At 36.8% G+C, this 72,089-nt stretch overlaps 1 pseudogene; it reads right to left on the minus strand.

Moving 5' to 3' along the window:
• Positions 1-20,549: 20,549 nt before the first annotated feature.
• LOC123939396 lies at positions 20,550-20,670 on the minus strand (annotated as a pseudogene).
• Between the last annotated feature and the right edge of the window lie 51,419 nt (positions 20,671-72,089).

The raw sequence follows: 72,089 nt of genomic DNA on the forward strand, positions 1-72,089 counted from the left end.
TCTTTATGGCCATTACTTTAAATTCTCTATCAGGTGTATTGCTTGTATTTGTTTTGTTTAGATCTCTTGGTGTGGTTTTGGCCTGTTCTTTCACTTGGAACATATTCCCCAGCTCCTCTTTTTTTTTAACTCTCTGTGTCTGTTTCTGTGTGTTAGAAAAGTCAGCTATGTCTTCTACTAGTGAAAGTAGTCTGAGGGGGAGACAAACCATGAGAGACTGTGGACTCCAAGAAACAAACTGAGGGTTTTAGGGGGTAGGGGAATAGGTGAGCCTGGTGATGGGTAATAAGGAAGGCACATTGCCTGGAGCACTGGTTGTTAAAGGTAAACAATGAATCTTGGAACATTACATCAAAAATTAATGATGTACTGTATGGTGACTAACATAACATTTTTTTCTTTTTAAAGTAGTAGGTGGGAAGCTATTTTTAAAAGGTGGTGTGGGTCCTCTACCAGAGGGGACATGCCTCCACTGCCAAGACCTTGGTGGTTGAAAGTTCTGTAAATCATACATGGGTGGGCACGCATACACTGGTCCTCTTCTACAGGAGATGAACAACTGTTGTGGAGACCGCAGCCAGCTGGGGTCGTTCTTCATTGTGCTCTCTTTTGTACCACACATTTTGTAATTAACTCTTCGTTAAGTATAAGTTATGTGAGTATGCATAATTGCCTTGAATTCCTACTTAACTTGTAGAATCTTCCATGTTGGAAAAAACAACTTGCATTCCTTTGGGATAATCATAACATCTATAAGAGTGCTGTGCCCATAGTTCTGCACCCTATGAAAATATTTTTGATTCATCAATTCAAATGAGCACATCTGTCACATGTAATGATTACTTTTTAACCTACTTTGTCTGATAATGCAGACAATGTTTAGAGGATTACTAAACTATAAAAATCTTGACATGGAGTAACTCTAATAATAAAAATAAATTACCTTTAAAATTATTTTTCCCTTCTGATTATAAAACCTGTATGCTCAACATTAATAATTAAGGGTAGAAAAACACAACATAAACCATTCTATTATCCATAGGTATGATCTTTAAAATTTTCATGGAATTTTTTTTCTGTTGTTTTTCTTTTGCATGCACACATAGATAAATACCTAGTTATATAGACAAATGATAGATACATATATATATACATAAAATTATAAAATTTAAGTGCAAATATTTGTACTCTATAAATGCTTGAATAATATACATTTCACAGGTAGCTATTTCTAAAAGGTTCTGAATGATGTATCTATATAAGGGAGAATGGAAAAACATGAAATGCTTTTTTATTTGGTGGACTTTGAGCCTCATATACTACTGTAACCTAACTGCATATCCTTTATCTCCTCATAAGCTGCTGCCCATATTGCACTCTTATCACATTCTTATTTGTTACATATTGTGATTCTTTTCTCCTACCAAGTATTAGAGTTGTATATTAACAATTTTTATATCTATACAGTATTTCTTTCTTTACAAAAGAAAGAAATAGCTCCAAAGAAAGAAATAGTTCTGCTATAATACATATAAAAAATTCCCTGTTGATGGATATTTATTTCCAATTTTATATTCTTACATTTTTGATAAACATTCTTGTGCCAAGATCATTTTTCACTTGCCTTTTTCAACATGGAATACATCTCTAAAAGATGAATTATGTGGATACATACTTCTGTTCTTAAAATTTTGGTTCATATTGCAAAACTGACCTCCCAAAATGTCAAATCAATTTATAGTTATACTACTAATGTTTCTGATTACACATTTGCCAACATTCTGGAAAACAGTGAATATCTATCAACATTTTATGACTTTGTGGGGTCACCTGCATTTGGTCTTATTCTATTTCTAGTGAGTTTTACATGTTTTGAAATGTGAATTAGACAGTTCTACATTTTTTTTTCTTTTTCCCATTTTTCTTTTGCTGCTTTCTGCTTCATATTGATTTTGTAAGAGAAATGTTTTATATTAGGAAAATTATGTAGAAATGCATAATGTTCTTTTATATGGCTTTTATGTTATAATTTATAGAAATTTTGTTAGTTACTCTCTTATATCCTCCAACAAGCATTACTTTGTGATAATTGAGTTTGGGGTTTTGCTTTAAAAGACCTACAAGTGCTAGGAATTCATTGCAAACATAGATTAAAAAGAAAAAAAAACTTACTGATGAGTGACCATGAGCTTTAAATTATTTCTGGTATTCCATGGAGGCCGACAGAAATGGTGACAATATTCAAGAATGCAGCTAGCCTGGCCCTAGCAGCATTGGGAGATTACATGAAAAATGGCAGCTTTCTTTTTGGGAAAATTATGTCCCCTGTTCTGCCATGTGCCATGACTGCCAAGTAACTGGCTCACTAAAGTTCTTGGTCCACAGTTTACCCTTGTGATGTAACAGTGGTTTCCAATGTACTTCTGTGGTTGTTCAAATTCAGTACTGGCTATATACAACCAAAACCAGTTTCTGGTTAAGTGGTAAGAACTCAAGGTAGTCATTAGAGCTCTGGTCAATTCTTCACTTTGTGAACCTTGCTCTATTTTCTGACTTGTTGGATCTTGCCAGTGACTTAGTAGTTTGGTCTGCCACATGGTAAACTAGAGTCTAACAATTAAAGTCTTGGGGGACATGAACTATAGAAACAATTTGTGGATGCCTATCATACTATCTGAATCACTCTTGTATATGCCCATGGCAAGGGCTCATTCAGTGATGAGGCCAAATTAAGTCAAGCTGCTCATTGAGACTGTACCTGTCGTATTGCTATCTGCTGCTGGCAAACTAACAACACCAGGGGACTTGAACACCTTTTTAGCCTCCTCCTGAATCAAGTATTTAATCACATAAGACAATGTGGTTATTAAATGTGGCTATCCCAGAAAAGGATCATCTTGTCTTGTCTGTTTCTGTGTAATGATGAGGATAAAGGTATAGGAGGTTATATAGACTCATTTGAAAAATTCAGGATTTCACCTTGACCACTCGCAGTCATGATGCTTTATTCTTTCCTCTATTAGCGATTCCAGGCTAGCCTGTTTGTTACTTGTTCAAGCCTGGCCAAAAGTCTTCCCAAGGGATTCCATTAATTCTGGTTTATACACTCAGGTCTTCTTGCTAGACTGACCTAGTTTTAGCTTATAGGTATAATAATAACTTTTTCTTTTAGTTTAGTATTTTCAGTATTTGTGCAGTGATTCTTGTGGACCAGTGTTGGTGCCACAATATACCTTTATAAGTTGACTTATAAAAATTTTCTTGTCCCTTTTGCATATGACTCTTCCAGATGAAAGGTCTGGGTAAAGGTATGGAAGAGGAAAAAAGGTGAAATTATAGCTACTGGAATGTATGCAGAATTTTATTTTTCAAGTTTACAGATACCAAAACAGTGCTAAGTTAGACCCTTAGAAGTATGGAGGAGGGAGATATATTAATGATCTTTGTTATTTAGAGCCATTCCTAGAGTCTTGCCAAAGATAAATCCACTGTTGATGCTCTAACAAACTGTTCTAAATAACTCAAATTTAACTGACTGCTGGATTTTTCATCCTGTCACATGGCTCTGATTAAGATTTGATTGCCATTCTCTGTAACCTTACCAAGAAGTTTATCAGATTCCAACTCCTCTGCACCCTGGGCCAAACACCTATCAATACTTCTGGATGTTGTCCCCATTTACATTTTCATAGCTATTGTTTCATCATTCCACGGTATGGACAAATGTTCCCCATTTGGTCATATGGACAAATATGATAGAACCTCTTAAAAAAGGGCTAAATTATGTTAGTTGAATTTAGAAATTTAAAGTTAATGAGGCGTATCAGAAGCATTTTAGATTCCTTATCTTCCTGTGTCCCCCACTATTGCATATAGCACTTTCTTTCCAGAGTGCCACACATTTCCTGGTATTGTATTTGTTATATTGGAAACCAGTCATTGATTTGGCTCCCTCCTGAATAAGCCATGACTCGTATCTTAGTGGTATTCAGAAGAAGCATTCAAATATTTAAGGGAATATATATACCATGCATTAGGTAGTCCCTGATAAGATTTTCCCAAAGAAGATATCCTTGATTACTCAGGAGATCTTCCCAAAGGGACTCATTATTTATGCATACCTGTGGGAAATTCTCCCTATAATGGGAGTTACTAATTAGAAATTGTCATAAGAAAGTTTTCCCTGGCTTTAGCTGAAATGACTGATGATAAAGCCTCAACCCTAGCAAGCATTTAGGCCATTCTCCCTCATTGACCAAGGTTCTTTTGTGTAATAGATTTCTCCTAGATTTTCTCCTTTCTGCAATGGATTTTTTTTTAAAGATTTTACTTATTTATTTGACAGACAGAGATCACAAGTAAGCAGAGAGTCAGGAAGAGAAGCAGGCTCCCTGCTGAGCAGAGAGCCTGATGCGGGGCTCGAACCCAGGACCCTGGGATCATGACCTGAGCTGAAGGCAGAAGCTTTAACCCACTGAGCCAACCAGGGGCCCCTATAACTGAATATTTTAGATAACATATTTTAGTAACTCTGATGACTGATCCCCATTCTGGGGTTCGTTGTTATTTATTTGTTTGTTTTGCTTTTTAGTGCCTTAGTTGTACTATTTTAGTGAAATCTATTTTCCCTGTATCAGAGGTTTTTGATGTCACTCCTCTGAGGGCACAGTTGGGCATGCTTAATTACCCCATGATGACAGTGTTTTAGCAGATTCTCTTTGACTATCCCTCCTTGATATATTTTGCAATGGATATTTTACAATTATCCATTAATTGCTGACTGGTTGCTTTTTTGTTTGCATCACTGGTAGGGACAGTAACTTACTCCGAAGTCTGATACAGTTGACTTTGGGCCCCTTTAGAAGATAGTTTTGGGAAAGGTCTTTGAGATTTTCTTTGACCACAAAAGTGCTTTTCTTAGCTGTTTCTTTCTCTGGTTCTCTCTGGTAAAATAGCTATTCTATGCTTTCACTTGTTGCTGTCATGGAGCTGCCATGCTTAATACCCAGATTTCCTGTGGTTTTCAAGAATGCTCTAAGCTTGAAGTCCCCACACACTGTTAGAAATAATGTCAGTTTCCTTAGAGAGAGCTTCAGAGTTCTCTGTTATGGCCTTCTTCCCCTGGGGAAAATTTCTGAGTCACTGCTCAGAGCTTTAGACATGGTTGGTGTCCTGCTTCTCTCATTACAACCTGGGTGATGCGCTTGGTAGTATTGGCTTATCTTTGTAGCAAGGAACCCTGTGAATTAGTTGGAGTGTGGGTGACTAGGGTTCCCATTTTCTTACCTTTCATTAACTGATTTAGAGCCTCTACCTATGATTGAGGGCTGTTTGAGAAAAGGGAGCCCTCATTTTCTCAGCTTCATTAACCTGGTATTTTGTCTCTGCAACACAGAGCTGGGGAGAAAGAGAATGCTGGTGCCTTTCCTTCCGGATGAGGTATTATGGCACATAACTGAGGGTTGTGGAAGGGAGAGAATGGTTTGTGGCTCAAGTGCCTCAAACTCTTACTGTTCTCACTGATATTTAGTAGATTTTCTTGAGGAAATACTACAATTTTTTTTAATATTCCTCTGGAAAAATTTCTGGAGACTTTTTCTCTGAGGAACACACGTGAACTACTGCTCAGGTAATTGTTTCATTAGTGTGTATGTTTATACTTTGATGATTTTCACCATTCATTGCTGTTTTATTGGTGATAGGGTCTACAGAACTGCTCATGTAGCTATTATGTAAAGAGGTTTACGTATATTAATGTATTCTTTATAAAATTAAAATCAAATAAAGACGTGTGGTGTGGTGTGTGTGTGTGTGTGTGTGTGTGTGTGTGTTCCTACTTTCAAAAATTGAGACTTGGAAATGCTATTTCCTGTATCCATCGTGAATATATCAATTGAATCCAAGTTTTATTGGTTACCAATTTTGAATTTGTGCTACCAACAATATTGTTTGTAAAGTTAGTTCCACAAGACAGCTTAAACATCAAGGTGTATGTATGATAACAGCTATTTCAAGGCTAGTACACTTGGCAATTATGGTGCCCTTTATTGATTCTTTGCCTATAGAAGTCTGTGTTAATAGATTATAGCACCTTTTTTTCCTTTATCTGGATACAACCTTAATTTTTTTTCACCTTAATACTTCAGCTAGGTATTACCAATCTTCAAATTTGGCTGCAATTTGATACCTCTAAGCTAAGAAATATCATTCATTCATTTATTTATTTAAAAAATTAATAAGCTAGTAGTATCTTGAAAAATGTGTATGTTAGAAAAGATGTGTGTTTTCATATTTTTACATTTTGTATCCAAATTTAAAGTATTACCTGCATATTTAAAAAAGTAGGAGACACGAAAGACCCAGGACAAGTTTCTCAAATTTTTATATCCCTCAGAGCCACCCAGTTAACTTGTTTTTTAACTTAAAATTTAATTAATTTTAAGTTAAAATTAAAAGGTAAACATCTTGTTTTACTTCTTATTTAGTTATGCAGTATGTGAAAATTATAATAGTTCAGACTTTCATTATGCTTATTTGTCAAATGTGTATGTTATTAATAAATTAATGGGATTCTTTATGGGGTTAAATAAGATTAAATATGCTTTTTTCCAAGCATCAGAATACTCCTATTTTAGGACAGAGTTAAGATTTTTATGAAGAAAAAGGTATTTGTAAAAACGTAGAAAAATGGGGCGCCTGGGTGGCTCAGTGGGTTGAGCCGCTGCCTTCAGCTCAGGTCATGATCTCAGGGTCCTGGGATCTTGTCCCCCACATCGGGCTCTCTGCTTAGCGGAGAGCCTGCTTCCCTTCCTCTCTCTCTGCCTGCCTCTCTTGTGATTTCTCTCTGTCAAATAAATAAATAAAATCTTAAAAAAAAAAGTAGAAAAATGACAAGTACATTACCATTTTGTACATATATGCTTTGATTTTTTTTCATTGTTATTTGGAAAAATCTGGAATGAAAAGGTTAGAAATTGGTATAAAGCTCAATGATCACTAAAGGAATTGTGTTATTTAATCAGTTTTATAATTAAAACCTTCATAGCAAGTCCAAATGAGGCCATCAGATGTTATAATTACCACAGAATTTCATTTCAAGCTGTTACTAAAGGTGATAATCCATCATTTAGAATAGCTTACCCAAAAGTTACCTTTTAAATTTTTCTAAAATTGTTACATAAAACACTTATTTATCCTTATAGCAATTTTGATGAAATTTCTATTTCAGAATTGGGAAATTGCAGCCCTAAAATGGAGATAAGCTTACTTTTAGGTATGATCATTACCCAAGTTAGTTCCAGCCACTATATATTTAGCAATTAAACTTGTCTATGAAGAATTTTTTCTGTTAAAATATTGAATATAAGGAAAGAATAGAAATAAAATAAAATAAACATTCATAGATGAAGATTGAATTCTAATTAAGTTTTAATTTGAGTGAAAATTGACTTTCTTCCTTACTTTGGTATCCTTAACATAGTTTTTGATCATATACTATCTATTTTTTTAATTGTAAGAACAATCCATGATTATTACAGAAGATTAATACCATTCTGTAAACATAACAACTAGAATACAAATAATACATAATCCTACTATTCAGAAATAGTTATTATTTATGTAGCTGTATATTTATTTTCTTGATGTGTATACATTTACATATCACAATCATCTTTCAAATTCAGTATCTATAGATTTTATTTCACAGTATAAAATTATATATAAATATATAATATGTATAAACATTATAAAGTAAATATTAGCTAAGTAATTAAAAATTTTTCAAAAACCTCACTTTAGTTAATGGCACAATATTTCACTTGGTGCACTTGCCCTAACACATATAAGTCATTTCTTTTTGGGGTGGGGAGGGCAAGACATTTATCATAGATTGGTACTAGTGATAAGAAGAAGGAAACAGGATTGGGCAGAGAGAGATAATGAACTGTGATTTAGAACTAACAAACCATCATCCAACCTGCAAGGAGCTCTGGGGAGAATAATCCTCAAGCTAGCTGGGTTCTGTTCATCTGCCTCAGTCAGTGGATAAGGGCTTTCCTGGGAGAAGTCAGATATTTGGCAAAACAGTTCTCTGGAGCTGATACCTACCCTGAAAAAACTTGCAGTTTAGGCTATCTTCTATCTCCCCAACTTCTAGGAATCAAGATTTTCCTGAAAGGATATGTAGGCAGGGGATTTGCATGTCTACATCAGATTGCTAGATTTCTTATTTAAACAAAAACTTTGAAAGCCTGTGTCTCAAGAAACTGAACAACACTAATGAAACAACCTAATGAAGAATGGCCGCAAATCTACTGTTTATATTAATTTTGTGCTTATTAGTCTATTTTCATTTTTTAAAGAAAACCTGTTACTTTAAAATATAGATTCACAGGAAGGTACAAAAAAGTATACAAAGAAGTGTGTACCCTTCACCCAATCTTCGTCAGTGCTAACATCTTGCATAACTATAGTAAAGTGTAAAAGACAAAAAAAAATTGACATGGGTACAATCAATAACGCTTACTCAGATCTTACCAGTTTTATGTATGTGTGTATTTATGCAATTTTGTCATATGTAGCCTCACGTAACCATAACCACAATCAAGGTAATTAACTCTACCATTACCACAAATTGCCTTGCAATACTCCTTTAATCCACATTCACCACTGGCCAATTCCTAACCCCTAGAAACCACTAATCGGTTCTCCATTTCTATAACTATGTTATTTAACGAATGTTATGCAAATAGCATCATACAATGTGCATCCTTTTGAGACTGGGTTTTTTCTTTCTTTGGGGTTTATCTGAGTCATTGCTTGTATTAATAGTCTGTTCTGTTTTTTATGAGTAGTATTTCAAATGGATGTTCTACTGCTTATTTAACCATTCATCCATTGAAGTGTAGTTTTCTAGATGTTGGCTATGAAATCAAGCTGCTTATGAACATTACTGTAGAAATTGCTGGGTGAAATTAAGTTTTCACATCTCTGGTATATATGTCTAAGAATGTAACTGCTTGTATGTAATATGGTATGATGATTAGTTTTATGTAGCAGTTTGGCTAGCTGAAGTCCATAATTGTTTAGTCAGGTATTAATGAAGGTGTGTGTGGACATGATGGAACTAGAGGGTATTATGCTAAGCGAAATAAGTCAATCGAAGAAAAACAATTTTCATATGATCTCAGTCATATGTGGAATTTAAGAAACAAAACAGAGGATCATATGGGAAGAGAGGAAAAAATAAAACAAGATGAAACCAGAGAGGAAGACAAACCATAAGAGACTCTTAATCCTGTTGTCCTCAGGAAACGAACTGAGGGTTGCTGGAGTGGGGGGTTAACTGGATGATGGATATTAAGGAGGGCATGTGATGTAATGAACACTAGGTATTATATAAGACTGATGAGTCACAGACCTATATCTCTGAAACCAAAAATACATTATATGTTAATAAAAAATGTAGGTGTTATTGTGAAGGTTTTTTGTAAATATCGTTTAGTATCTGCATTCAGTTAACTCTAAGTAAAAGAAATTGCCCTTAATAATGTGAGTTGCCTCAAAATGGAGAAATTCTGCCTCAAGTCTGCCATATCAACCCCTGCCAGTGTATCCTATTGGTTCTTCTTTTCTGCAGACCTCTAATTAACACATATGGGAAAGGTATTTGTAGTTTTAAAAGGAACATCCAAAGTGTCTTGGCCATTTTACTTTTCCACCAGCACTATATTAGTGATCCAGTTTCTTCACATCCTCACTAAGTTATTGCTATCACCATTTTTCATTTTATTTTAGTCATTCTGATAAGTGTACAGTGATATCTCATTGTGGTTTTCTTTTATGGAGATACATGTAATTGACATATAACATATCAGCTTCTCGTGTATAACATGATGATTTAATATACATGTATGTTATGAAATATTCACCATGAGTCTAGTTAACATTCTGTACCACACATAGTTGTAAGTGTTTTTTACCTGTGATCAGAACTTTTAAAATCTATTTCTTACCTAATTTGAAATATACATAACAGTATTTTTAATTAAAGTCACCATGCTGTACTTTACCAACCCAGGACTTTTTTTTTTTTTTAAAGATTTATTTATCTGACAGAGAGAGATCACGAGTAAGCAGAGAGGCAGGCAGAGAGAGAGGAGGAAGCAGGCTCCCCGCTGAGCAGAGAGCCCGATGTGGGGCTCGATCCCAGGACCCTGAGATCATGACCTGAGCTGAAGGCAGAGGCTTAACCCACTGAGCCACCCAGGTGCCCCAGGACTTATTTTTTTATAATTGAAAGTATGCAACTTTTGATCCTCTTCACCCATTTTGTCCAACTCCATACACTTTGCCTCTGGCAACCTCCAATCTGTTCTCTGTACCTATGAGGTTTTTTTGTTTTTGTTTTGTTTGTTTATTTGTTTTTAGATTCACATATAAGTGAGGTCATATGCTATTTGTCTTTCTCTGTCTGATTTGTTTCCCTTAGCACTGTGCCCTCAAGGTACATTCATGTTGTTGTAAATGGGATTTTATGCTTTTTATAGCTAAATCATATTCCATTGTGTACATTAGAGATTACGAATTCTCTTTTTTTAAGATGCTACATAACAATAATATAGTATTTGTCTTTTTCTGACTTATTTCACTTAGCATAATGCCCTCAAGGTACATCTATGTTTTCACAAATGGCAGGATTTCCTTCTTTCTCATGACTGAATACTACTTCATGAAACATTTTAATAACACCTATATAAAATTCTTTTTTTTAAGATTTTATTTATTTATTTGACAGACAGAAATCTCAAGTAGGCAGAGAGGCAGGCAGAGAGAGAGGAGGAAGCAGGCTCTCTGCTGAGCAGAGAGCCCGATGCGGGGCTCGATCCCAGGACCCTGGGATCATGACCTGAGCCGAAGACAGAAGATTTAACCCACTGAGCCACCCAGGCGCCCCAACACCTATATAAAATTCTTGTCAGACTATCTTACCATCTCATTTATCTTGGTGTTGACATCTTTTGATTGCTTCTTATCATTTAAATTATGCTATTCCTAGTTCTTGGTATGAACAGATAATTTTTAATTATATCCTGAACGTTTTGGTTATCATGATAGGAGACTCTCAATTCTATTTAAATCTAAATTTGATCTAGCTAAATTGCATTAGCAGGCTGTTATCCTATTTGGGTTTAGTGTTTAATTGTTGGCCTACTTCTTTGGATTTTAGTTCCAATGACAGTTTATTTTTCTGAGTCCTCACAATAATTTCAAGTCTGTTTTATTGTTAGAGCAGGTGACACAAAAGTGACTGGACCTGGGTCTCCTTTAAGTACTTGGGGGAGAGCTTAGGGAGACATGGAGCCTTGTTCCTCTTGAAGATGTTAGTATATGGGCCACCATTCCCACTCTTTACCCCCAACTTCCCTGCCCCCTTTCAAGCTATGGAGCAGAGGCTAGAATAGCCAGATGCTTCACTGCTCTGCTACTGGTTATGAATCAGACCACTTGCAAATGCCCCAGTTGTGAAGCAGGTGCTGAGACTTTGCTTTAGTCACTGTAAGCAGATCAGACCACCTGCTAGGACCAGTTATAAAGCAAGGGCTCAGTGGGTCAGGCCTTCCCTGTCACCACTGCTGGTGCTGTTTGCTACCATTCTCTGAGCTAGGGTAAGCGTTTAGGATTTCCCCACTAGGTCTGTGTTGGGCTTGTTTTTCTCTAGGCATTTGGGTAGAGAGGGCAGATAAACTCCAAAGATAAGACACATCACTGCCGTTACAATCTGTGTGATCTTAAGTAGATGGTTGCTTCTCATAAACTTTAGTTTCAGCTTCTACTAAATAGTGTAATAATAGCCCCTTTTTCGTAAGGCCATTATTAGAATTTGATAAATGCTCACATATTAAAGCAATTGGCATAATATTTGGTCCATAAATTTGAATTTATGTTTATATATTTGAATTTATGTTATATAATAATACATTTAATATTTTTGTGGCCATTACTTATTTATTCCTTTAGATCAGGATTAAGCTTTTTCCATCCCTGGTAAGAATATATATCCTGTTACATAAAATGTACTGTGGGAAACACAGGGAATTCATAGGAGTATATATAAGTATATATATAAGAAGTATATAAATTATCCTATATAGTTTAGATTTATTTATGCTTAACTTGTTGTTCTTGTTTTGTTTAAAATCCAGATGCACAGTGAATTCTTTCTACAAAATAAGCGATAATGTTGGAAATGAGTTAAGAATCAAGGTCAACCGGGGCGCCTGGGTGGCTCAGTGGGTTAAAGCCTCTGCCTTCGGCTCAGGTCATGATTCCAGGGTCCTGGGATCGAGCCCCACATCGGGCTCTCTGCTCAGCAGGAAGCCTGCTTCCTCCCTCTCTCTCTGCCTGCCTCTCTGCCTGCTTGTGATCTCTGTCTGTCAAATAAATAAATAAAAATAAAATATTAAAAAAAAAGAATCAAGGTCAACAGATTTTTTTTATGTTGTCTCACTGATAAGGATTAAGAGATGAATCATGATACTATCCAAAGATGACTTATTGATTTGCTGATCTAATCAAGTTAGAACTCTTACATTTCACCAAAATACCAAAGTAAGAGAGATTAAGAGATTAAAGATTTTATGTTCCTTTTGATTACATATGCTATCCCTAAATGTACATTTTGCTGTATTGTATTTTCAAAGTAGATTTATATGTATAGCCATGTATGGAAATTGTCCATATTTAAATATAAAATGATTGAGAAAGATTAATAACTATAGATATGACAGGAAAATATAGCAACCTTTGCCTCTCTATAAGGGAATTAGATTTTTTAGATAGAAAACTGCAGTCAGTATTTTCAGGAACATGTTTGCTCTTTTCTTAGATTTAGAGCTGGCCTAGAGCTTTTGCCCTTGTAGCTATTTGTCAGACTGGTCTATCTGCTGCTGCTATTTCCCATTTGTCTACACCTTGCTTCAGTGCTTTCTAAAAACATACTCTCTCCTTTCCCTGCTTTTGATTGACCCACTTTGGTCTCTGATGGAGAAGTAATCTTTTATGGACCTTGTAGCTAGAGCATTTTTTACTTTCCATGAACTTTCATAACTTTGTTCTCAGTAGTCTTGTAGTTATTCTTGCATATGCCTCATATCTCAAAAAGTTATTGAGTTTATTGTTGGTGGGAACTCACATATATGGAATCAATTATCTATCTGTCTATCTGTCATCATCTATCCCTCTGCCCAAGAGACTTACCCACAGAGAATATCTTAACACACGACTTTCCACATACATTAAGGGAGTTTAACAAATGTTTGTCAATTAAGAGACTATGTCTCCATTCTTATTTGACTTCAAATGGAAGTGTATAAATAAAATATAAAATGGCAATGTAGGGATATCTTGGATAGAACATAGGCACTAGAGTCTGGAAGATTTGGAGAAGCGCTCATCCTTCAGGGGGACAAGTATGATCAATTACTTGATCTGAAATCTATCCAGGTTCCTAATCCACAAACCTGGAAGTGTACTTGATTGGTTCTTCTTTCTCTCTTATTCCACTTACAATAATTTAACATATCTTTTTGACATAACAACCTGTAAGTCTCTTAAATCTGGTCTCTCTTCACATTATATCGTATATCAGAAAAACAAAACAAAACAAAACCTACAACTCTTAAATTTCTGTATGAGCCTTTTCTATCTTCTGCTTCTGTTCTTTCTCTAACCCGATAATTTTCAACTGTCCTAGTCACAGTGACAGTTTTAAATTGGAACATGTAGTTCTATTCCTAAAAAAAAAAAAAAAACAAAAAAACAAAAAAACAAAAAACAAAACAAAAAAAAATACATGACTCTCTCTTATTCTTAAAATTTAACACAGTGATTACACAATTTTTCTTCTACTTGTTTCTCTAGCCTCATCTTTAGCACTAGTCTTCCACCATTTCCTGGAGCCTTCTGAGTTATTGTTATATTTCATCCCATCCAGCATGTTATTTTTGCTTTTGCCTTTAGGATTTTTCATTTGCCCCTGTTCTCCTAGAAACACTCTCTTACTCCTTTCTTTCTCCTTGTAAATTTCTTCTTTGCCTTCAGATTTTATCCTTAGTTGTGAAAGCAGGTGAGATCCCACAGCTAAGTGCTTCTGAAATACTTGGTTCTTTGATACCATGCCTGCTTCACTCACAGTTAGAGCCTGAGTACCTGGCAGATTGTGAAACAGGCAACAGCTAATGCATGTTGAATGAATCTTTATTGTTTATAGATGGTCTCTCCTTCTTATTCTGTTGATATTTTCAAAGTTACTGCAGGGAAAGGATTTGTACAATAGGACATTGGAATCTTTTCAGTACCCTGATTTTTTCCTCTGAAACCTAAGATCATGCTAGTTAAATCATCTTGAAAGAAAGGTGCAATTTTAACCAACAGTAGCCCCAAATCTTTACATTTCTCATTTACATTCTTTTCTAGTGGAACAAGAAAATATCTGCTTCAAAATAAAATGTGTAAAATCTACTAACCTAAAGGTCAGCTATACTTTATTAATACAGAAAGTCAATTTGGATATTAAGAGCCTGAGTATGTTTTGCCTCTAGAAATTCTTCTGAAATATTATTATGTATTTTTTACTTAAGGACACTTTGACCAGTTAAAAAAAGAGAAATTATGCACTCTCATGCAATCATGGCAACCGAACTTAATTAGAAACTGTTCAATGGTGTTTAGGTTTTTTTTCCCTCTTTCACAAATATAATAGTGTGATTACACAATGAAGGTTAAGAAAGTAAGACTCAGTCATAGTGAGGCAATTTTATCCTTTTAGTTTAATGTTATATTATTGCTGCCAACTGAAAAGTTGTTAGGTACATGTAAATTCAATGATTATGTAATCAATAATTACAATTATTTATATATGTATAATATATTTATAAAATTTGTATATATGACAGCAAATATATATAACACTAAAAATGAATAAAATAGAAAAATTATATTCCATCTTTTAGAAATTTTGATAGACTGATTTACTAAATAAATCAAGATTATGTTTGGAAACACTAACAAATGGTACCACAATTTAATTTTCATCACACGAACTTAAAAAAAGTTCTCAACTACTTCTTTCCTCCTGTCTAGAGAATAGACACACATTTCCCAAAGACACAGAGATGACACCACTGTTTAAGTAAGAAGTGTTGATAGTGATTTTTAAATATGACATTATAGGTGCTAACCAGTAACTAAAAATAATTTTTAAAGATTTATTTATTTTAGCAAGAGGGAGAGCACAAGCTGATGGTAAGGGGCAGAGGGAGAGGAAGAGAGACTCTTAAGCAAACTCCATGCCGTGCTATTATTCCAGTGCAGGGCTTTATCTCATGACTCTGAGATCATGAACTGAGCTAAAACCAAGAGTTAGTCACTCAACCGACTGAGCTACCCAGGGAGCCTAAAAATAATTTTTAGAAAGCACAAGGATAACACCAATATCTTTTTATCCATAGTACAGGTATTCAAAATTGCTCTTTTTAGACAAACTCTTTTCATAGTCTTCCTTGCATTACTATCATATTTGATCCTGCCTTTAAATACTGTATTGGGTTGGGTTGGGGGGGGGGGGGGTTGTGCCTGGTTGGCTTAGTCAGTTAAGTGCCTGCCTTTGTCTCAGGTCATGATCCCAGGGTCCTGGGATCGAGCCTTGTTTGGGGCTCCCTGCTTAGCAGGGAGTCTGCTTCTCCCTCTCCCTCTCCCTCTCTGCCTGCTGTTCCCCCTGCTTGTGTGCACTCTCTGCCTCTCTGTCAAATAAATAATTACAATATTTTTTTTAAAAGAGAAAGAAATGGGGAGCTGGGTGGCTTGGTCTGTTACATGTCTGAGTTTGGCTCAGGTCATGATCACAGGGTCCTGGGATTGAGTTTTACATCAGCCTCCCTGCTCAGTCAGCAGCCCGCTTCTCTCTCTCCCTCTGCTGCCACATTGTGTGCATGCTCTCTCTCTCTCTCTCTGTCAAATACATAAAATCTTTAAAAAATTAAAAATCAATCAATCCCTTCTTAGGTTGTGTGATACTTTGCAGCATATATGTTTATTGTCCCCTTAGTGCCTTATAAATGATTCGCATTTAGGAAATGATTACTTGAATTAATTATCACATTGCTATTCTTCTTCACGAACAGTGACATATGTATGAATATACTAGCTTAAAATCTAGGAGAGTATATATCCATAGTTGAGAAAGCAACTTAAGCTGACTAAACCTGGGCTCTTGTTTTCAGAAGCCAATGATGTAACGAGTCCACCAGCATGTATACACTTAATGGACTTGAAAGCAGACACTGTGTGTGTGTGTGTGTGTGTGTGTGTGTGTGTGTGTGTGTGTGTGTGTTTAATTTTATGAAAGGCTTATAGGCAATTTTTTCAACAACACAATTTTGATTCTGTAGGGTATATTGACTGTGCATTACAGAGTCGATTCTCTCAAAGTTATTCTTTGTAAAGGTATGTATTATTTAGCAAGAACTGCCATTACAAACTACCAGACTGGCTGGCCCAAACAACACAGATTTAGTTTTTCAGCTCTGGAGGCTAGAGATTCTCATGTTTTTTTTCAGTGTGAATTTCATTCCCACATCAAGAAATACAGTCAGTTTTTCATCTGTTTGATGAAATTCCTGTATTGGCATTGTAGAATATAATGGACATGAGGCTGTATAACTTCTAAGGTTAGGCCTTAAGAGATATGGAGGTTTTTTGTTTGTTTGTTTTTTTAAAAGATTTTTTATTTATTTATTTGACAGACAGAGATCACAAGTAGACAGAGAGGCAGGCAGAGAGAGAGGGAAGCAGACTCGCCGCTGAGCAGAGAGCCCCACGCGGAACTCGATCCCAGGACCCTGAGATCATGACCCGAGCCGAAGGCAGCGGCTCAACCCACTGAGCCACCCAGGCGCCCGTGCCTTTACAGCTTCGTATGTTGCCATGGTGGAAGAAAGCATAAGCAACCAGATAGCGAGGCATAAGTGGAAGAGAAACAAGACTCTAGTTGTCTCAGCTCAGGTCCCAGTTACCAACTCTTTTTTTTTTTTTTTTTTTAAGATTTTATTTATTTGACAGAGAGAGATCACGAGTAAGCAGAGAGGCAGGCAGAGAGAGAGGAGAAAGCAGGCTTCCCGCTGAGCGGAGAGCCCACTGTGGGGCTCGATCCCAGGACCCTGAGATCATGACCTGAGCCGAAGGCAGAGGCTTAACCCACTGAGCCACCCAGGTGCCCCCCAGTTACCAACTCTTGAATGAGAACATTGGGCCTTCTAACTATCCTTGCACCTTAGCTGATACCACATGAAGCAGAACTTTCCGATTAACCCACAGAATTATGGGAAATAGCAATTGCTGTTAAGACCCTGTATTTTTGAGTGGTTTGTTACATACAGAGAATAAGGAGAGTATTTTCAATTAAAAACTTCTATTTTCATCAATATATTTATAGAAAACAACTATCAGCATTTGTAAAGAAAGAGGGAAAGAGTTCTGAATCCTATAAAACTATTTAGCTCATTTTAAAGGTTTTTCTGATAATATTATGTTTATATTTCATAATTATTTAATATCTAATATATTTATGTTTTAAAAATCATACTAATAATATTTTTATATCTCAGTTCAAAAGCAGTTTCTAGCAATAGTGTCTTTGAAAACAGGGAAAATATTGACTTAAATTCAGATACTAGTTTGATTGAAGGAAAATAATATAGTATTTAATGAAATTTTGCATGTAATATGTTATTATGGTATAAACTATAGTGAAAGCACCTGATAAAAGATTAAGGAGTTAAAAAAATAAAAAAAAATCTTAATATTAAAAGCAAACTTCTTGGGGCACCTGGGTGGCTCAGTGGGTTAATGCCTCTGACTTCGGCTCAGGCTCTCTGCTCAGCGGGGAATCTGCTTCCCTTCCTCTCTCTCTGCCTGCCTCTCTGCCTATTTGTGATCTCTGTCTGTCAAATAAATAAATAAAATCTTATTTTAATTATTTGTTTATTCATTTTTCTTTAGATTCCACATCTGAGTGAAACCATATGGTGTTTGTCTTTCTCAGTTTCACTTATTTCACTTATCCTAATACCCTATAGGTCCATCCATGTTGTCTCAAATGTAACAGTCTCATCCTTTTGCATTGCTGCATAATATTCCCGTGTGTGTGTGTGTGTGTGTGTGTGTGTGTGTGTGCATGTGTGCACACACACCACAACTTCTTTACCCATTTGTATCCTTTTGTATCCATTTGTCTATGGATAGACACTTAGGTTGCTTCCATATCTTGGCTATTATAAATAGTGCTACAAAAAATGTAAGATTACATGTACCTGTGATTTAGTATTTTTGTTAATTTGGGCAAATACCCAATTGTGGAATTATTGGATCATATGGTATTTCATTGCATCATATTATGTGATACATCATATCAACATTAATTATCACAAATGATGTTAACCTCAAACACTTGAGGTTAAGGTAGACTTTACCTCATTTTTCTTCTGTCATAGTTACTGGGTATTCTCCACCCCTCTTTCTGTATGCTATTTGTTTGAAGAGAGTTACTAAATCCAGTTTATGCTTAAAAGAAGAAGAAATGGGCTCAGATTCCTGGAGGGAAGAAAATCTAAATATATTATTTGGATTTTTCTGTGAAAAAGACTTAAATCTTTAACTCCCCAGAAATGGGCAAAAAATATTAGTTACTGAGATGCCTGGGTGGCTCAACCAGTTGAGTCAGTGACTCTTAGTTTCAGCTGAGGTCATGACCTCAGGTTCATGAAATAGAGTTCTGTGTGGGACTCTGTTCTTAGTGGGGAGTCTGTTGGAGTCTCTCTCCCTTTCCTTGTCCCTTTATCCTTCCCTCCACTCTCTCTCTCTCTCTAAAATAAATAAATAAATCTCTAAAAAATTTAGTTACAGTGACAGTTAATAAATGATAGAGTTGGGGTGCCTGGGTGGCTCAGTGGGTTAAAGCCTCTGCCTTCAGCTCAGGTCATGATCCCAAGGTCCTGGGATCGAGCCTCACATCGGGCTCTCTGCTCCGTGGTGAGCCTGCTTCCCTTCCTCACTCTCTGCCTGCCTCTCTGCCTGCTTGTGATCTCTGTCTGTCAAATAAACAAATAAAATCTTTAAGAAAAATAAAATAAATGATAGAGTTAACAAAAGAGAATATAAAATTGGATAATAACCACATAAAATGCTCACATTATTAGTTACTTAGGAATGCTAATTAAAACTATAAGTAGGGGTGCCTGGGTGGCTCAGTGGGTTAAGCTGCTGCCTTCGGCTCAGGTCATGATCTCAGGGTCCTGGGATCGAGCCCCGCATCAGGCTCTCTGCTCAGTGGGGAGCCTGCTTCCCTTCCTCTCTCTCTCTGCCTGCTACTCTGCCTACTTGTGATCTCTGTCTGTCAAATAAATAAATAAAATCTTTAAAAAAAAAAAAGCTTTAAAACTATAAGTAGATACTAGATACTTCACAGAAAGTTTAAAATGAAAAAAACTGACAGTGGTAAAATTTGGCAAATGAGAACACTTTTGGCAGGAGCATAAACTTTATATAGCTACTTTGGAAAACAGTGTACTTCTTACAGAATGAAATATCCACTTACCTAAAGATGGAAACTTTTCATTCCTGTATCTTTTTCCCTCCCAAAAGGAAAGTAAAACATGTCCAGACCAAAAAAAAAATTACCTAAATGTTCCTATAACTTTAAGTGTTAAGCTAAAACTTGGGAACAACCCAATCATCAGATGAATGAATGAACAAAATGTAGTGTGTCCATATGATAGAATGCTATTCTCAGCAATAAAAAAGAACAGACTCTTGATACATGCAGCATGTATAAATTTCCAAATTATCATGGAAAACAGAGAAGCCAAACATAAAAGAGTGCTTTTCATATGATTACATTTTTATGAAATCTGATAATAGTGACAGAAACGTTGCCTGAATCCAGTAATGGGAATGATTACAAAGGGTCCAAAAAAAGTGTGAGGGTGGTATAAATGTTCTGTTTTGTTTTGGTAGCTTCATAGATGATTGCATTTGGTGAAATTGACCAAACTGTACAGTTAAAAATATTTTGCATATAAATGAAATTTCATTAAACAATATATGACAAGGGGTATTATTTTAGGACTTACATGAATGCAAACTTCATCAATCCCTGTATAGAGCATTATGTCTTAATGGCAGGAATCATGTTCTTTGAGAAACCTCATTACTTTAATCTCAGAGATCAGTTTTTGGTTTTTTTTTTTAAGATTTTATTCATTTATTTGAGAGAGAGAGAGAGAGAAAGCACAGAGGGAGAGTGAGAGGGAGAAGCCGACTCCCCGCTGAGCAGAAAGCCTGACATGGGGCTTGATCCCAGGGTCCTGAGATCATGACCTGAGCCCAAGGAAGATGCTTAACCAACTGAGCCACCTAGGCACTCTCAGAGATTAGTTTCAAGCTACAAAACTTGTAGTCGCCAAATTAAAAGGATTTTGCTAGAGTACCTAATTATTTTCATCCCTGGAGTTGTGAGAGATATAGATAGATAGATATAAAATACATTTTTTTCATTCCAATAATAATCTTACATTTCTACACTTGATCTTAGCCAAAAGGCTGAGAAGCGATAATCTTACATTTCTCATAGTTACTTTTTGTTAATAGAACTGCTCAGTCTTAATAACTTGGGAATTTGTGTATGTGACTATACCAACCAGTTTAAATTTCCTCTCAGAATTCTATTATTCACTGTCACTTTTATGAGCTTAATGACCCAAATGCCATTAACATTCCTGTTCACCTTACTACCACTCAATTTACACAAATTTTTCTTGGTGACTCTTGGTACTGAATATGATTTGAATGAAAATGAACATATAAATATATACACACATACACAAATGAAGACACATGCACACACCCACATGCTTAAGCATGTGGTTTTTAAAAATTATTATCTTGGAATCTTTTATTTTCCCTCCTCTTATTCCATCAAAAAATTGTATCTATCTCGGAACGACAAGAATTGAAACTATGACTCTGACTTGAAATGCATTAATTGAGTCTAGGTTCAAATAGTTAAATGATTTCTTATGAATTATGGATTATAAAACTAGGAAAACAATATAGTATGAGACAGCTCATACAAAAATATCTCAAGGGCTTTGAATTTTGGAAATCCATAATAACATAAATGGTATGTTGAAAACCTTGCTAATGTAACTGTGACTATCAAAAAGTTCTAAACCTATTCCATGAGTTACATAACCATGAATGCTTTAGAAACATCTTTGCCTCTTGAGAAATACTCTTCAGTTATTTGACATATTCCTTTAGAGAGTGATTAAGCAAATAGTTCCATGTACTTGAGATGAATTTGCAAACTACATTTTATAAATATTTATTTGAGCTAAAAAAAAAGTACAATGATAAGAGGATTTTGTAGAAAGCTTGAAGCTAGCTCCTCAGTAATTATGATTTTCTTATAGTGAGATTACTGACTTAAAGATAAAAAAGTAACCAGTCATTTCTGAAAGAAATATAACAATAATTCTTACTATCCCTTTACAATGATCGTTGAGGACAAAGGGTAGAAGGCTGCTAGAATTTAGGATTACAAATGGAACTATTTTTTTTTAATTAACTAATTTATTTTAAATATTTTGTTTACTTGAGAGAGAGAGAGCCCACAAGCAGGGGGAGGGCCAGAGAAAGAAAGAGAGTCCCCATTGAGTGCAGAATCTGACACAGGACATGATCCCAGGATTTTCAGATTTAGATTTTCAGATTTAGAGTTTGTCAGCTGGTGAAAGAGACAGTAATCCTTATTTTTGAAACATAGCACATTTAATGTAAAATCTTTTTTTAAGATTTATTTACTTATTTTAGAGAGAGAGAAAGTGTATGTGCAAGCAGGCAGAGGGGTGGAGGGAGAGGGTGATAGAATCTCAAGCAGACTCCAACTTGAGTGCAGAGCCCAATGTTGGGCTTTATCTCACTACTCTTGAAATCCTGATCTCCGGACCTGAGCCAAAACCAAGAGTTGGACCGTCAACTGACTGAGCCACCGAGACACCACTAATATAAATCCTTTTAATTTAGGTTGTCTGCTTTTGAAGAAATTAAGCATTATTGAGCCACTAATATATTCAGCATATGAACTTAATAAAAATGCAGAAAACAATTTAAAGCATGTTAGCATGATTTAATTTTAAGATATATACTTATTTTCTTTTGGTCGTATTATTAAGATTTACAGGTTCTGTTTCCTGGGCTTTTTTTCTTAGTGGGTTTGAAAATGAAATTCCTTTTAGCTGAGAACCCTTGATCTGTCTTATTCAGTTTTTTTCTTCTTTTTTTCCTAATTACAAAACTAGCAAAGATGGACCAATTTGTTTGTTCCAAGCACTGTGTGATTATCATTCTCCAACATGCACAGATAGCCAGGGTATACAAAGGCTGATAAAATGAGCCATTTATTCCATTTATTTGATACATCAATAATCATTTATCAGAGGCCACCTGTTCACTGCTGTGTAGATGGATTAATCAGTAAGCTTTTGCTGAACTTCCACAAAGTGAAAATAACTAAGTCTTTTCTAAAAATTTCAGTTTCCTACATTATGTGAAATGAGAGAAATGTTGATTAAATTTTAATCTCAGGCACCAAATAGAAGCCTCCTTACAAATCACAATACATTCCCTTAAAAGGATATGTAGAGATGATGTTAATTTTAGTTTAATGTTGGACCTTGTGGAACAAATTGTTTCATTTTCACCACTTGCATTCTCATCTGACAATCTCATTTTTTAAAAAGTGACAGCTTTATTAGGTTTGTTCTTTGCTTCTTTATAGATGACAATAACCCTAAATAATTTCTCAGCACATGTCATATTCATTATCTAATAGTTTATATCCGATTTTGTATATCTATTTTACAAATCAGTTGCAAGAAAGTTTTAATTTTTAATAATTGGATAATGAGGTTTTTAAGCAAGGTGAGTTCGGGATGGTTAAATAGGTCTGCTTGTGATGTACAAAGGAAGAATACAACTTGAACCACAAATTGATGCTTTAATTTTTCTGGTTAGCATGTTGATATATTATAGCATATTGTACTAGAAGTTTTCAGGAATTGAAGGGTTAATATTTCAGGGTAAGACCAAGTCAAAAATTGAATATTAGAGATAACTTTTATTGAAAGTCCATAGGCATTTTTGTAGTTAAGATTCATTTGCCTTGACCCTGCCATTCTATGTTTCAGAGATTACACAGACTCATTCTTCCTTCAGAAATTCAGTAATAACCAGTCTACTCTGTAAAGCAATTTAGCTCTTAATACTACTTTGCTCCCGGTATATATTTGCATGTGCACAGATTGATTAATGCAATAGACTGGAAAATGGATCATTCTTTAGACCCCCACATTTTAGGTGGTTTATAAAGAATGATAGATTTTAATATTGTATTATCTCCTTCTTCTTCCAGACTTTCTGATGTAAATAGAATTGAATATAGATTTAATTTCATAAAATCTAAATTATGCCACCACTCCCATCGCCCGTAAACATAAAACTATGGAGAAGTAGTTTATATGTATTTTTTCTCTAAATTGCATAGAATAAATAAACCAATCAATACAAATATCAGAGATGAATGTGTCAAAGAAAGGTGATAACATTTTTTAAGTCTCATGTAATTTTTCTACTTATTTCCATTAAATAAATGTATTTCGAAGTATAATATTGATTAATTACCTATTTAGTATAATTATTTACTTTTATTTTTTAAATGTTTTGAGTTTTTATTTAAATTCCAGTTAGTTAACATATAGTGTAGTATGATTTCAGGAGTAGAATTTAGTGATTCATCACTCACATATAACACCCAGTGTTCATCATCATAATTAAGCCCTCCTTAATATGCATCACCCTTTGGCTCTCCCCTCCTACCTCCCTTCCAGTCACCCTCAATTTGTTCTCTATAGTTAAGAGTCACTTTTATGGTTTGCCTGCCTCTCTCTCTCTCTCTCTAATTTTATTTCCCCATATTTGCCTGTTTTGTTTCTTAAATTCCGCACATGACTGAAATCATATATTATTTGTCTTTCTCTGACTGACTTATTTCACTTACCATAACACAATCTAGGTCCATCCAAATCATTGCAAATGGGAAAATTTCATTCTTTTTTTATGATTGAGTAATATTCCATTGTGTGTGTGTATACCACATCTTCTTAATCCATTCATTATTTGGTGGACATTTTGTCTCTTTCCATAATTTATCTATTGTTGTTTATGCTGCTATAAACATTGGGATGCATATGCCCCATCCAATCTGTATTTTTGAATCCTTTGGGTAAATACTTACTAGTGCAATTGCTGGTTTGCAGGGTACTTCTATTTTTAACTTCTCAGGGAACCACCTTACTGTTCTGCAGAGTGGCTGCAGTTTGCATTCCCACCCAACAGTGTAAGAGGGTCCCCCTTTCTCCATATCCTCCCCAACATCTGTTGTTTCCTCTGTTGTTAATTTTGGCCATTATGACCGGTGTGAGGTGGTTTCTCATCATTGTTTAGATTTGTACTTCCTGATGATGAGTGATGTTGAATGTTGTCTCGTGTCTGTTAGCCGTCTGTATGTCTTTTTCGGAAAAATGTCTGTTCATGTCTTCTGCCCATTTTTTTAAACTGGATTATTTGTTTTGGGGGGTTGAGATTGAGAACTTATTTACAGATTTTGGATACTAAAACTTTATCAGATATGTCATTTGTAAATATCTTCTAGCATTCATAAGGTTGCCTCTTAGTTTTGTTGTTTCCATCACTGTGTAGTTTTTTTATCTTGATGAAGTCCCAATGGTTCATTTTTGCTTTTGTTTCCCTTGCCTCCAGAGACATGTCTACTAAGAAGTTGCTATGGTTGATGTCAGAGGAGTTCCTGCCTGTGTTCTCTAGAATTTTGATGGTTTCCTGTCCTACATTTAGGTTTTTCATCCATTTTAAATTTAGCTTTGTGTATGGTATAAGAAAGTGGTCCAGTTTCATTCTTCTACATGTTGCTGTTCACTTTTCTCAACAGCATTTATTGAAGAGACTGTCCTTTTTCCATTCAATATTCTTTCCTGCTTTGTTGAAAATAGTTGACCATATAGTTGTGGGTTAATTTCTGGGTTTTCTATTCTGTTCCATGGATTAATGTATCTGTTTTTGTTCTAGTACCTTACTGTCTTGATGACTACAGCTTTGTAATGTAACTTGAAGTCTGGAATTGTCATGCCTGCAGCTTTGCTTTTATTTTTCAAGATTGCTTTGGCTATTTGGGGTCTTTTGTATTTCCATACAAATTTTAGGATTGTTTATTCTAGCTGTGTGAAAAATGCTGGTGGTATTTTGATAGGGATTGCATTGAATGTGTAAATTGCTTTGGGTAGTAGAGATATTTTAATTTTATTTGTTCTTCCAGTTCATGATCATGGAAAGTTTTTCCATTTCTTTGTGTCTTCTTCAATTTCTTTCTTAAGTGTTCTATAGTTTTCTGAGTACAGACAGATCTTTTACCTCTTTGGTTAGGTTTATTCCTAGGTATCTTATGGGTTTTGGTGCAATTATAAATTGAATATATTCTTTGATTTCTCTTTCTACTGCTTCATTATTGGTGTATAGAGATGTCACAGATTTCTGTACATTAATTTTTGTATCCTCCAACTTTACTGCATTCATGTATTAGTTCTAACAATTTTTTGGTGGAGTTAAAAGTATCATGGCATCTGCAGATGGTAAAAGTCTGACTTCTTCCTTGCTAATTTGGGTGCCTTTTTATTCTTTTGAGGTTCTGAGGTTCGTACTTCCAGTATTATGGTAAATAACAGTGGTGAGAGTGAACATCCCTGTGTTGTTCCTAACCATAGAGGAAAAACTGTTTTTCCCCATTGAGAATTATATTAGCTGTGGATTTTTCATATATGGCCTTTATGATGTTGAGGTATGTTCCCTGTATTTCTACTTTGTCGAAGGTTTTTATTAAGAATGCATGCTATACTTAATCAAATGCTTTTTCTGCATCTATTGAGAAGATTATATGGCTCATCCTTTTTTTTATTAATATGGTTTTTCATGTTGATTGATTTGCAAATATTGAACCACCCTTGCAGTCCAGAATAAATCCCACTTAATCATAGTGAATGACTCTTTTTTTTAAAGATCTTATTTATTTATTTGACAGAGAGAGAGAGATCACAAGTAGGCAGAGAGGCAGGCAGAGAGAGAGGAGGAAGCAGGCGCCCCACGGAGCAGAGAGCCCGACGCGGGGCTCGATCCCAGGACCCCAAGACCATGACCCGAGCCGAAGGCAGTGGCCCAATCCACTGAGCCACCCAGGCGCCCCTGAATATGGTTGAATTTGATTTGCTAGTATTTTGTTGAGAATTTTTACATCCATATTCATGAGGGATATTGACCTATAAGTGTCCATTTTCGTGGGATCTTTCTCTGGTTTTAGAATCAAGGTAATGCTGGCCTTACATAATGAGTTTGGAAGTTTTCCCTCCAATTCTCTTTTCTTATAAGAGTTTGAGAAGAGTAAGTATTAACTCTTCTTTAAATGTTTGGTAGAATTCCCCTGGGAGCCCATCCAGCCCTGGACTCTTGTTTATTGTGATTACTGCTTCAATTTCTTTGCTGATTATGGGTCTGTTAAAATTTTCTGTTTCTTCCTGTTTCAGTTTTGGTAATTTGTATGTTTCTAGGAATGTATCCATTTCTTCCAGATTGCCCAATTTTTTTGGTATATAATTTTTCATAAGTTTCTCTTATAATTGTTTATATTTCTGTGGTGTTGGTTGTGATCTCTCCCTTTCATTCATGATTTTATTTACTGAGTCCTTTCCCTTTTCTTTTTGTAAGTCTGGCGACAGATTTACCAATTTTTTTTTTAAAGATTTTATTTATTTATCTGACAGAGAGAGAAATCACAAGTAGGCAGAGAGGCAGGCAGAGAGGCAGGTAGAGAGAGAGGAGGAAGCAGGCTCCCTGCGGGGCAGAGAGCCCAATGCAGGGCTCGATCCCAGGACCCTGAGATCATGACCCGAGCCGAAGGCAGCGGCTTAATCCACTGAGCCACCCAGGCGCCCCAGATTTACCAATTTTATTAATTCTTTTAAAGAACCAGCTCCTAGTTGCTTTGATCTATTCTGGTTTTTTTGTTTGTTGGTTTCTATACCATTTTTTCCTGCTCTAATCTTTATTATTTCCATTCTTCTGTTAGCTTTATGCTTCATTTTTTTTTTCTTTTTGTAGCTCCTTTACATGTAAGGTTTTGTTGTGTGTATGAGATGGGCCTGTATTGCTATATACTTTCCTCTCATGATGGCTTTTGCCACGTTCCAAGGGTCTTAGACCTTTATATTTTCATTTTCATTTGTTTTCATGTATATATTTTTTAATTTCTTCTTTAATTTCCTGGTTAACCCAGTCATTCTTTAGTAACATATTCTTTAACCTCCATGTATTTGTGGTCATTCCAAGTTTTTTCTTGTGGTGGACTTCAAGTTTCATAGTGTTGTGGTCAGGGAATATGCAGGATATAATGTCATCCTTTTGTATTTGTTGAGGTCTGATTTGTGACCAATTATGTGTTCTATTCTGGAGAGTGTTCCATGTGCACTCAAAAAGAATGTGTATTCTACTGCTTTATGATTAAATGGTCTGAATATATCTCCTTAGTCATTCTGGTCCAGCGTGTCATTCAAAGCCATTTTTCCTTTATTGATTTTCCACTTAGATGATTTGTCCATTGCTGTAAGTGAGGTTTTGGAGTCCCCCACTGTTATTGTATTGTTTGCATTGAGTTGGTTTATTTTTTTATTAATTGATTTATATATTTGGGTCTTCCCAAATTGGGAGCATAAATAGTTACAATTTTTAAGTCTTCTTGTTGGATAGACCCCTTTATTATTGATATTATACCCTTCTTCATCTCTTGTTACAGTCTTTAGTTTAAAATCTGTTTTGTTGGGTATAAGTATGGTTAGTCTGGTTTTCTTTTGGCACCCATTGGAGTGATAAATTGTTCTCCATTCTCTCACGTTTTTTTTTTATTTAAATTTTTTTTATTTGTTTATTTACAGCATGACAGTGTTCATTGTTTTGGCATCACACCCAGTGCTCCATGTAGTACGTGCCCTCCCTATTACCCACCACCTGGTTCCTCAACCTCCCACCACCCCCCCACCCCCGCCCCTTCAAAACCCTCTGGTTGTTTTTCAGAGTCCATAGTCTCTCATGGTTCATCTCCCCTTCCAGTTTCCCTCAACTCCCTCTCCTCTCCATCTCCCCAAGTCCTCCATGTTATTTGTTATGCTCCACAAATAAGTGAGACCATATGATACTTGACTCTCTCCGCCTGACTTATTTCGCTCAGCATAATCTCTTCCAGTCCCGTCCATGTTGCTACAAAAGTTGGGTATTCGTCCTTTCTGATGGAGGCATAATACTCCATTGTGTATATGGACCACATCTTTCTTATCCATTCATCCGTTGAAGGGCATCTTGGTTCTTTCCACAGTTTGGCGACCATAGCCATTGTGCAATAAACATTGGGGTACAGATGGCCCTTCTTTTCAACATCTGTATCTTTGGGGTAAATACCCAGCAGTGCAATTGCAGGGTCATAGGGAAGCTCTATTCTTAATTTCTTCAGGAATCTCCACACTGTTCTCCAAAGTGGCTGCACTAACTTGCATTCCCACCAACAGTGTAAGAGGGTTCGCCTTTCTCCACATCCTCTCCAACACACGTTGTTTCCTGTCTTGCTAATTTTGGCCATTCTAACTGGTTTCAGGTGGTATCTCAACGTAGTTTTAATTTGAATCTCCCTGATGGCTAGTGATGATGAACATTTTTTCATGTATCTGATAGCCGTTTGTATGTCTTCGTTGGAGAAGTGTCTGTTCATATCTTCTGCCCATTTTTTGATATGATTATCTGTTTTGTGTGTGTTGAGTTTGAGAAGTTCTTTATAGATCCTGGATGTCTGTACGGTCATTTGCAAATATCTTCTCCCATTCCGTGGGTTGCCTCTTTGTTTTGTTGACTGTTTCCTTTGCTGTGCAGAAGCTTTTGATCTTGAGGAAGTCCCAAAAGTTCATTTTTGCTTTTGTTTCCTTGGCCTTTGGAGACATATCTTGAAAGAAGTTGCTGTGGCTGATATCGAAGAGGTTACTGCCTATGTTCTCCTCTAGGATTCTGATAGATTCCTGTCTCACGTTGAGGTCTTTTATCCATTTCGAGTTTATCTTTGTGTACAGTGTAAGAGAATGGTCGAGTTTCATTCTTCTACATATCGCTGTCCAGTTTTCCCAGCACCATTTATTGAAGAGACTGTCTTTTTTCCATTGAATATTTTTTCCTGTTTTGTCGAAGATTATTTCACCATAGAGTTGAGGGTCCATATCTGGGCTCTCCACTCTGTTCCACTGGTCTATGTGTCTGTTTTTATGCCAGTACCATGCTGTCTTGGTGATCACAGCTTTGTAGTAAAGCTTGAAATCGGGTAACGTGATGCCGCCAGTTTTGTTTTTGTTTTTCAACATTTCCTTAGCAATTCGGGGTCTCTTCTGACTCCATACAAATTTTAGGATTATTTGCTCCAGCTCTTTGAAAAATATCGGTGGAATTTTGATCGGAATGGCATTAAAAGTATAGATTGCTCTAGGCAGTATAGACATTTTAACAATGTTTATTCTTCCAATCCAAGAGCATGGAACAGTCTTCCATCTTTTTGTGTCTTCTTCAATTTCTTTCATGAGTGTTCTGTAGTTCCTCGAGTACAGGTCCTTTACTTCTTTGATTAGGTTTATGCCCAGGTATCTTATGGTTCTTGGTGCTATAGTAAATGGAATCGATTCTCTAATTTCTCTTTCTGTATTTTCATTGTTAGTGTATAAGAAAGCCACTGATTTCTGTACATTGACTTTGTATCCTGCCACGTTACTGAATTGCTGTATGAGTTCTAGTAGTTTGGGGGTGGAGTCTTTGGGGTTTTCCATATAAAGAATCATGTCATCTGCGAAGAGAGAGAGTTTGACTTCTTCCTTGCCAATTTGGATACCTTTTATTTCTCTTTGTTGTCTGATTGCCGTTGCTAGAACTTCTAATACTATGTTGAACAAGAGTGGTGAGAGTGGGCATCCTTGTCGTGTTCCTGATCTCAACGGGAAGGCTGCAAGCTTTTTCCCATTGAGGATGATATTTGCTGTGGGTCTTTCATAGATAGAGTTTATGGAGTTCAGGAATGTTCCCTCCATCCCTATACTTTGAAGCATTTTCATCAGGAACGGATGCTGGACTTTGTCAAATGCTTTTTCTGCACCAATTGAGAGGACCATGTGGTTCTTCTCTCTTCTCTTATTGATTTGTTCTATCACATTGATTGATTTGCGAATGTTGAACCAACTTTGCAACCCAGGGATGAATCCCACCTGGTGATGGTGGATAATCTTTTTAATGTGCTGCTGGCTCCTGTTTGCTAGGATCTTGTTGAGAATCTTTGCATCCATATTCACCAGTGATATTGGTCTGAAATTCTCCTTTTTGGTAGGGTCTTTGCCTGATTTGGGGATCAGGGTAATGCTGGCTTCATAAAAAGAGTCTGGAAGTTTTCCTTCTGCTTCAATTTTTTGGAACAGCTTCAGGAGAATTGGTGTTATTTCTTCTTTGAAAGTTTGGTAGAATTCCCCAGGGAATCCGTCAGGTCCTGGGCTCTTGTTTTTTTGGGAGGTTTTTGATCACTGCTTCAATTTCGTTACTAGATATCGGTCTATTCAGGTTGTCAATTTCTTCCTGATTCAATTTTGGGAGTTTGTAGCTTTCCAGGAATGCATCCATTTCATCTAGGTTGCTTAGCTTATTGGCATATAACTGTTGGTAATAATTTCTGATGATTGTTTCTATTTTCTTGGTGTTAGTTGTGATCTCTCCCTTTTCATTCATAATTTTATTAATTTGGGCTTTCTCTCTTTTCTTTTGGATTAGTGTGGCCAATGGTTTATTGATCTTATTGATTCTTTCAAAAAACCAGCTTCTAGTTTCATTGATACGTTCTACTGTATCTCTCGTTTCTACCTCATTGATCTCTGCTCTAATCTTGATTATTTCCCTTCTTGCATGTGGAGTTGGTTTGATTTGTTGTTGATTCTCCAGTTCTTTAAGGTGTAGAGACAGCTGGTGTATTCTGGATTCTTCAGTGTTTTTGAGGGAGGCTTGGATGGCTATGTATTTCCCCCTTAGAACCGCCTTTGCTGTATCCCATAGGTTTTGGACCGAGGTGTCTTCATTCTCATTGGTTTCCATGAATTGTTTAAGTTCATCTTTGATCTCCTGGTTGATCCAAGCATTCTTAAGCAAGGTGGTCTTTAGCTTCCAGGTGTTTGAGTTCCTTCTGAACTTTTCCTTGTGATTGAGTTCCAGTTTCAAAGCATTGTGATCTGAGAATATGCAGGGAATAATGTCAGTCTTTTGGTATCGGTTGAGTCCTGCTTTGTGACCCAGTATGTGGTCTATTCTGGAGAAGGTTGCATGTGACTTGAGAAGAATGAGTATTCTGTTGTTTTAGGGTGGAATGTCCTGTATATGTCTATGAGGTCCATCTGGTCCAATGTTTCATTCAATGCTCTTATTTCTTTATTAATTTTCTGCTTCGATGATCTGCCTATTTCTGAGAGAGGTGTATTAAGATCTCCTACTATATTGTATTCATATCAATATGACTCTTTATCTTGATTAATAGTTTTCTTATGTAATTGGGTGCTCCCATATTGGGGCATAGATATTCACAATTGTTAGATCATCTTGGCAGATAGTCCCTTTAAGAATTATGTAGTGCCCAGAGGGAGAAAGATGGCGGGGAAGTAGGAGGAGGCACCATTTCAACCTGTACCCTAAAGTGGGCTGATTACCTACCAAAGAACTCCGACGACCCATGAAATCAGCCTGAGATCAGAATTATACACATCTGGATCTCTACTGGAGCAGAAGACGCCAGTGGCAGGTAAAGCAGACTGGGAGCATCGGACTGATATCAGAAGATAAACAAAAGGGGGAGGGAGCCACCAGAGGTGACCGATTGGAAAGTAACACCCCAACACGAGAGGGCTCTGTGTCTGGGGACCAGCATTAACTTGGAGTCTGGTTGAAAGCACTCAAAAAACAAACAGCAAAGGACCGCGGAGGGTAATAGTGGGAACCTGGGCGGTTAGGGTCAGGGACCTAAGTCCCCGGACCCAGGACAGCCTCCCCTGGCGCGGAGCCAGAGAGAGTGCGGTGGAGAAATCAGGTCTCTGTCCCTGAGCCGCCAGTGCGCCTGAATGCTGGCGCACCCGAGAACGAGTGGGGTCTGGCTCCCGTGAGGGGCTGGGAGCCTGGCCAGACGGCAATCCTGAAACACGTGCGTCCCACACCCTCCCTTGGGATAGGTGCTCATAGGCGCTAGCCTGGAGCCCTGGCATCTGGAAAAAACCAGACATTCCCAGCCCAGGACAGTGGGAAAATCTCAGTGTGCGATCTCTGCTCGGAACCTCTCTGGCGGTCTGGAGCTGCCTAGACAGCCACCGCTGCCCTGGTTTTGGGTACAATGAGGAGCTCCTGCATCCCCAGGGACAGTGACTCAGAACCGACTCTGCCAGCAGCTTTTGCAAAACATTCTGAGGCTTCTCTCTGAGAGGGAGGTTGGGGTGCTGTTTGCTCTCCTCTAAACCTCCAAAAACCATCAAAAGCTGTCAAGGCAAGAGAAAGCAGATGAAAGAATATAAAAACCCCCAGAGAGCAAAAGGCTGAAAAAAACAGTTTCCTGAAAAAAAAAAAGAGCTGACCCCCTTGAGGGGAGCGAGAGGACCTAACTCAGGGAACATCATTGTCTGAAAACCCACGTGGCAGGCCCCTCCCCCAGAAAACCAACCAAGAAGGAAGAAGAAAAAAAAAGACTCAAGAGAACAACCACCACTACTTCATAAATACAACTTTTATTTTTAACTCTTTACCAATATTCTGGTTCTTTTTTTTATATATACATACAGATAATTTTTTAACCTATTTACCATCACACTGAGATGTCCAGTACATCAAATTCTTTAATAACCTTCTAACCTGAACTTTTTGATACATACACCCATGATTTTCTTTTGTTTTTCTATTTTTTAAATTCTTTTTTAATTTTAACTTAGTTTAGTCTAGTTTATTCTTTTTTAATTTTTATTTTCTACTATACATATAGAGTTAAACTTCAAGGTAATCCCCTTTCCCCAATCAATGCTACCCCTATAGGCAAACCAGTTTCTAATCCCCCTGTAACTTAGGAAAGTTGAGTTCCTTAACAAAACATCAAGATACCTTCAGGAAGAATCAAAATAACCTTCCTCACCCACACAGAGAATCTATAACCACTCTCCCAATTTTTCCTTCTGTCAGTGTTTCTGTGAATTTGTGTTTGTCCTGCTAATATATAAATCTTATACTTGGGGTTCTTTCTGATGAGGTTCTTCCCTTTTTTTTGCTCATATATACATATTTTTTTCTCTTGTCATATACTTTTATCACTCTTTTTGTCTGTCTGTTTTTGTTTGTATACTCCACAAATCTTACCTTGTGGCCCATTTGGGCTGAGCCTTCTCTTTTATCTTCCCTTTTTTTCCTATCTCTCTCTTTTTTTTTTCCTTTTTTCTTTCCCCTTTTTTTTCTTTCTTCTTCTCTATTTCTTTTTCTTTTCTTTTTTCTCTCATTTGGGTGGGGAATCCTGATTGCACAAGCGTTCCAGGGTGGACATTGACTGCACCACAATTGATAAGTCCAGCTGCATCTGTTTAGTCATCTCTTACCAAAATGACTAGGAGGAGGAATACCCAACAGAAGAAAAATACAGAGGATGGGCCTTCTGCAACAGAGCTAATGGCTATCGACATAGACAATATGTCAGAAAAAGAATTCAGACTAACAATTATCCAGGCAATAGCTAGGTTGGAGAAAGCCATGGATGACCAAACAGAATTGATTAGGGCAGAACTGAAAGCCACCAGGGATGATGTTCAAAATGCTCTCAATGAGTTCCAATCCAATCTAAATTCTCTAAACGCTAGGGTAACTGAGACAGAAGATAGAATTAGTGATCTGGAGGACAAACAGATAGAGAGAAAGGATCAGGAGGAAGCCTGGAACAAACAGCTCAGAAGCCACAAAAACAGAATCAGGGAAATAAACGATCCAACGTCAGAATTATTGGAATCCCTGAAGGGGAAGAAAAAGAAAGAAGTCTAGAAGATATAGTGGAAGAAGTTGTCTATGAAAATTTTCCCAATCTCACGAATGGAAACAACGTTCATGTACTAGAGGCAGAAAGATTTCCTCCCAAGATTTTAGATTCTCGAAAGTCCTCACGGCACCTTATAGTTAGAATGGGGAATTATGTTTCAAGAGAGACCCTTAAAAGCAGCTAGGACAAAGAAGCTTCTTACATACAGAGGAAAGCCCATTAGAATAACGTCAGACCTTTCCACAGAGACCTGGAAAGCCAGGAAGGGCTGGCAAAATATATTCAGAGTACTAAAAGAGAAGAACATGCAACCAAGAATACTCTATCCAGCAAGACTGACATTTAAAATGGATGGAGAGATAAAGAGTTTCCAAGACCGGCAAGGCTTAAAAGACTATGCAACCACCAAGCTGACACTGCAGGAAATATTAAGGGGGGTCCTATAAAAGAGAAAAAATCCTAAGAATATCATTGAACAGAAATATAGAAACAATCTATAGACAGAAAGACTTCAAAGGCAACACGATGTCAATAAAAACCTATCTCTCAATAATCACTCTTAATGTGAATGGCCTAAATGCGCCCATAAAACGACACAGGGTTGCAGATTGGATAAAACGACAGGACCCATGCATATATTGTCTACAAGAGACCCATTTCGAACCTAAGGATACACCCAGACTGAAAGTGAAGGGATGGAGAAGCATCCTTCATGCCAATGGGCCTCAAAAGAAGACCAGGGTAAATTCTCATATCAGATAAATTAGATTTTAAACTAAAGACTGTAGTCAGAGATACAGAAGGACACTACATAATTCTTAAAGGGACTCTCTGCCAAGACGATCTAACAATTGTGAATATCTATGCCCCCAATATGGGAGCACCCAATTACATAAGAAAACTATTAATCAAGATAAAGAGTCATATTGATATGAATACAATAATAGTAGGAGATCTTAATACGCCTCTCTCAGAAATAGACAGATCATCGAAGCAGAAAATTAATAAAGAAATAAGAGCATTGAATGAAACATTGGACCAGATGGACCTCATAGACATATACAGAACATTCCACCCTAAAAAAACAGAATACTCATTCTTCTCAAGTGCACATGGAACCTTCTCCAGAATAGACCACATACTGGGTCACAAAGCAGGACTCAACCGATACCAAAAGACTGACATTATTCCCTGCATATTCTCTGATCACAATGCTTTGAAACTGGAACTCAATCACAAGGAAAAGTTCAGAAGGAACTCAAACACCTGGAAGCTAAAGACCACCTTGCTTAAGAATGCTTGGATCAACCAGGAGATCAAAGATGAACTTAAACAATTCATGGAAACCAATGAGAATGAAGACACCTCGGTCCAAAACCTATGGGATACAGCAAAGGCGGTTCTAAGGGGGAAATACATAGCCATCCAAGCCTCCCTCAAAAACACTGAAGAATCCAGAATACACCAGCTGTCTCTACACCTTAAAGAACTGGAGAATCAACAACAAATCAAACCAACTCCACATGCAAGAAGGGAAATAATCAAGATTAGAGCAGAGATCAATGAGGTAGAAACGAGAGATACAGTAGAACGTATCAATGAAACTAGAAGCTGGTTTTTTGAAAGAATCAATAAGATCAATAAACCATTGGCCACACTAATCCAAAAGAAAAGAGAGAAAGCCCAAATTAATAAAATTATGAATGAAAAGGGAGAGATCACAACTAACACCAAGGAAATAGAAACAATCATCAGAAATTATTACCAACAGTTATATGCCAATAAGCTAAGCAACCTAGATGAAATGGATGCATTCCTGGAAAGCTACAAACTCCCAAAATTGAATCAGGAAGAAATTGACAACCTGAATAGACCAATATCTAGTAATGAGATTGAAGCAGTGATCAAAAACCTCCCAAAAAACAAGAGCCCAAGGGGGCACCTGGGTGGCTCAGTGGATTAAGCCGCTGCCTTTGGCTCAGGTCATGATCTCAGGGTCCTGGGATCGAGCCCCACATCAGGCTCTCTGCTCCGTGGGGAGCCTGCTTCCTCCTCCTCTCTCTTTGCCTGCCTCTCTGCCTGCTGGTGATCTCTGTCAAATAAATAAATAAAATCTTAAAAAAAAAAAAAAAAAAAAAAAAAAAACAAAACCAAGAGCCCAGGACCTGACGGATTCCCTGGGGAATTCTACCAAACTTTCAAAGAAGAAATAACACCAATTCTCCTGAAGCTGTTCCAAAAAAATTGAAGCAGAAGGAAAACTTCCAGACTCTTTTTATGAAGCCAGCATTACCCTGATCCCCAAATCAGGCAAAGACCCTACCAAAAAGGAGAATTTCAGACCAATATCACTGGTGAATATGGATGCAAAGATTCTCAACAAGATCCTAGCAAACAGGAGCCAGCAGCACATTAAAAAGATTATCCACCATCACCAGGTGGGATTCATCCCTGGGTTGCAAAGTTGGTTCAACATTCGCAAATCAATCAATGTGATAGAACAAATCAATAAGAGAAGAGAGAAGAACCACATGGTCCTCTCAATTGGTGCAGAAAAAGCATTTGACAAAGTCCAGCATCCGTTCCTGATGAAAATGCTTCAAAGTATAGGGATGGAGGGAACATTCCTGAACTCCATAAACTCTATCTATGAAAGACCCACAGCAAATATCATCCTCAATGGGAAAAAGCTTGCAGCCTTCCCGTTGAGATCAGGAACACGACAAGGATGCCCACTCTCACCACTCTTGTTCAACATAGTATTAGAAGTTCTAGCAACGGCAATCAGACAACAAAGAGAAATAAAAGGTATCCAAATTGGCAAGGAAGAAGTCAAACTCTCTCTCTTCGCAGATGACATGATTCTTTATATGGAAAACCCCAAAGACTCCACCCCCAAACTACTAGAACTCATACAGCAATTCAGTAACGTGGCAGGATACAAAGTCAATGTACAGAAATCAGTGGCTTTCTTATACACTAACAATGAAAATACAGAAAGAGAAATTAGAGAATCGATTCCATTTACTATAGCACCAAGAACCATAAGATACCTGGGCATAAACCTAACCAAAGAAGTAAAGGACCTGTACTCGAGGAACTACAGAACACTCATGAAAGAAATTGAAGAAGACACAAAAAGATGGAAGACTGTTCCATGCTCTTGGATTGGAAGAATAAACATTGTTAAAATGTCTATACTGCCTAGAGCAATCTATACTTTTAATGCCATTCCGATCAAAATTCCACCGATATTTTTCAAAGAGCTGGAGCAAATAATCCTAAAATTTGTATGGAGTCAGAAGAGACCCCGAATTGCTAAGGAAATGTTGAAAAACAAAAACAAAACTGGTGGCATCACGTTACCCGATTTCAAGCTTTACTACAAAGCTGTGATCACCAAGACAGCGTGGTACTGGCATAAAAACAGACACATAGACCAGTGGAACAGAGTGGAGAGCCCAGATATGGACCCTCAACTCTATGGTGAAATAATCTTCGACAAAACAGGAAAAAATATTCAATGGAAAAAAGACAGTCTCTTCAATAAATGGTGCTGGGAAAACTGGACAGTGATATGTAGAAGAATGAAACTCGACCATTCTCTTACACCGTACACAAAGATAAACTCGAAATGGATAAAAGACCTCAATGTGAGACAGGAATCTATCAGAATCCTAGAGGAGAACATAGGCAGTAACCTCTTCGATATCAGCCACAGCAGCTTCTTTCAAGATATGTCTCCAAAGGCCAAGGAAACAAAAGCAAAAATGAACTTTTGGGACTTCCTCAAGATCAAAAGCTTCTGCACAGCAAAGGAAACAGTCAACAAAACAAAGAGGCAACCCATGGAATGGGAGAAGATATTTGCAAATGACAGTACAGACAAAAGGTTGATATCCAGGATCTATAAAGAACTTCTCAAACTCAACACACACAAAACAGATAATCATATCAAAAAATGGGCAGAAGATATGAACAGACACTTCTCCAACGAAGACATACAAACGGCTATCAGATACATGAAAAAATGTTCATCATCACTAGCCATCAGGGAGATTCAAATTAAAACAACATTGAGATACCACCTAACACCAGTTAGAATGGCCAAAATTAGCAAGACAGGAAACAACGTGTGTTGGAGAGGATGTGGAGAAAGGGGAACCCTCTTACACTGTTGGTGGGAATGCAAGTTAGTGCAGCCACTTTGGAGAACAGTATGGAGATTCCTGAAGAAATTAAGAATAGAGCTTCCCTATGACCCTGCAATTGCACTGCTGGGTATTTACCCCAAAGATACAGATATAGTGAAAAGAAGGGCCATTTGTACCCCAATGTTTATTGCAGCAATGGCTACGGTCGCCAAACTGTGGAAAGAACCAAGATGCCCTTCAATGGATGAATGGATAAGGAAGATGTGGTCCATATACACAATGGAGTATTATGCCTCCATCAGAAAGGACGAATACCCAACTTTTGTAGCAACATGGACGGGACTGGAAGAAATTATGCTGAGCGAAATAAGTCAAGCAGAGAGAGTCAAGTATCATATGGTCTCACTTATTTGTGGAGCATAACAAATAACATGGAGGACATGGGGAGATGGAGAGGAGAGGGAGTTGAGGGAAACTGGAAGGGGAGATGAACCATGAGAGACTATGGACTCTGAAAAACAACCAGAGGGTTATGAAGGGGTGGCGGGGGGGTTGGGGGGGTGGGGTGGGAGGTTGAGGAACCAGGTGGTGGGTAATAGGGAGGGCACGTACTGCATGGAGCACTGGGTGTGATGCCAAAACAATGAGCACTGTTATACTGTAAATAAACAAATAATAAAAAAAAAGAATTATGTAGTGCCATTCCGTATCTCTGACTACAGTCTTTAGTTTAAAATTTAATTTATGTGATATGAGAATTGCTACCCCCGGCCTTCTTTTGAGGCCCATTGGCATGAAAGATGCTTCTCCATCCCTTCACTTTCAGTCTGGTGGTATCCTTAGGTTCAAAATGGGTCTCTTGTAGACAACATATGGATGGGTCCTGTCGTTTTATCCAATCTGCAACCCTGTGTCGTTTTATGGGCGCATTTAGGCCATTCACATTGAGAGTGATATTGAGAGATAGGTTTTTATTGACATCGTGTTGCCTTTGAAGTCTTTCTGTCTGTAGATTGTTTCTATATTTCTGTTCAATGATATTCTTAGGATTTTTTCTCTTTTATGGGACCCCCCTTAATATTTCCTGCAGTGTCAGCTTGGTGGTTGCATAGTCTTTTAAGCCTTGCTGGTCTTGGAAACTCTTTATCTCTCCATCCATTTTAAATGTCAGTCTTGCTGGATAGAGTATTCTTGGTTGCATGTTCTTCTCATTTAGTACTCTGAATATATTTTTCCAGCCCTTCCTGGCTTGCCAGGTCTCTGTGGACAGGTCTTACGTTATTCTAATGGGCTTTCGTCTGTATGTAAGGAGCTTCTTTGTCCTAGCTGCTTTTAAGAGGGTCTGTCATGAAACATAATTCCTCATTCTAACTATAAGGTATTGAGAGGACTTTCGAGAATCTAAAATCTTGGGAGGAAATCTCTCTACCTCTAGTACATGAACGTTGTTTCCATTCGTGAGATTGGGAAAATTTTCATAGACAACTTCTTCCACTATATCTTCTAGACTTCTTTCTTTTTCCTCCCCTTCAGGGATTCCAATAATTCTGACATTGGAATGTTTCATGGCATCATTTATTTCCCTGATTCTGTTTCCGTGGCTTCTGAGCTGTTTGTTCCAGGCTTCCTCCTGATCCTTTCTCTCTATCTGTTTGTCCTCCAGATCACTAATTCTATCTTCTGTCTCAGTTAGCCTAGCTTTTAGAGAATTTAGATTAAATTGGAACTCATTGAGAGCATTTTGAACATCATCCCTGGTGGCTTTCAGTTCTGCCCTAACATTGTGAACATCATCCCTGGTGGCTTTCAGTTCTGTCCTAATCAATTCTGTTTGGTCATCCATGGCTTTCTCCAACCTAGCTATTGCCTGGATAATTGTTAGTCTGAATTCCTTTTCTGACATATTTTCTATGTCGATAGCCATTAGCTCTGTTGCAGAAGGCCCATCCTCTGTATTTTTCTTCTGTTGGGTATTTTCCTCCTAGTCATTTTGGTAAGAGATGACTGAACAGATGCAGCTGGACTTATCGATTGTGGTGCAGTCAATGTCCACCCTGGAACGCTTCTGTGCAATCAGGATTCCCCACCCAAATGAGAGAAAAAAGAAAAGAAAAAGAAATAGAGAAGTAGAAAGAAAAAAAGGGGGGGGAAGAAAAAAGGAGAAAAAAAAAGAGAGAGAGTGAGTGAGATAGGAAAAAAAGGGAAGATAAAAGAGAAGGCTCAGCCCAAATGGGCCACAACGTAAGATTTGTTAAGTATACAAACAAAAACAGACAAACAAAAATACTGATAAATGTATATGATGAGAAAAAAAATATGTATATAAGCAAAAAAAAGGGAAGAACCTCATCAGAAAGAACCCCAAGTATAAGATTTATATATTAGCAGGACAAACACAAATTCACAGAAACACTGACAGAAGGAAAAATTGGGAGAGTGGTTATAAATTCTCAGTGTGGGTGAGGAAGGTTATTTTGATTCTTCCTGAAGGTATCTTGATGTTTTTGTTAAGGAACTCAACTTTCCTAAGTTACAGGGGGATTAGAAACTGGTTTGCCTATGGGGATAGCATTGATTGGGGAAAGAGGATTACCTTGAAGTTTAACTCTATATGTATAGTAGAAAATAAAAATTAAAAAAGAATAAACTAAACTAAGTTAAAATTTAAAAAGAATTAAAAAAATAGAAAAACAAAAGAAAATCATGGGTGTATGTATCAAAAAGTTCAGGTTAGAAGGTTATTAAAGAATTTGATGTACTGGACATCTCAGTGTGGTGGTAAATAGGTTAAAAAATTATCTGTATGTATAAAAAAAAAAGAACCAGAATATTGGCAAAGAGTTAAAAATAAAAATTGTATTTATGAAGTAGTGGTGGTTGTTCTCTTGAGTCTTTTTTTTTTTTCTTCCTTCCTGGTTGGTTTTCTGGGGAAGGGGCCTGCCACGTGGGTTTTCAGACAATGATGTTCCCTGAGTTAGGTCCTCCTGCTCCCCTCAAGGGGGTGGGCTCTGAGGTAACTGTTTTTTTCAGCCTTTTGTTCTCTGGGGGTTTTTATGTTCTTTCATCTGCTTTCTCTCGCCTTGACAGCTTTTGATGGTTTTTGGAGGTTTAGAGGAGAGCAAACAGCACCCCGACCTCCCTCTCAGAGAGAAGCCTCAGAATGTTTTGCAAGAGCTGCTGGCAGAGTCGGTTCTAAGTCACTGTCCCTGGGGATGCAGGAGCTCCTCGTTGTACCCAAAACCAGGGCAGCGGTGGCTGTCTGGGCAGCTCCAGACCGCCAGAGAGGTTCCGAGCAGAGATCGCACACTAAGATTTTCCCGCTGTCTTGGGCTGGGAATGTCTGTTTTTTCCAGATGCCAGAGCTCCAGGCTAGCGCCTATGAGCACCTATCCCAAGGGAGGGTGTGGGACGCGCGCGTTTCAGGATTGCCGTCTGGCCAGGCTCCCAGCCCCTCACGGGAGCCAGACCCCACTCGTTCTCAGGTGCGCTGGCATTCAGGCGCACTGGCGGCTCAGGGACAGAGACCTGATTTCTCAGCCGCACTCTCTCTGGCTCCGCGCCAGGGGAGGCTGTCCTGGGTCCGGGGACTTAGGTCCCTGACCCTAACCGCCCAGGTTCCCACTATTTCCCCCCATGATCCTTTGCTCTTTGTTTTTTGAGTGCTTTCAACCAGCCTCCAAGTTAATGCTGGTCCCCAGATGCAGGGCACTGTCATATTGGGGTATTACTTTCCAATCGGTCACCTCTGGTGGCTCCCTCCCCCTTTTGTTTATCTTCCGATATCAGTCCGACGTTCCCACTCTGCTTACCTGCCACTGGCGTCTTCTGCTCCTGTAGAGATCCAGACGTGTATAATTCTGATCTCAGGCTGATTTCATGGGTGGTCGGAGTTCTTTGGTAGGTAATCAGCTCACTTTAGGGTACAGGTTGAAATGGCATCTCCTCCTACTTCCCCACCATCTTGACTCCCCCCATCCCATTCCCTCACTTTCAATCTGCAGGTGACCTTAGATCAAAATGAGTCTCTTGTAGGCAGCATATTATTGGGTGTTTTTATTTTTTCTCTTTAATCCATTGTAGATCACCTCTCTAGTTGGAGCATTTAGATTTACATTCAGAGTGATTGTTGATAAATACTTATTAGTGTTATTGTACTACTTGTTAATCATTGTTTATGGAAATTTTCTCTATTCCTTTGTAGTCTTTGTCACAATTGTTTTTTCTTTCCACTCAAAGATTTCCCCTTTTTCATTACTTGCAGGTCTGGTTTAGAGGTCATGAACTGCTTTAGTTGTTATGTGTTTGGGAAACTCTTTATCTCTCCTTCTGTTCTGCATGATAGCCTTGCTGGATAGAGTATTCTTGTCTGGGTATTTTTCTCATTCAGCACATTGAATATATCAGCCACTTCTTTATGGCCTGTCATGTTTCTATGGAGATCTGCTGTTAACCTTATTTGTCTTCCCTTGTAAGTTAGGGACTTTTTTGCCCCTTGCTGCTTTTAGAATTTCTTACCTATCTCTGTATTTTGCAGATTTTACTACAATATGTCTTGGTATCAGCCTGCTTTTGTTGATTTTGATGGGAATTCTCTGTGTCTCCTGGATTTGAATGTCTGTCTCCTTCTACAGATTAGGGAAATTTTCAGTTATAATTTGCTCAAATAAACCTTCTGCCCCTTTTCTGCCTCTCTTCTTTTCCTTCGACTCCTATGATTTGGTGATTAATATGTTTTATGGAATTGCTGAGTTCCCTACATCTATAATCATAATCCAATATTTTTCTTTCCTTCTTCTTTTCAGCTTCATTATTTTCCATAATTTTGTCTTTCAGATCACTTATTTGTTTCTCTGTTTCTTCCATCTTTATGGTCATTTGAGCCAGTCAGTTTCACATCTCAGGTTTAACATTTTTTATTTCAGCCTGACTAGTTTCTACATCATTTATCTCTGCAGAAAGGGACTCCTGTTGTCTTCTATGCTTTTCTAAAGTCCAGGTTTTAGACGTTTAAATGATGTTTTAAATTCTGTAGGAGGCGTATTATATCTGTTTTAATTAGATCCTTGGCTGTGACCTTTTCTTTTTTTTTTCTTTTCAGATGAACTCCTCTGTCTTCACATTTTTTCTAGGTCTCTGTATTCTTCTCTGTGTTAGGAAAACCTATTGTTTCCCGCACCCAAGAGTAATGGCTTTGTTGAGAAAATATCAAATACTATCCAGGGCCTGGTACTTCAGGAAGCCTTTCTAGTATATGCTATGTGCACTCTGCTGCTCAGTTTTGGCTGCTCATTCACTCAGGTCAATCCTCTGCAGTGTTTCTCCTTGCCGATAGTGAGGAGTGTTTGGACCTTACCTGGTGTGTGGTAAGTTTTAACTAGGTGTGCTCTGGTCTGCTTGTTAAAAGAGGCCTGCTCCTATTTCTACTAAAGATGAAGCTTTGCAGTACTGTATGGTCAGTAGACATAGTGTGCGCTGGAGGTTTGTGTTGGTCTTCAGGAGGAGGGCCCTACTGCTCTGCTTCTCAGGCACACTTGCCCTAGTAAAGAAGCACCTGTGGCGTGCAAGGGTGCAGGTCTTGGTGTAAGTGGCTCAGGCCTCCACTGTTGGTACTGTGCTGCTCATTGAAGTCAGTCTCTGCTGATTTGGAGAGAGAAAATGGCATCAGCCCTCTCCCTCATTACCAGAGAGGGGAGTTTGCATCTGCCACTGTTCAGGAAGTCTTCACAGAAGAGCAAACAATCCTCTCGTGTCCTAGCCCTCCCTCAGATTCCTGCCTTCACTTTGTGTCTGGTCCATCTGCCCACACAACAGTACAGGGAACCTATTTTTTTTTTTTTAAATATCAGGCACCCTGGCTTAGTTTCAAACTCCAAACTTTAGGGACCCCATGTGGTGCAGACTGTGCTATGCCTCTGGGTGTGGGTCTTGCCATGCTGGGGCTCATGCCAGTTTGTCCCAGAAGGGCAGTCGCACCGATGTGCAAGAGTGTGGTGTTTAACATCAAGCACAGCAAATTCCTGAGTCCAGGTTGCCCATCAGCAGACGTGTCTGCCTCTATGTTTAAAGTGTAGGGGAGTACAGTGGTACCCACCAACTCTTTTGTCATCTTAGAGGCAATACCACCTCTCTCAGATGCACTCCAAGAAGTTTTATATGAATATGTCAGGTCTTCTAGCAGTATATGGGAACTGTGTTGAATTAAAAATGACCACAAGTTCTTTGATAAGCTTCTTCTTTTTTTTTTAAATAAAGACTACCAGTTTCTGACTTATTCTCTTGCAGCCCCAAGCTTTAAGTAAAAGTCTAAATATGCTGTCATGAGGCTGTGTAGAGAGTCCCTGAAATTCTGTGGAGAGAGCAAAAGTGGTCTAGCTAAGTCTAATCATCCAGGCTCCTCTGCCACGTTTCCAGGTTCCACATATGCTAAGATGCCAAGTAGGTAAATGAAGCCATCATATATTATCCAGAGCAGTGGGTGTCTAGCTGTCAGCTGAATAGCACCTGGTGACACCAGTTGATATCAAGTGGAACGGAAGAATCACTTAGCAGAGCCCAATTTCCAGCCAAGAAAAATCACGAGCTATATTACAATGGTTTTAAGGCACCAGATTTGGGGGTAGTTTGTTTTTCAGCAATATCTAATAGAGGTAGAATATGGTACCAAAAATGGTATATTGTCATAACAAAAAGCTGAATGATGTGACATATTCTTGGAACAGGATGGTAGATAAAAATTGGAGGATTCTCAAGGAGACTGTTAGAACATGCTGGAAAAATCTTAATTAGAGTATTAAGAAAAATGGAATGGCCAAGAAGAGATTGTTGGTGAGGTTGGAAATAACTGAGGAAGCTGTTATTGGGAACTGTAACAAAGTCACATATGCTGTAATGCAAAGTTTGTCAACACTGTCACTTGTAATAATGTGGAACATAGAAAGGGTATTTATTGGGCTCACAGGTCTGACTGGGGGATTTTAAAAATAAAATAAAAATAATGTGCCAACTGGCTTCTTCTAGTTGCTCATGATAAAATGTGAAAAGAAAAACTTGAATTAATGAAAATAACTGCTTTTTAAAACACTTTAGGAAAAAAAATGAGCCAAGGCTTAATAGGTTTAAAAATAAAACTCACAAATTGCTAGTCTTTCCCAGCAAAATAATCTCTGAGGGAAACATCCTTTTAAGACATCAAATGTGTGTGTATACACACACACACACACACACACACACACACACACACACTGGTATCTGGTCAGGAAATGGCAAACTGTGCCCTTTAGGCTGGACATGTATTTTTGTAGGTAATTTTTAACAGAGCATAGCTGTGCATATTTATTTACATAGTATCTGTGGCTGTTGTTTTATTGAGGAATTGTGACGGAGACTCTGTGGCCTAGAAGCTTAACGTATTTACTCCCTGGCCCCTTATGAAAAAGTTTGCCTATTTTTTTTTTTTAAGATTTTATTTATTCATTTGACAGAGAGAGATCACAAGTAGGCAGAGAGGCAGGCAGAGAGAGAGGAGGAAGCAGGCTCCCTGCTGAGCAGAGCGCCCGATGCGGGGCTCGATTCCAGGACCCTGAGATCATGACCTGAGCCGAAGGCAGCGGCTTAATCCACTGAGCCACCCAGGCGCCCCAAAGTTTGCCTACTTTTAAGCTAGAAAATAAACCTTTTGTATTTCCAAAGTATGTCTCATATTCTTTCTGTTAAGCAACAGAGTTCCTAAGAATGTTAAGGATGCACTTGAACTGGAGTCTTACCCAAGATCTAGCATAGAAGAGGCTGGTATGAAAGAGATTTTTTTTTTAAATTTTTATAGATTTTACTTGTTTATTTGAAAGAGAGTGAGCACAAGCAAGGGAGAGGGGTGAAAGGAGAGAGAGAAGCAGACTCCCCATTCAGCAGGGAACACGATATGGGACTCGATCCCAGAACCCTGAGATCATGACCTGAGCTGAAGGCAGATGCTTGACTGATTGAGCCACCCGTGCACCCCAAAAGAGATTTTTAAAAATGGCTTTGATCTACTGTAATAAACACCAATACAATTCACAGGAAACCCCCAACAATTTTTAAATAATTTTATTTTTATGAGCGCCTCTAGTTTAATAAAAATAAAAAGGAAAATAAGTTTTTGAATTCCAAAACTTTTATGGGCAGGAGGTAGGTCACAAATTTAGAGAAAATACAAATGTCAGGGCTTCGTATGTTCAAAAATTAAGCTTTTATGCACCCCCAGTTTTTTTTCAACAAAATAATCTATGAGAAACATCCTTTTATTTATTTTTTTTTATTTATTTTTTTTATTTGTTTATTTACAGCATAACAGTGTTCATTGTTTTGGCATCACACCCAGTGCTCCATGCAGTACGTGCCCTCCTCATTACCCACCACCTGGTCCCTCAACCTCCCAACCCCCCCACTCCCCCGCCGCCCCTTCATAACCCTCTAGTTGTTTTTCAGAGTCCATAGTCTCTCATGGTTCATCTCCCCTTCCAGTTTCCCTCAACTCCCTCTCCTCTCCATCTCCCCATGTCCTCCATGTTATTTGTTATGCTCCACAAATAAGTGAGACCATATGATACTTGACTCTCTCTGCTTGACTTATTTCGCTCAGCATAATTTCTTCCAGTCCCGTCCATGTTGCTACAAAAGTTGGGTATTCGTCCTTTCTGATGGAGGCATAATACTCCATTGTGTATATGGACCACATCTTCCTTATCCATTCATCCGTTGAAGGGCATCTTGGTTCTTTCCACAGTTTGGCGACCGTAGCCATTGCTGCAATAAACATTGGGGTACAAATGGCCCTTCTTTTCACTATATCTGTATCTTTGGGGTAAATACCCAGCAGTGCAATTGCAGGGTCATAGGGAAGCTCTATTCTTAATTTCTTCAGGAATCTCCACACTGTTCTCCAAAGTGGCTGCACTAACTTGCATTCCCACCAACAGTGTAAGAGGGTTCCTCTTTCTCCACATCCTCTCCAACACACGTTGTTTCCTGTCTTGCTAATTTTGGCCATTCTAACTGGTGTCAGGTGGTATCTCAATGTGGTTTTAATTTGAATCTCCCTGATGGCTAGTGATGATGAACATTTTTTCATGTGTCTGATAGCCATTTGTATGTCTTCGTTGGAGAAGTGTCTGTTCATATCTTCTGCCCATTTTTTGATATGATTATCTGTTTTGTGTGTGTTGAGTTTGAGAAGTTCTTTATAGATCCTGGATATCAACCTTTTGTCTGTACTGTCATTTGCAAATATCTTCTCCCATTCCGTGGGTTGCCTCTTTGTTTTGTTGACTGTTTCCTTTGCTGTGCAGAAGCTTTTGATCTTGATGAAGTCCCAAAAGTTCATTTTTGCTTTTGTTTCCTTGGCCTTTGGAGACATATCTTGAAAGAAGTTGCTGTGGCTGATATCGAAGAGGTTACTGCCTACGTTCTCCTCTAGGATTCTGATAGATTCCTGTCTCACGTTGAGGTCTTTTATCCATTTCGAGTTTATCTTTGTGTACGGTGTAAGAGAATGGTCGAGTTTCATTCTTCTACATATCGCTGTCCAGTTTTCCCAGCACCATTTATTGAAGAGACTGTCTTTTTTCCATTGAATATTTTTTCCTGTTTTTTTGAAGATTATTTGACCATAGAGTTGAGGGTCCATATCTGGGCTCTCCACTCTGTTCCACTGGTCTATGTGTCTGTTTTTATGCCAGTACCACGCTGTCTTGGTGATCACAGCTTTGTAGTAAAGCTTGAAATCGGGTAACGTGATGCCGCCAGTTTTGTTTTTGTTTTTCAACATTTCCTTAGCAATTCGGGGTCTCTTCTGGCTCCATACAAATTTTAGGATTATTTGCTCCAGCTCTTTGAAAAATATCGGTGGAATTTTGATCAGAATGGCATTAAAAGTATAGATTGCTCTAGGCAGTATAGACATTTTAACAATGTTTATTCTTCCAATCCAAGAGCATGGAACAGTCTTCCATCTTTTTGTGTCTTCTTCAATTTCTTTCATGAGTGTTCTGTAGTTCCTCGAGTATAGGTCCTTTACTTCTTTGGTTAGGTTTATGCCCAGGTATCTTATGGTTCTTGGTGCTATAGTAAATGGAATCGATTCTCTAATTTCCCTTTCTGTATTTTCATTGTTGGTGTATAAAAAAGCCACTGATTTCTGTACATTGACTTTGTATCCTGCCACGTTACTGAATTGCTGTATGAGTTCTAGTAGTTTGGGGGTGGAGTCTTTGGGGTTTTCCATATAAAGAATCATGTCATCTGCGAAGAGAGAGAGTTTGACTTCTTCCTTGCCAATTTGGATACCTTTTATTTCTCTTTGTTGTCTGATTGCCATTGCTAGAACTTCTAATACTATGTTGAACAAGAGTGGTGAGAGTGGGCATCCTTGTCGTGTTCCTGATCTCAACGGGAAGGCTGCAAGCTTTTTCCCATTGAGGATGATATTTGCTGTGGGTCTTTCATAGATCGATTTTATGAAGTTCAGGAATGTTCCCTCTATCCCTATACTTTGAAGCGTTTTCATCAGGAACGGATGCTGGATTTTGTCAAATGCTTTTTCTGCATCAATTGAGAGGACCATGTGGTTCTTCTCTCTTCTCTTATTGATGTGTTCTATCACACTGATTGATTTGCGAATGTTGAACCAACCTTGCAACCCAGGGATGAATCCCACCTGGTCATGGTGGATAATCTTTTTAATGTGCTGCTGGATCCTGTTTGCTAGGATCTTGTTGAGAATCTTTGCATCCATATTCATCAGTGATATTGGTCTGAAATTCTCTTTTTTGGTAGGGTCTTTGCCTGGTTTGGGGATCAGGGTAATGCTGGCTTCATAAAAAGAGTCTGGAAATTTTCCTTCTGCTTCAATTTTTTGGAACAGCTTCAGGAGAATTGGTGTTATTTCTTCTTTGAAAGTTTGGTAGAATTCCCCAGGGAATCCATCAGGTCCTGGGCTCTTGTTTTTTGGGAGGTTTTTGATGACTGCTTCAATCTCATTACTAGATATTGGTCTATTCAGGTTCTCAATTTCTTCCTGATTCAATTTTGGGAGTTTGTAGCTTTCCAGGAATGCATCCATTTCATCTAGGTTGCTTAGCTTATTGGCATATAACTGTTGGTAATAATTTCTGATGATTGTTTCTATTTCCTTGGTGTTAGTTGTGATCTCTCCCTTTTCATTCATAATTTTATTAATTTGGGCTTTCTCTCTTTTCTTTTGGATTAGTGTGGCCAATGGTTTATTGATCTTATTGATTCTTTCAAAAAACCAGCTTCTAGTTTCATTGATACGTTCTACTGTATCTCTCGTTTCTACCTCATTGATCTCTGCTCTAATCTTGATTATTTCCCTTCTTGCATGTGGAGTTGGTTTGATTTGTTGTTGATTCTCCAGTTCTTTAAGGTGTAGAGACAGCTGGTGTATTCTGGATTCTTCAGTGTTTTTGAGGGAGGCTTGGATGGCTATGTATTTCCCCCTTAGAACCGCCTTTGCTGTATCCCATAGGTTTTGGACCGAGGTGTCTTCATTCTCATTGGTTTCCATGAATTGTTTAAGTTCATCTTTGATCTCCTGGTTGATCCAAGCATTCTTAAGCAAGGTGGTCTTTAGCTTCCAGGTGTTTGAGTTCCTTCTGAACTTTTCCTTGTGATTGAGTTCCAGTTTCAAAGCATTGTGATCGGAGAATATGCAGGGAATAATGTCAGTCTTTTGGTATCGGTTGAGTCCTGCTTTGTGACCCAGTATGTGGTCTATTCTGGAGAAGGTTCCATGTGCACTTGAGAAGAATGAGTATTCTGTTGTTTTAGGGTGGAATGTTCTATATACGTCGATGAGGTCCATCTGGTCCAATGTTTCATTCAATGCTCTTATTTCTTTATTAATTTTCTGCCTCGATGATCTGTCTATTTCTGAGAGAGGCGTATTAAGATCTCCTACTATTATTGTATTCATATCAATATGACTCTTTATCTTGATTAATAGTTTTCTTATGTAATTGGGTGCTCCCATATTGGGGGCATAGATATTCACAATTGTTACATCGTCTTGTCGGATAGTCCCTTTAAGAATTATGTAGTGTCCTTCTGTATCTCTGACTACAGTCTTTAGTTTAAAATCTAATTTATCTGATATGAGAATCGCTACTCCGGCCTTCTTTTGAGGCCCATTGGCATGAAAGATGCTTCTCCATCCCTTCACTTTCAGTCTGGGTGTATCCTTAGGTTCAAAATGGGTCTCTTGTAGACAACATATGGATGGGTCCTGTCGTTTTATCCAATCTGCAACCCTGTGTCATTTTATGGGCGCATTTAGGCCATTCACATTAAGAGTGATTATTGAGAGATAGGTTTTTATTGACATCGTGTTGCCTTTGAAGTCTTTCTGTCTATAGATTGTTTCTATATTTCTGTTCAATGATATTCTTAGGATTTTTTCTCTTTTATAGGACCCCCCTTAATATTTCCTGCAGTGTCGGTTTGGTGGTTGCATAGTCTTTTAAGCCTTGCCGGTCTTGGAAACTCTTTATCTCTCCTTCCATTTTAAATGTCAGTCTTGCTGGATAGAGTATTCTTGGTTGCATGTTCTTCTCATTTAGTACTCTGAATATATTTTGCCAGCCCTTCCTGGCTTTCCAGGTCTCTGTGGAAAGGTCTGACGTTATTCTAATGGGCTTTCCTCTGTATGTAAGAAGCTTCTTTGTCCTAGCTGCTTTTAAGAGGGTCTCTCTTGAAACATAATTCCCCATTTTAACGATAAGGTGCCGTGAGGACTTTCGAGAATCTAAAATCTTGGGAGGAAATCTTTCTGCCTCTAGTACATGAACGTTGTTTCCATTCGTGAGATTGGGAAAATTTTCATAGACAACTTCTTCCACTATATCTTCTAGACTTCTTTCTTTTTCTTCCCCTTCAGGGATTCCAATAATTCTGACGTTGGAACGTTTCATGGCATCGTTTATTTCCCTGATTCTGCTTTCGTGGCTTCTGAGCTGTTTGTTCCAGGCTTCCTCCTTATCCTTTCTCTCTATCTGTTTGTCCTCCAGATCACTAATTCTATCTTCTGTGTCAGTTACCCTAGCTTTTAGAGAATTTAGATTGGATTGGAACTCATTGAGAGCATTTTGAACATCATCCCTGGTGGCTTTCAGTTCTGCCCTAACATTGTGAACATCATCCCTGGTGGCTTTCAGTTCTGCCCTAATCAATTCTGTTTGGTCATCCATGGCTTTCTCCAACCTAACTATTGCCTGGATAATTGTTAGTCTGAATTCCTTTTCTGACATATTTTCTATGTCGATAGCCATTAGCTCTGTTGCAGAAGGCCCATCCTCTGTATTTTTCTTCTGTTGGGTATTCCTCCTCCTAGTCATTTTGGTAAGAGATGACTAAACAGATGCAGCTGGACTTATCGATTGTGGTGCAGTCAATGTTCACCCTGGAACGCTTCTGTGCAATCAGGATTCCCCACCCAAATGAGAGAAAAAAGAAAAGAAAAAGAAATAGAGAAGAAGAAAGAAAAAAAAAGGGGGGAAAGAAAAGAGGGAAAAAAAGGAAAAAAAAAGGAAAAAAAGGAAAAAAAAAAGAGAGAGAGAGAGATAGGAAAAAAAGGGAAGATAAAAGAGAAGGCTCAGCCCAAATGGGCCACAAGGTAAGATTCGTGGAGTATACAAACAAAAACAGACAGACAAAAAGAGTGATAAAAGTATATGACAAGAGAAAAAAATATGTATATATAAGCAAAAAAAAGGGAAGAACCTCATCAGAAAGAACCCCAAGTATAAGGTTTATATATTATTAGGACAAACACAAATTCACAGAAACACTGACAGAAGGAAAAATTGGGAGAATGGTTATAGATTCTCAGTGTGGGTGAGGAAGGTTATTTTGATTCTTCCTGAAGGTATCTTGATGTTTTTGTTAAGGGACTCAACTTTCCTAAGTTACAGGGGGATTAGAAACTGGTTTGCTTATAGGGGTAGCATTGATTGGGGAAAGGGGATTACCTTGAAGTTTAACTCTATATGTATAGTAGAAAATAAAAATTAAAAAAGAATAAACTAGACTAAACTAAGTTAAAATTAAAAAGAATTAAAAAAATAGAAAAACAAAAGAAAAACACGGGTATATGTATCAAAAAGTTCAGGTTAGAAGGTTATTAAAGAATTTGATGTACTGGACATCTCAGTGTGATGGTAAATAGGTTAAAAAATTATAAAAAGTATAAAAAATAGGTTAAAAAATTTAAAAAGAACCAGAATATTGGTAAAGAGTTAAAAATAAAAGTTGTATTTATGAAGTAGTAGTGATTGTTCTCTTGTAGTCTTTTTTTTTTTTTTTTCTTCCTTCCTGGTTGGTTTTCTGGGGGAGGGGCCTGCCACGTGGGTTTTCAGACAATGATGTTCCCTGAGTTAGGTCCTCCCGCTCCCCTCAAGGGGGTGAGCTCTTTTTTTTTTCAGGAAACTGTTTTTTTTTTCAGCCTTTTGTTCTCTGGGGGTTTTTATGTTCTTTCATCTGCTTTCTCTTGCCTTGACAGCTTTTGATGGTTTTTGGAGGTTTAGAGGAGAGCAAACAGCACCCCAACCTCCCTCTCAGAGAGAAGCCACAGACTGTTTTGCAAAAGCTGCTGGCAGAGTCGGTTCTGAGTCACTGTCCCTGGGGATGCAGGAGCTCCTCGTTGTACCCAAAACCAGGGCAGCGGTGGCTGTCTAGGCAGCTCCAGACCGCCAGAGAGGTTCCGAGCAGAGATCGCGCACTGAGATTTTCCCGCTGTCCCGGGCTGGGAATGTCTGGTTTTTCTGGCTGCCAGAGCTCCAGGCTAGCGCCTATGAGCACCTTTCCCAAGGGAGGGTGTGGGACGCGCGCGTTTCAGGATTGCCGTCTGGCCAGGCTCCCAGCCCCTCACGGGAGCCAGACCCCACTCGTTCTTGGGCGCGCTGGCGTTCAGGTGCAGTGGCCACTCAGGGACGGAGACCTGATTTCTCCGCCGCACTCTCTCCGGCTCCGCGCCAGGGGAGGCTGTCCTGGGTCCGGGGACTTAGGTCCCTGACCCTAACCGCCCAGGTTCCCACTATTACCCCCCCGCGATCCTTTGCTCTTTGTTTTTTGAGTGCTTTCAACCAGACTCCAAGTTAATGCTGGTCCCTAGACGCAGAGCACTCTCGTGTTGGGGTGTTACTTTCCAATAGGTCACCTCTGGTGGCTCCCTCCCCCTTTTGTTTATCTTCGGACGTTCCCAGTCTGCTTTACCTGCCACTGGCGTCTTCTGCTCCTGTAGAGATCCAGACGTGTATAATTCTGATCTCAGGCTGATTTCATGGGTGGTCGGAGTTCTTTGGTAGGTAATCAGCTCACTTTAGGGTACAGGTTGAAATGGTGCCTCCTCCTACTTCCACGCCATCTTGACTCCCCCACATCCTTTTATTTTTAAGACAAAAAAGATTATAGGTCTCTGTGTTGCAAAAAGAATGAATGAATGAAAGAATGAATGAAAGGAGCAATCTGAGGGAGGAATCAGAAACCCATATTGCTGAGGAAAGGATCATAGAGAAGCAATTTCAGAATCTGAACTGGTTCCTAATAAAGGAACTGATGACAGTATGTTTAGCTAATTTCCAAATTACTATGGGACAGTAATGGTCACATGTCTTCTTTTTTGACTCAATCTCATATAGTTATGTTTTGCCTTTTTGTTTTGGTGTACAGGAACAGATACCCTCTCACTTTAGTTCTTTTTTTTTTTTCCCCTTTTTATTTATTTATTTTTTTTTTCAGCGTAACAGTATTCATTCTTTTTGCACAACACCCAGTGCTCCATGCAAAACGTGCCCTCCCCATCACCCACCACCTGTTCCCCCAACCTCCCACCCCTGACCCTTCAAAACCCTCAGGTTGTTTTTCAGAGTCCATAGTCTCTTATGGTTCGCCTCCCCTCCCCAATGTCCATAGCCCGCTCCCCCTCTCCCAATCCCACCTCCCCCCAGCAACCCCCAGTTTGTTTTGTGAGATTAAGAGTCATTTATGGTTTGTCTCCCTCCCAATCCCATCTTGTTTCATTCATAATCTTAGTCTATCATGGCATTAGTTTCCAGGATCCCATTATCCTAATGAGGTCCATGTGGGAATGAAGCTCCATATGGAAGTGCAGATTCTTTAGTACATTGTCTCTCAATCTGAAGATAAAAGAACTAAAGTGAAGAATAAATGAATCACTTTAGTTCTTTTATCTTCAGATTGAGAGACAATGTACTAAAGAATCTGCACTTCCATATGGAGCTTCATTCCCACATGGACCTCATTAGGATAATGGGATCCTGGAAACTAATGCCATGATAGACTAAGATTATGAGGTATTGAGCGGAGTATATTTATCAAGTGAAAAAAATATGAATGACTTGTGAGGAGATAACATTTCTGATGGATTAACATGTTTGCAGATTCTTTGACATTCTCCCTTTACAATGTGGGGTTTGTTTCTCTTCACTTTAAACTGAGGATAGCCTATGAGTGTTTTGACCACTAGAGTATGGTGAAAGTGAGGCTATGCTTTAATTTTTTATGTTTTGGTCTTTTAAAAATATTAATTTTTTATTTGGATATAGTTGACACGCACTGTTACATTAGTTTTAGCTGTGCAACATAGTGATTGGAGAAGTTTAAACATGCTGCGCTCACTACAATCGTAACTGCCATCTGCTGTCATCAACACTATTACATTATCAATGATGTATTCTTTGTGCTTTGCCATTTATTCCATGACTTATTCATTCCATAACTGGAAGCCTATATCTCCCACTTTCCTTCACCTGTTTTGCTCATCCCCACTGTCCTCCACTCTGGCAACCATCAATTTGTTCTCTGTGTTTACAAGTCTGATTCTGCTTTTTGTTTGCTTATTTATTCATTTATTTCTTTTCAGATTCCACATATAAGTGAAATCATGTGGTGTTTGTATTTCTCAGTCTACTTTATTTCATTCTGCATAATACCCTCTAGGCCTATCCATGTTGTCTCAAATGACACAATGTCCTACTTTTTTATGGCTGCTTACCATTTCATCGTATGTTTGGACTCAGGTTGCTTGCATATCCTGCCTGTTGTAAATAATGCTGCAGTAAATATAAGGGTACGTGCATCCTCTCAGATTACTGTTTTTTTTTTTCTTTTGATAAATACTCCATAGTGGAATTATTGGATCATATGGTACTCCTATTTTTATTTTTTGAGAAACTTCCATACTGTTTTCCATAGCCATTGTGTCAGTTTATATTCCCACCAACGGTGTATGGGGATTCCTTTAAAAGACTAGCAGCTGTTACTTTCTGAGAGCCCTAAACCATCATGAAAGAAATGCGACTATCCTATTATATAACCATGTTGAAGTGCTCATAGAGAAAGAGAAGGTCCAGTTAAGCCCAGACTTCATCATCTATTTCAATACACTGGACATTTCAGTGAAAACAACTTGTACTCTCCAGAGCATGTCTGCAACCAGCTTAGTATCATTAAGTGACAATGGTCCTCATTATTTGGATTGGATTAATCATCCAGCCCCTATTCTTGAGGCACAAAACTGTTAGCTATTATAAAATGTTGTTTTAAGTTCTTAGGCTGTAAGGTGGTTTGTTGTGTAACAATAGATAATAAGAATAAGGGATGAATAATTACCAGTGCAAAAAAATGATGGAATTTAGGGTATTTAAATAAAGTAGGGTTTGAAGGCTCAAGCAAAAGCAGTGCTCTGGGTAAAAGAGTTAATATCAATTATGAAATGCAAAATAGACCCAGGAAGCTGTTTCCTTGCAAACTATAAAAATGAATGCAGATATGAAATGTGTCCAGAGATTTTTTAATCCAAAAATCTGAACTGGGGTTTTAAGTTAAGACTGCTTCTCTATGCCAGAGTGACTTAGATCTCCATAGCAGAAGTGGGATATTTTATTTTTGTGAATAGAATTTCAAAAATCAAACTTTCTAATAGTCTGTGATTTTAAAGAACATACTCCCTCCGTGATTAAAAATACATTTGTTACTCAAAGAAGGAGGTTATAATAATAGCTTACAACTGCAACATGTCCTTTGGAAAAGTATTGTTCATTGTAAACTTTCATTTTGATTTGTCTGTGTCCATTATTCCTACTTAGTGAATGGCTTTTCAATCCAATCTAATATTTATTTTCTCAATTGTCTTGATAATGGTCTCTACTATTTTCCATTGATCTACCTTTCTATCCTTGCACCAGTACCATAATGTCTTAATATAGATTTTCAATATTTTTTTCAACATTTTTTATAAATCTTACAGAAAAATTAACATTTTTGCTTTTAAAATTTAATAAAGTTTTGTTTCCTGCCCATTTCCCTTTTTTATTCCCCTTCTTCCTTACTGAGAGCTCAATTGTAACATAAATATGCAAGAATAGCCAGATCATAGTCAATGTAATTAAATATATAGGGAAATAAATAACTTTACACATTCTTGTGAATATTATAATCTAGATTATATTATTTCTGTAAATAGTAATTTAATATCAAAATTTGTATAATTTTAATATACCTGAATATTATCTGTTACTATAATATATTATATATAATATATATTATAATATTATATATTATATATTATAATATTATAATTATAATATATATAATTATATATTATATAATTATATTATATAATATACCTGAATAATATCTGTCTAGATATTAAGAGTTTGTGGTAGTATCTGATGCAGAAGATAATTCATAACAAATATATTAGTTTATGTACTCATATTTAAAATAAATAATATGTTGATCTTAATATATTATAATTATGTGAGAATAGAGTTGAAGATAAATACTTGTATTCTTTGGCTTACAGTTTTTAACAAATACATTTTAAATATTTATATATAAATTACATATAAAATACATTATATAATGACATATACATAGTATATTATAAGGAAATATCATATGACATAAGTTTTTCATATTTATAATGGTCAGTGGAAGAAAAAATTTTACTGATTTTGGTCAGAAACAAGTCATACTTTAAATTTGTCCTGGGTTTGATTTTATCATTAGTGTGTGGCCTTTGTATTTTATCATAAAATGAATTAGAGGGGAGACACAGAACCTTAAATGCCTATATTATCTGATATTTCTGCTCACTAGATGGGCTGCTATTTTGCTATAGCTATGGATCTTGAGGGTCACAAAAGAGTAATGCAGAAACAAAACAAATAAAAAACTTTCTTAGAGAAGAAAATCTCTAACATTCTGTGATGATGTGGGCTCTCTAGAGATACCAGAGTTAGAATGTTATTTTCTATTGTGGTAACTTTAGTTATCCCTGTGGAGATAAGTTTTATTTTGCTGCACAAATAAAGTTGAGGAATAATGGCATTCAGTTGACAGATAATATCTTGATTAATTATGTCACTTCAGTACAATTATAAATTCATTAAAATAAACTTATAAATTCTTACAAGTTTTCAAGTAAACCTTGAGTTAACACACACACAATTACTCATGTTCTCATTTTTTGTTAGTGCAGAGAATAGATAGCTTCTTAATAGGTCACTACTATAGCACAGAAGTCTATAGAAATTGTTTAAAAAAATATTTCCTAGATTGAAAAATTATCAGCACATTATGGCTGGTGATTGGGCAGAAGAGATGATAGAATAGCAGAAGATAATCCTCTGCTTTTATGGAGGAAAAAGTGTCATTTCTATTCCCAAGAAAAGGAATTTGGGGCTATATTATTCCTTATAATAGGAACTGATACTTGGTATTCTAATAGAGGTTTTAAAATTCCAGTAATATATATGATAGATGCACTGATGAGAAATTATTTATCATTTCATTATATGTTTCATCTCCTATTCTGATTAAAACTTGGACTGAAATCTTGGATTTTTTTTGTAAGGTTTTGATCTACAGCTGAAGACTCAAAGGTAGAACAATTATTTTTTGATCCTTTAGCATTTTACACCAGCTCTTGTTGGCCAATCTTTAGGAATATTGCTTTAGAATGTTCAGTGGTTCAGGTTTGCTGATAGTAAATCTGTGAAGCATCCTTTTATAAAGAAAACTAAAATCCCAGTGTTATTTTCAAAATCTCTTCTGTTGAAAATATTTTAGTAGCCGCTTGCCTTTCTCCTGTTCCTCCAAACATAATATGTGACTTTCTAACAGGTGCATATATTTTATGTAATAGATATGTTTTTAAAAATTTATGTGTAATTTATATTTGGATGAATTTGATAATGCTAAAAATGAATCATGTGGTATAAACACTTATAGAAAAATTATTAATCCATATGAAATGTTATATGTAAGGTATCAGATTTTTAAGAAGGAAAATACTAGTATTTCCATCGATTATCTATTTTATGTATATAACATTTCTGTATGTTATTGTTTTGTAAATGAAAATGCAAAAGCCAAGAAAAGTCAATATAATTTTGATGAAGATTAAAATGTTGGTAGGCTTATAATATTAAGATATTCCAAAACCAGGGGTGCCTGGGTGGCACAGTTGGTTGAGTGTCTGACACTAGGTTTTGGCTCAGGTCTTTGTCTTAGGGTCTTGAGATAGAGCCCTGAATGGGGCTCTACACTGAGCATGGAGTCTGCTTGACTTTCTCTTTCCATCTCCTTCTAACCCTCCCTCTTGTGCTCTTTCTGTCTCTCTCAACTAAAAATATACATCTTTTTTACAAAAGATATAAAACTAGAGTAACTAATGTGATTATGTTATTGGTGTGAGAATAAACAGAATAAAAGTAGCTCCATGGAGACTTTCAATCTGGGTAGCATGTTGAAGTGGTGTGACTATTTATATATGCTGACCTCAGTTCCTAACCATGCCCAAAGATCAGCAATTGGTTCCTAAGCTACGATTTTTAGTCATGTGTGATGCTACAGCTTACCATATCAGACATCTGCAATGCATATTGGATACCATCTGTTGTAGTATGCTAAGGTATAAACTGGTCATTCCACCGTCGTATATGGTTGGTTGAAGGAATACTGCTGGATCCAAATTTTTGTCATTATAGTTCAGTTTCTGACATTTTCAGGTGAGGAGATCATCCTTCCTCAATAATGCAACCTATGTGCCCCCTAGCTTGGCTGGATGTTTAGCCTCTGCTCCATAATGGGATGGATGATAGAAGAAACTTTATACGAGCTCTGTTTCTCTCTTCATGCTTCAGCAGCTCTGGTGTGTGGTTTGTCTGGTCATTTGCCTTTTGTTGACAGATATATTTGACCCTTAAAAATATGTTATTTCTGGGGTGCCTGGGTAACTCAGTGGGTTAAAGCCTCTGCCTTCAGCTTAGGTCATGATCCCAGGGTACTGGGATCAAGCCCCGCATTGGGCTCTCTGCTCAGTGGGGAGCCTGCTTCCCTTCCTCTCTCTCTACCTGCCTCTCTGCCTACTTGTGATCTCTGTCTGTCAAATAAATAAATAAATAAAATCTTTAAAAATATGTATGTTATTTCTAAACTTTGAGGTACACAGATCCTAAGAATATGTAAAGAACTTCCAATAGAAAAACAGCCAAATATGTGAACATATATGAACATAAAACAGCCAAATATATTCATATATTCAAATATATGAATATATGAATATATTTCACAAAAGAGGAAATGCATATGACCAACAAAGAGAAAAAATAATATTCAACAGTATTGGTGATAAGTTAGATATAAATCAAGACCACAACATGAAACCATTGTCACATTTTGGAGGCAAAATAATAATTGATTATTTAGTGAATTAATTAAATATCAAATTAAATATTGCAAATAGTAAGGATATGAGTTCACAGGATTTCCTATGTTTTGGCAGTGGAAATATAAATTGGTACTATTACCTCAGACAACATTTCAGAATTATCTCATATCCCTGAGCATTTGTATATCTTGCAAGACCAGTCCTTCATATATACCAACGACTGTTTCACACATTGTGTTTTTTAGTTTCCCCCAGATACAGATATCAAGAGGAGGATTTGAGTACATGTGCTTTATTGGAAATATGATCCTTAGAAATCAGTCAGAGAAAGACAAATAACATATGATTTCACTCATATATGGAATTTAGGAAACAAATCAGATGAACCTAGGGGGAAAAAAAGAGAGAGAGAGAGGCAAACCAGAAAATGGACTTATAACTATAGAGAACAAACTGAGAGTTTCTGGAAGGGAATTAGGCAGGGGCATGGTTTAATAGATAATGGGTATTAAGGAGGACACTTGTGATGCACACTGGGTTTTGTATGTAAATGATGAACCACTAACTTCTACACCTGACACTAAATGACATTGAATGTTAACCAACTGGAACTTAAATAAGCACTTGAAAAAAAAAAAAAGGAAATCCTAGTAAGGACGTGAAGAATTTAGGATTTAGACAGGGAAGGGAAGACCACAAATAAATGATGCATTATCAAGGAAGTTATCAATGCGATTAAATGAGAATTTCTTTGTTTAGGGAAGTCTAGGAGTCAGTATAAAACCTTGAATGCAGATCCCAGAAATATCTCAACTATAAAACAAGGGGAATGCATATTTATACAACTGTCATCAGTTGTCATGTGAGCACTGCTCTCTATTCTGCTGTGTACCAGGACAGAATAAGAACTTGTTTCTGGAGAAAGCTTGTATAAAAAGAATAGAAAAGTAAAATATATATATTCCCCCCACCCTGAAGGTGATGTGGAAAAAATAAGAAGGTGAAATGGGAATGCAGGGATTTTTAGTTTAATTTTTTATTTTTTTAAAGATTTTATTTATTTAATAGAGCGACAGCGAGAGAGGGAATACAGTAGGGGAAGTGGGAGAGGGAGAAGCAGGCTTCTTGCTGAGCAGGGAGCCTGACGCAGGACTGGATCCCAGGACACAGGGATCACGACCTGAGCCGAAGGCAGACCCTTAATGACTGAGCCACCCAGGCGCCCCAGGATTCTGTTTTAAAATGGGAGGTCAGTTAAGTGTTCCTTTCAGTAGTGACATTTGAGCAGAGACATAATGAAGAGGTGGGAATGAGCCATGAAGATATCTGAGAGAAAATGGCCCTAGGCAGAACATATATAAAATTGACCCATGTTTGCAGAGTTGTAAGAATGGTACACAGAAGGATATGATTGGAATAAAGGCGAGGAAAGTGGGTGCAGGAGAAAAGCGATTTTGGAAGTTAGCAGAAGCATGCTTACTTACATTTTAAAAGGAACATTCTGGCTGTTCTGTAGTGGGGTAGAAAGAACATTCAGGAGGAAAATATAATAGTTTAGGGAGAAACTATATTGACTTGTTCCAAGGTGGTAGTGATAAAATTGATGGGAAGTAGTTTAATTATTGACAAGGCGGGTCATGAAGGGGCTGTCCTTACACACATAGACGATGTTACTCATCATAATAAAATGCAGTGTGGAGGGATACAGATGCTAGAAGTGAGTGGATGAGGTGTGAGGTGTGTGGGAGAACAGTGGGAGGAGGGTTAGGAGGTATGTGAATTTTCCCATTTTCTCAACAAAATATTAAACACAGTTATTAGCTGCTGGGGAGAAATGTTGAAGAGGTTCTAAAGTATGGAGAAGAGAAGGGAAGATGTGAACGGTCTCTAATGGGGTTGAAAGACTTAATGGGTTAATGAAGTGCTTCTTGCATTATCTATGGTGAAGTGCAATTTTTTGCTTTTGTTCATTTTGCTTTAATTTCCAATTTCTCATGAATATCTAAAATCCAATTAAAATGAACTATTTGAAAAATAAAAGACATCCAATATACATATCCATGTTCATTATTTGTCTTGGATGACATTATTATTCTGTCAAATTGCTATAAAATTTTATAAAAGCTGACTATTGGTTTCGGTACTTACCTTTACGTAGCACTGGATTATAGAAGTGTGGAAGGATTGGTAGGCAGACTAAGGTCCCACCTGATGTTATGAATTTTAAATGTAAGTGTGCTTTCATATGTTTCATGTGTTTAATGCTATTCACTACCATAATCTTAGGTGATTAGTATAATACTATATACTTCAAAATCTTTTCACAGTATTTGATATTGCACTTCTTTTTCTAGGACTTATGTAACTGAAATGAAGATGAATATATGAAGATTTTTGTTTATTACAATGTGCATCTTAAGTGTGTGGTATGTTATATTAGAATTTTAGATAAATCATATAATACTCTCACTAGGAATTGTATTACTGTTTCAAAAAGAAAATACGCAAGAACTTTAAAAAGTTCCTGTTAATGTGTTAACGAGGAAGTTTGAAAAAACTATAATGTAATCTTTTGTTATAAATATATTTATTCAGAAATTTTGGAAAATACACATTATTATAAACAGAAATAATCTGAGTCTTGAAACCTTAGGTCAAGTGAACTTCTTATTTCCTGAATATTACATACAATATTTCAATATTCATGTTTTAACATTGTTTCAACAACACAGTTATAGTGATGGATTTTAATAATGTATATTGTAGTAAAATTCTTATTTTTCACAAAACTACATTTTCTTAAACAGCATGTCCATATAACAAGAAGTCCTATCCTATTTGAAGCTACAAAAAGTACTAGAATATTAAAAATATAATTATGTGAGAAAAATCAGAAATTCCTTTTCTCAGTGATTAAAGCCTTTTCTTTAAAAAAAAAAGTATCAGATGCATTTAGTGAGAATTTTTATCTTTCAGACTAATGTGGGCTCTGGTGTCTATATCAGTCCTCTGACTGTACGGGAAATTTTGCTTTGTTATCATTAAAACCTTAAGGTGCTACAGTTTATTTGGAAAAGGGTAAATACAAAAAATAAAAGTTGTTTCACTTCAATATTAGTTCGTTTATAGCCTAAAAGGATTTTTTTCTTTGTTAATTTTTTAGGAAATATAACACAAATTTAGTAAAGAAAAGGAGAAATGAGAATTCAGGTATAGAAGAAAATATGAAGAATACATAAAAATGAAAACCAGTAATAAGAATCAAAATAAGAATGGCTTACATAATTAATAACTAAGCAGGAAATGAAAAGCAGTCTCCAGAAAGCAACATTTATTTATTATTAATTAAAATTCTTATTATGTACTACCTTACTTAACCATACTCTAATACTTTTTTTTAAAAAGGTAATAAAATCAAGAATCACAGTTATTAGGTAAATTTCCTACAATCGAATAGCTGACAAATGATAATCTGGACATAAAATCAGTTTTTTATTAATTCTTTGCTAGCCCTGCTCATCACAACTCAGTACTCTAATGGGAAAACTCTAACAGTAGGCTAAAACACACCTTTGGCAGATGATTATTTTAAAATAACTAACAATAGCAACAACAAAATGACTTGCATTTATGAACCTCTTAAAAATACGAGGCACATTCGAAGTGTGATATACTGTATACTTATATAATCTAATCATAAAAAATGCACAGTTAGTTGTTGCTATTACTGCCATTTTATAGACATTAAGATTGAATCACTGAGAAGTTATCTAAAATGAAAAGTAAACTAAATAAAAACATAATTAAATTAATTCAAATAAGCTGGACTGAAATAAAGTTCTTCCTCCTTCAGAGCCCACACTTTTCTTCACTGTCTAACATTGGTTCTACAAATATGGATGGTTAATTTCAGGTCTATAAGGTAGATGTGGCATACATTAAAATTTTGCCATATATACTTATGAAATTAATATCCTGATTATTCATTGTTTATTACTGCTTTATATGTTATTACTATATAATCTTTACAACATAAATGCCAGTTTGTCAAGATATCATTAACTCTTTGTATTTGGGCACCAAAACCCATGAAATTAAGTTTAATGTTTTCTCATTCCCAAAATGAGAAAGCATAGCAAGTTCAATAATAAGTTTTTTTAAGACAAGGTAACAGTGAAAAAATCTAACATTTTATGAAAGGGTATTGATAATTATTTTTATAAAAACATTATTTAAATGATACTTTTATTCAAGCAGCTTAATGCGTATATAGACATTTGAATGGTAACATGAAGAGGTCAGCTCTCTAGTCAATGAAGTACAATGAGTTAAAATTACTTAAAAAATGAACAGTCTCCAGAAATTATCATAAGTGTATGCAACAAATGAATAAACATTTATTCAAGAAAATCTACTAAAACACAAAGGGGCAAGAGTCTGTATCATTTGAAACACAGTCCACTCCCTCTCTTTCATTTCCAGCTCAACATGCTAGAAAATCCAATCCAAGTAAGTGCTACCAAGAATGTCAGACATTTTATTCCTTCAGTTTAAAGTTGAGAATCACATTATTACCTAAGAAGTGTAGGCTGGAAGATTCTCACACATACATACGCTGCTCTCCAGCCAAGTTTCAGAGCCTAAACTCCTAGAGAGTATAGATAAAAATTTGGGGAAAAATTATTTCCCCAAGTCCCCAGTGATACATGGACCTTTACCTCAGGCATGGAACACAAAGAATTTTATTAGCCCACTCTTCTTAGCTTAGTTTTCTTTTGGGCAGTGAATGAAATAAAAACTTTACTCATACAAAATGCAAAATTTAAGCCCAAACTGATCAAAATCCTATATAGAAGACCTAAAACTATTAAACTCTTAGAAGAAAATAGGAGCAAAACTTCATGATGTTGAGTTGGTCAACAAAAATAGACAAATTGTTAACTGTAGTCACCATGCTGTGCATTACAAAATTTGGAACTTCTCTTCATCAAAGACAATCAACGGAGTGAAAATGTATCCATGAAAAACCCAGAGCTAATATCATGTTTAATGGTTACTGATTGAACGCTTTAACTGTAAAATTAGGAACAAAGGATGGTTGTCCATTGCATCTCTTCTATTTAACATTTAGTGAGATTTTAAGTGGGACATTTATGCTAGAAAAAAGAAATAAAAAAGTATCCATGTTAAGAAGGAAGAAACAGAACTGTTTTCAGATGATGTGATCTTATAGCTAGAAAATCCTAGCACTAAAAACCTCTTACAAAATTTGCAAGATGCAAGATTAATATATAAAATCAATTGTACTTTTATACTCTTGCAATGGAAAATCTGAAAATAAAATTTGAAAAGATGATTCCATTAAGATATGTATCAATAAAGCTATTTCAAAATATTTTTACAAATATATATTAACATCTACTACATGATATGTACTGTACAAGTTATTGAGGTTCAAAAATAAGAAAAAACTTTGTCAATTTCATGTCTTATAGGTCTTATACGTTTCCCAAAATAGGAAGAAACTTTCTTAAATAGAAATAACACTTACATATGTTTTTTAAAAGATTTTATTGATTTATTAGAGAGAGAGAGTGCAAGCATGAGTTAGAGGGAGGATCAGAGGGAGAGGGACAAGCAGACTCCCTGCTGATCAGGGAGCCCTATTTGGGACTCCATCCCAAGACCCCAGGATCATGACCTGAGCCAAAGGAGACACTTAACCGATTGAGTCACCCAGACGCCCCCACTTACATCCATTGTTAATTCCCTATTGTTTAAACTTAGGTTTGCAAGTTTTTTGTGTTGTGTAATTCATATGCATTTAGTTTTCATTTGGGCATGTTTAAAATAGAATAATATTATATAATCTATTATAGGTGTCATACTTGCTTTTTTCACAGCATGAAGTTCATTGGATTTTAAGAGCCTATCTGGGAAATAGTTTATACAAATTATTTACAAAACACACATTTCAACAATTAATTAGAAAATAGTTGCTTCGTTGCATCATAAGTATTAATTAAATGTGTAAGTTCATTAAAAGATTGATATAGTTCTGAGGCTCTTGGGTGGCTCAGTCAATTTCACCTCCAACTCTTGATTTTGGTTCAGATCATAATCTCATGTCCTGAATTCAAGCCCTACATCAGGCTGCACACACTGGGCACAGAGTCACTTATCCCTCTCCCCCTGCTTTACTCCTGGCTCACTCACTCTTTCTCTTCATCTGCCTCCCTCTCATTCTCAAATAAATAAATAAAATGTTTTTAAAAATTGATATAATTCTACTGTTGGGGGGCACTGTTCCTGGCAGTGGGAATACTGCAGGTATTGAATAATTTGAGTAGTAATAAAGACCTTGGGGAGCTAGTTTTGGATTGTGGAAGACGGTAATCAATAAGTTAACTAAGTTAAATAGGTTGAGTGTTATATAGTGATTCTTGCAAAAATGTGAAAAAATTAATTAGAATATGAGAATTTAAAATGTTGAGAAATGAAGTTGGAGATTTTGATAAAGTAGTCAGGAAAAGAAAGCTCTCTCTGAGAAGTCTTATGGAAAAGACCCACATTTATCCTTCCATGTGTATTCAGAGATCTTGTGTTAGTAAATATTGGTTACTTACCACCCATCTAAATGGTTTATTTAAAGTGAATAAATCTAAGACAGGTGCAGTTCTGCTCTGATTTCTCTACCCCTGTGTTTCTCTAACCTCTCTCCCTGTCATATTTCAGAATGAGCCACACCAGTTTTATTAAAATGTAATTCTATGCATGGACCACCTTTCTCTCCAAATAAGAACTACTAAAATTTTATTGTAACATTTGTTATAAGAATTCACACCGCTTCTTATTAAACCACTAGATGGAAATCTCCAAATTAAATTTTTGTTTTTCATATTTTTAAACTTCATACTTTTAGTTAATTCCTTCCATACTTTATTGTGATCTTCTCTGACATTTTCTTACTGTTAGGATCTGAAACGGTTTACCTTCTGAGCAGTTTACAGCAGTGTGCTTAAGAGTTTCCTGATCTGATATCCTTGTTATATATGACCGATTTATTTGCAAAGAGGCATGAGTGGTTCATTATCCATGAAATAATAAATGAAATGTATTTATAGGCTGTCATGCTGTACCCCATACTGAAGTATTCACTCTTATTAAATCACTATATTCTATGTTTCTTCCCATTAAAATCTTATGATCTAAAATAATTCCTTAAGCCACAAGGGAGAATTAAGCTCAATACTTTACATATAGGATGTGTACTACATAAAATACAGTGACCAAAAAATGCCAAAGTCTTAACACTCTCTCATTTTATCAGAAGCTCAGGCTCTGGTGTAACTGGTGAATGATTGTCTGGGAGATTCATAGTCACTGTTATATGGATTATGAATTACTGTTATATTTAATGAAAATAAACTGTGATTTCTATGAAAGTAAATATATGCTGAAATACTGGAAGTACTTTCTACCCAGGTCAGAATCCCTAGAATCTGTGAATGCTACCTAATATGGATATGGGCGGGGGGGGGGGGGGGGGGTGGGGGTGATAGGCCTTGCTGAGGTGGTTATATTAAGGCTAAAGGGATTATCCTGGATTATTCAGATGGGTCCTAAATGCAATCACAAGTGTCTTTACAACAGGTAGCCAGAGGGAGATGTGAAATAGAAAAGAAAGCAAAGTGACCATGGAAACAAGAGATTGGATTTAATAAGGATGACTGCAATCAACAGAAGCTAAAAGAGGTAAGGAATGAATTTTCCTCTAGAGCCTCTGGAGGGAAAACTGCCCTGCTAACACCTTGATTTTAATTCCTTAAGATTCATTTTTGATTCTGGCTTCCAAAATCATGAGAGGAAAAGTGTATTGCTTTATGCCAAATTTTTCGTTATTTATTACAATAGTTACAGGAAACTAATACTAAGTGATATGTACTAACTAGTACAACTAATAGATATGTACTGAAGAATCAAAGTTGAAAAAAGTGTTTTAAATTAAGAGTGGTGATAGGATAACACATTGTCTTTTTTTCCGCCTATGGGTTTCAGTACACAAATAACTTTATAAGCTACATTTTTATGTTTATCTATTACTAGGTTATTTTGTAATTAAAAACAACCTACTTTGGCAGTCTGCCTTAAATGATGCATGTGTATTAATGATGTTATAAAATATTGATTTTTAATTGATCCAGTTTTTTTTTCCCTGAGGTCCCTGAGAAGACTCTAATTTATGCAGAGAGCTGTTTTTAAATTATATATTAAATTTTAAAACATGCTTTAAATGTGGTTGAACTAATGTAAAAATGCAAATATATTATTTATTACTAAAATATTATTGATCTTAATGAGTTTAAAGGATGGATCAGATTTTTGTTTCTTTTTAAAGATGGTATATGGTGAAAACACTTCCATAATTCACATCACACTATTTTAGACCTGGAAATTTCCCTAGAAGGCTTTTTTTAAAGCCTTTCATTATGCAAACTAGGAATCTGCAACTTAGAGAAAATGTATCGTTTATTTTATTGATGTGCTATAGGAAAAAAATAATGCAAAAAATTATAATAGAATCATATTGTACCTTGAAGACATTATAGTTTTAAAGCAAATAAAAAATAAAGTCAAAGTGAATAGCAGCTCCTTTAGTTAGGCAGAGTTTGGTTTTTGCAAACGTTAGGATTTCATAGTTTCATCAGAAATTCTTCTAATACTGGGGCACCTGACCTGCTTAGTCAGTAGAGAATGAAAATCTTGATTTTGAGTTTGAGCCCCACATTGGGTATAGACCACACTTAATTAAAAGAAAAAAATCCTTTAGGGGCGCCTGGGTAGCTCAATGGATTAAAGCCTCTGCTTTCAGCTCAGGTCATGATCTCAGGGTACTGGGATCAAGCCCCGCATTGGGCTCTCTGCTCGGCAGGGAGCCTGTTTCCCCCTCTCTCGGCCTGCCTCTCTGCCTACTTGTGATCTCTGTCTGTCAAATAAATAAATAAAATATTTTTTAAAAAATCCTTCTAATACTAATAATTTCCATAAATAGGGTCTATTTATTCAGCGCTGGTACCTAAATGGTTTTAAAAAGTAAGTAATACCTGTGAGGGAAGGCTTATCACTATATTAAATGACTGTGCAGTGACATGAAGTAAAAATTAACCTGAGCTTCACTTTAAGAATGCCTCAACTTTTCAAGAAGAAATAAACACTAACTGAAAAGGTAAATATGTTGCTTTGTTCTATTAACTCCTACTGTTTTCTGAATTACAGTCCTTAGGCCAGTGCCAACCAGAAAAAGAAATAACTTTCATTCTCCCTCAGGGACTACTGTACTGTGACAGGAGCAGAGTATGCTTTCTTGTGTCTTTTCTGCATTTCTGTCATGCTGTCACTGTGCTGAGACTTCAAATCACAATAACCGCTAAGAAGAAAGTGAGATTAAGGTAGGGAGTGGATGAGGGGAGGGAGGAGATAGGCTGTGCAGATATCATATTAGCATTGGTAGAGGCTTATATCACAAGTTAAGACACTCCAGTAGGACAGAAGGAAGAACTCAGGAAATATTTCATAGGATTTCCACCCCTGCCTTTTTTTTGTAGAAGTTCAGGGTTGTAGAATTCCAGGAGTTGTAACAAAGGCGTTATCTTTGCTTATGACAGGGAATAAAATTGGGAGTTGTGTATATTAACTTGAACTTATAATTTTAATATGAGTAATCCATGAAAAATAGAAATAATTTCCATATAATTATTCAGTCTCAGAGCATATTTAGATTTGTGCTTATATCACTAAAAAGAAAATAACAACATTGGACAGAGAAAACAAAAAAAAGCAAGACAAAGCAAACAAAAAAAGGACAATCACTAAAAGCCTCAAGTAGGTTACATCTATGAAAATGAACCTCATTTTTTAGTGTAACTTTACAATAACTAGTGGATTCATACACTATATTGGCTACCTATTTTACCTACAGCATGCCATGTTTGGAATTTTCCTGGTAAAATAACAAAGAAAGAATCTATACACATTTTCTTTATAACCCAGCAGTTTAGTTATGTGAGGGCCATATTCATTTCTCTACAATATTTTTATTTGAAAAACTATATAAAATTTTGCCCTATATTATGTTCCTTATCCATTTATACACATGCAAGGAACTAAAAAATGAGTTAAAGATAGTAATGAAAAAAGGGAATGTATTTTAACAAGTGTAGTGAACCAACAAATTCAACAAAACCTAAGAAAGTAAGCAAAATAAAATAAGTGGAAATTTACCTTTAAAAATATATATTTATTTGGCTAATAACACCAAAACAAATGATAGGGCAAATGCCATGAGACAAAGCTTGCTGTTAATTTCATTCAAGGCTTTCGTTCAAGGCTGTCCCTCGCCAACCAGTGCTAGACATACCAGATTCTTGGTGCTGAAGGAAGTCTGTAGAAGAAAATGAAGATCGTCCACATGACTCAAACCCAATTTATTTCAACCCAAAATCAGAATTGATAAGCATTAAAGGGAAAAAGAAGATGAAATATGTTTTTCTGTGAAAATATGATAATGAGGGAGTAGGATGAGGACAGGTAACTATTGCAAGTAAATTCTTGATCCATTAAACAGTTTATCAATATACAAAAGCACTGTTCTCAGAATAGTCAGATTTGTTCATACCTTTGTGGAGTGAATCATTTACCAGACTTGTAAATCACCTATGGAAGGAAGAGAGAACACCAATCATCAAGGTATACTATGCATAATTTTGGCTCAATCACACTTTCCACCTCTTACCTTTTCACAACCTATTCCTAAACACAGACAAACTACTGATATTAAAGATATAAATGAGAGCAACTGAGTCTGAGGTTAGGTTGGAAAAGTCAGTTGTCTAATTATATATTTTCAAACATGCTCCACCCACTACAATCTGAGAAAGTGTTGAGGGCTTATTCGTAGGGGGAAGAATAAGTTTGCTATTGGCAACAAATTACCACAAACTTAGTGACTTCATACAACATAAATTTGCTATTTAACAGTTCTGGAGGGCAGAAGTCTGAAATGGCTCTTAGGGTACTAAAAATCAAATGTTACATTCCTTATGGATTTTGTAGGGAAAATTGTTCCTTGCCCTTTCCATATTTGAGATGCCACCTTCATTCCTTGGTTCCTGGCTGCATTGCTTAACAGCTGCTCCATTATCACATTCCCTCCCTTCCCTCCCTTCCCTCTGTACCTGTTGTCACATCAGCTTCTTTGCCTTCTCTGATCCTTCTGTATCAATCTTCTAATGACCTTTGTGATGATGACAATGTATTCACCCAGATAATCCAGGATAATCTTTTCCATGTCAAGATCCTTGACTGAATCACATTTTGAACATCTCTTTTACCATACAAGGTAAAGTATTTCAAGTTTGAGGGACTAGGATGTGGACCTTTTTGGGAAGGTAGAAGTGAGTCATTATTCAGTCTATTGGCCATCAGTAGGGAAAATTGGATAATATGGAAGTAAATGATATAAAAATTTAAGAATACTTCAGCACAGAAACAATAAGGGAGCATAAAGATCATAACATGACAAAGACAAATGAGATATATATATGGGAGGAAATACTTCTCTCAAAAAAATAAGAATTTCTCCAATTTTTGCACAACAAATGACATAAGTAGAAAACACTTCAAAAATTTCAAGGTGAAATAAGAATGTAATTGGGAAAAAAAATCCCACCTAAAGAAATACTGAGCAAAAAGCAACATTGTAAGTACAGTGTCATAAGCTAAAGATACCTAGTGAAAATTTTTAAGTTACACACAACTAAGATTTGTAGTAAATCTTGGTTTTTTA

The sequence above is a fragment of the Meles meles genome, chromosome 3 (genome assembly GCF_922984935.1).
Source record: "Meles meles chromosome 3, mMelMel3.1 paternal haplotype, whole genome shotgun sequence".
NCBI lineage: Eukaryota > Metazoa > Chordata > Mammalia > Carnivora > Mustelidae > Meles > Meles meles.